Genomic DNA, 72,089 nt, shown 5'->3' on the forward strand with positions numbered 1-72,089 from the left:
TCGGTCAAATCGTGTTTCATTAGTTATCTTTTGCTTTGCTGCAATCACATCTTGGTTCTTGGCCTCCGGAAGAAAGCTTGAACATTAGGTTAGGTGATATTGTTGTATACTGGGCTGGTAGATCACATCATGTTAATAGCTATCATTTAGCAGATTCAGGCTTATGGCTCCAGAGATCAAGTTCATTTTCAAAACAAGTTATTCTTTAACGTTTTCGGGATCCTGAACCCTATCAGACTCGCCCACCTGCATTTGAATAATGCCATTCTGTCTGAGAGTCTTCCACCTGCATTTCGTTATTGTTAAACTTGCTATTCCAAGATGAATAACCAGTTCAATGGAACACAATCTCAGCCTCCTATGGTGCCACTTTGCAAAATGCTTGGACATACTGATTAAGAGCTCCCTGAGGGACAGAGTAAAGCTTCCTTGTCTTTTGCAAATCAGAAGGTCGGTATGCAGAAGGAAAACCTTGATCTACTGCATAAACGTTTTCTTTTGTAGGAATTAATATGTTAATAGATTTGTTGTAGCTTAATTGTGGGTGTTAATACTCACTGCTCAAATGCTTATTTATTAATTAATACTCATATCATCACTTGTATATAGGGTTCAACATACTCATCTTCTTTAGCTGCATATTCCTTTCCCAACATCATCTAGACTGGTGGCTGCCACTGATTGTAAATTGCTGTAGGGTTTATCTGAGTTCGATTGAGTTAACAATCACTGTAAATCTGATCAGAGATCATCTCCAAAGCCTGCCATGGACTTTTATTGTTGGATCATATGCTAAACCCAAAAACTCTTTATGTTCATTCAATCCAATTGAACTTATGTTCATGATTTAGAAGTGGCTGGACCTCTCTTTTCGCAAGAATGTGTGTGCTTGTATTTGGGGAAGAACAGGAGATCATGATCACCTTTGGGCGTTGGTGATGTCCATTACAAATTCAGGTTCTATGGTCCGTCCATCCTCCGGTAAGCTTGCTGAAGGAGAATGAACGAGGCTCAAATTGAACTTGCATTGAATGACAGCCATTGAAATTATCATTTGATTGAAAGAGGAAGAAATGAAGATGCCTGCATCATTAATCAAAGAGCCTCCAGAAGAAACAGAGGTCTGAAATTCACATTGGGCTGCAAGTCACCCACCGTGAACAGTAAAAGGGAGCCTTCGAGTAAAACGAGAAAGCACAAGTAGGTTGCAAAAACCTTCTAGAAAGTCTCCTGGTTCACCATCGAAAGCCTCTGCAAAAGGTTCAGTCCAACCTTGTTTTGCTGTTTTGTGTGCTTGCTTCGATTTTGGTGCTTATAAGCATATAGCGCAGTTACAGGTTTCTTTTAACATGTCCATTAGTTAAATTTTGACTCATGATATCCTTTTGGCAATACACTATCCATCCAAACTCTGTAAGGTATGAAAAGAATTTTTTTTTTTGCCATCTGTACTGTTCACTACATGTTATATAGCATGTTCCGTACGTTGCAGCTGTATCTTATTGTCAATGTTTACTGCATTTTTTTTGTGTGATTTGCTATTTTAAACCCATTGTTGCACTGTAAACACCCCAAATTTTCACTCACCTTCCTGATATATCCATCAATCATCACATTTCGGTTCTCCGAAAGCAATGAAGGGCAAAATGGTCATTTTCTGAGATTGAACCTTGCAGAAAGTCCTAAATTCCATTCTCGAGTCTCAAAACTTCTCTATTTAAACTCAAAGACATCTTCAAACTGCAAATTTTCAAAATCTCATGCTTAACCAGAAGTCAGAATCTTCAAATTCAAATTCAGAGTGGCAATTTCGTAGGACATGTCTTTGCATAACATCGCATGAGCATTTCATATCATTTCACTGCACAACATGTCATTTTGAGATCCAGAACTCCTGATTTTCAAAAATGTCAATCCAGATTCGAGTTTTAAATATTTCAAAATTTATTTTAAAAACCCTGGGTCTTCAAAATTATCAATTCTTCCCATTTTACCCCCAAGACCCTGAGTTACAAAAGTTTTCTCAAGAAAACGATCTGGATAGTTTTGACATGGATTTTCAAAATTTCGTCAGTTGTAAAGAGGGGGACACAATTTCAAAATTCATAAGACCTTATTTCAAACTTTTACCAAAAGGCTCCGAATTTTTCTACATCTTTCAAAATTTTGCCTTGAAGGACCAGTTTCTTCTAAGTTTTGAAATCGAGCCAAATTTTGCTTCGTGTTTTCCAAAACTAGCCTACTATTATGAAAAAAAACCCAAAAAAAAAATCACTTGGCTTTTATTTCAAATAAGTGACGTGGGACCCGCCTCGAGGTGGTGTCACACTCAAATTTTCAAATATTTCTCTTATTTTCAAAACAGTGCCCATCCGGAAGTGGCACCGATTTATAAAACTCTTTCATTTGATTCAATTTTTAATAAAATAATTAGTGGGCCCACGTAGGTGGCACCCCACTAAGACTCTTTGCCAAGAAAAACAATTTTTTTTTTTACTTCAAAAAGTTTTCAAATCCAGTTGAGGTGGCACCACCTTAAAAAAAAAGAGAAAAAGAAAAAGAAAAACAAAAACAAAAACAAAAATTCGTTTTTTTTTTGTTTTCTTTTTAATTATTACTTTTCAGCCCCCCCAAAGGGCGCCACCATAAAACCCTCAGTATACCTAAGTTTTGAACTCAAAAATCCCCTTTAGAAAAGAATGTCGTCCTCTTCCAAAAAATATAGCAAGTTTTCAAAGTTTTTCAAAAGTTTGTTTGAAGATTTTCAAATGTTTTCGAAATGCAGTTCGGATGATTTCAAAACACCCGATTTTTCTGTAAAAAGGGTGGAAAATTCTTTAAAAGCAAACCCCGTTGGGAGAAGGGGGCATCGACGATTTCCTGGACTCTGGCTTCGCCCATCTCTCAAAACTCCGGTTCCTCTCGGCTGGCAGGAGGCCGATTGATTTTTTTTTCCTACATCCTCTTTGGTTTTCGTAGGAAATCTAGCGGGCTCCTTCCCGTCTTCTTCAACACAACCGATTGCTTTCCCCTTCCTTTCAGCCCACCAGCAAGAGACCAGCCTTGTCTTCAGCTCAGCAGCGGAGGCAGTCCAGCAGCACGCTCCAAAGGAAGACAAGCCTCCAACGGCTGATATTCAGGGATTTTCTCATCTACTCTTGGAGGCTCAGCTCACCCTGTAGGAAGTGCTTCTTCAGCCTCTGCCAAATCAAGGTAAAGACCCCCTTTACCTCTACAGTTGTGCGAATTAGGCATCACGTTTATGTCATCTGCAATGCAAACCCGTGATAATGTTTGATGTGGCTTGCACCTTGGGTTTTCCAATGCGTCTGGAATCGATGATGCCCCTTTAATGGCATTCTCATTTCAGCATGGTCCTCAAATCGTCATTTTTCCTTAAAAGGCTTTTGCATAATTCATTTCAGCATGGTCCTCAAATCGTCATTTTTTTAAGCTTTTGCACAATTTATTCCAGCATCTAAATGTTTCAAGATAATCTCTTCATTACAATTCGGGACCTGCACACCTGGAGCATTCTGCTACGTATTCATGACTACACAGTTATGTAAGAAGATCATTTGCAATGGATTTCGGTTTTATCGATTTTTTTTTTTTTGCAATAAACTTCACTTTCAGCTTTAGCTGTAGTAATCTTCTCATCTTTTTGTTTGTTTTCTTAGATGCTTTCCTGATTAACATTAATTTTAAGCGCTCCTACATGTCCTGGGTCTCTGTATTTTCATTTTACTGATAATAAGATTTGCATATCATGGGGTAAAACGATGTCCGCAAGGATTGATCGTACATCAAACCAGTGCCATTAACCTATGCACTACATCTAAACTCAGCGTTAATTTCAATTTCATTTTTTTTTTGGTTTCATAATATCCCATCACTGTAATATTCTGTTTCCTGCAAAATTTATCATATTTCTGGTATTCATTTCATTGTTTATAAATCTGTATTTTTTTATGGCTTATTGTTAAATATGTAATCGTTGACTAGGCTTTAGAATGGTCTCTTTCATCGGACTGATATTTTCATAATTTGTCCCTAAAGGTTTCTCTGGTTCATCCCACTTTAGCGTATCTCATCCAGTCTCCCAGTATTTTATTCTTCACGGATCCTAATCAGTAGGAAGGTTTATCATGATAAAACCCTCTCTGAGAGGTAAAAAAGGGATATTAGTAATTTTTCAGTCTTTAGTAGGGAACCTCTGTGCACCTATCGTGAACCCTGGGAAAAGCAGGTTATCTGTTATCATAAACCGGTAGAGTTCTGTCCATTCTTTTGTGCGTCCACCTACAGGTAAAAAAAAAAAAAACCTCTCTTCGATATCCTTGATGATGGTGTTGTAAGATTGACACTTAAAACATTAGTACAAAGGCCATAGCTGCAGAAAAACCAGGGGGGTCGTTTGCTCATGTATTCATCCATCTCAAAGGGGTGAGGATCTTACTGTTGGCATAAGTCTCATCATGACAGATAGATTGCCAAAGGATCATTTGATTGGTGATTTCAAAGTTGTGATTACTAGCTGGAATAACACCTTCCTTAACATATGTAGGGCATATTTCATCTGCTCCTTCCTTTTGTATATTTTATGCGTTAAGGGTCATCTGGAGTTGGGTTGTTCAGTAAAGGTGTCACCTGCAGTCTTTGCTTCAAGTAACTACGAAGTTTCAAGATGTCAATTGGTATTCCCTTCATACGTATTCAGCTACTTTTACATATTGTTCAGTGAGATGTTCGATGGACATTCAGCAACTTTCATAATTGAACATGCTGATTTGCTGTGTAAGTCCAAGCTGCAATCATGCGTGTAGTATGGATACTGTAAATAGCTTGTGATGTGGATATGCATTTGTTGTTATTTGAAGGTATGACGAGTGTGAAAGAGAGTGTAAATTGTACTGTGAGTCTAAGTAAGATCATAAATGGCATAGCAGGAGGGATTTATAGTTATAGCACTGTCAATTATATGATTTGTTATGATTATTGAACAGCTGGTTAGTAGTCCTTATGCATATCTGTATCTCATCATCTGCATGCTGCCTCATGTACAGTTCTATATACACACCCATTGGTTGCATAGACTCATCAATTTTGTGTGCTTATACTTCATTGTCATGTCCTATTCAACTTCTAATATATATGAGCTTTCTCTTACCAGTTTGCCTTCGAATGAATGATGATTTCCTTCAGTTTTTTTTTTTTATCATATGCATTTGCTCTAGTCTTTACAAACATCTCTTATCATCCATTCGTAGGAGCACTCGCATCATCATATGTACCCATGCATCGCACCCCTTTCACAATATCCTTGAAACAGCCCTGGTGCTTCCATAGTACATCTCTTGCACATTGTGTATAGTATGTATTTTACCCATCTCTTCTTTTACAGGTACCCAGTCTTGATAATCGGCTATATTCATGAATGGATATATCCATATCCATTCATGATCTATATACCATCTTTTGCATGCTTTGTTATTGATATATAGGGAAGCTCCATACCCAATTTTACTGAAAATTATATTATAATTTGGGAATTACGACTTTGTAAAATCACCTACAGAAACTGTATATACCCTTTATTTTCTGATTTTACCCAGTATATCTCGAATTTCAATTACTATATATATTTTCTCATTATATGTATATGTATCTATATATATATATATCCATGTATATCTATATGTATATATCTATATATGTATATACATATATATATATATATATATATATATATACTTATATATATGTATGTATATCTTCATGTGCACTTGTTTTCACATACAAGTATTTATGTAAATATTTTTCTTTTTCTTTTCCTTTTTTGTAAACATATCTTCATTATCACATGTCATTTATCATAAATTCAAGCATTTAGATATCACCCTGTATATTTTTGTTGTACCTGTTATATATATACCCATTCTCTTGGGTATTTTGTATATCCATTCCTTGTACTAAGTCTTATTTTGCAGAAAATCTGGAGGATGTTGATTCTTTATGCTACATATTTTGTTTTATTTCATTTATTTCACTTTATGTCAGAGATGTAATAATCAAAATTTGGAATAATATTTACTTTTACTGCTTAGATTAGGCTGCATCTCATATAGTTTGATTCCTGCAATATCCTGATTCTATGATTCATATATCTCATTTTGCAAAATCACTATGGATGTACACGAATGACACGTGCACCAACTCTTAGAGAGTTGATGAACTCGGTGGAATCCATATTTACGGCCCTAGTTGGAATATGGACGAGACCCAGATCCATCATCTTTCTACCAGTTACATTGAGCCTACACTCTTAGGCTATCTTAAAAATGCACATCATATTTTCAATGTTTTCATAATATTGTAAATTAACTCAAATAAACTCTGCACATATTCCTGGCCACAGTCAGAATATGTAAAGAATTTATTTTGGCTTAATACACATTTTTCCAATAAATTTCACAGAAAATCTTTTCAAAGTGCATTCATTCATTCAAATCATATGCATCATGGCATCAGTTGCTTTTCTCACGATTTTCTCAAGAAGATGTCATTCTCTGAAAATCGATTTCTCAAGAAACTTTAAACATTTTCAAAGTTGGATTTTCCAAGTCAAGTTTTCCCGTGATTTCCACTAAAAAATGTAATTTTCTTAAGATTATTTTCAAAGGGAATTTCTCATCTTTATCAAAAAAATCAAAATCAATTTTCAAGGGTTTCAAGGCTAAGATTCCCAGGATTTCAATTTCCCAAGTTTCAATTTTCCTTTTCCACAGGGGTTTTCCTATAAATTTCAATCATTTTTCAAAGGAAATTTTCAAAAGTTGGGATTTTCCCTGACAAGCATTTCCCTTCAAATGTTCATCCTGTTCCTAAGAATCACTTTCATTTTCTCAGGATTTCCATCTATTCATGATTTTCCCAAAACTTCATAAATTTTCTTGAGATTTCAAACCCTTTTCATCTGAGTTTCCTGAGAAATTGATTTTCATCTTTTTCCTGAGAAATGCTTTTCAACTCCAAATGTTTTCTAAAGCATACATCATACTCTTCCAAATTGCATTTTTTACAAAATCTCATAGCACATGCCTGAATTCTCTGTGCATTTAGGATAGAACACAATTTCGATAATTTCACTAAGTCAAGCACATTTTTGGTCCTTGGTTCGATTACCCCTGTTAAAGACGACAGGAACGGTCGAACCTCGTACCAACTGGTCGAGCCCCATCCCAAGGATTTTCCTGCTATTTTAAAATGGAGGCGAGTATTTCAAAACATTTTCCAAAATCTGGTCAAGTTTGAATCGCGAAAGCATTTTCCTCTCTCTTCCGCAGAGAAGGGAAGACGGGGAGAAAATTTTGCGACGATAACAGGTTTAGCGACCGTGATGGGACCTGTCCTTGTCTGACCTAAATTATGCTTGACTTAGTTCAATTATCGAAATTATGTTCACAGAATATCAGTTCTTTTACTTTTGCTATCATATGAACCTAGGAGCCTAGATTCTGACCTAGCTGACATTGACTGCATATAGCTTAGGCATGGTTTGGTAGGACCAGATTGAGGAGATATTTTCATGCTCACATAGACTTAGGTCTAAATACAACTCTCCTCAATTTAGGATATGAATGCAAACAATGTATGCTTCTTCAAAGATTTTCAAAAGTCTATCTCTTTAGGTTTTAGAGCCATCTATTTCTTGCGTGTAATCATTTCTTCAAATCCATTACCTATCATTACCCGGTCTTCACGTTGCTGGGCTCTCTTCCAGAACCCTAGTTCGGGACAGAGCCTCACAACTGGGCCACTTATTTGGGTTAACGCCCCCCTACCACGTACCGCGGGCCACAGTCCGAAGTATATCGGTAGGCGCTCAAGGATGTTGGAAAACCTTATCTTAGAACTGGAGTTGAGATTATATGTCACGTACCTCAAATTTCGATTCGGGTATATAGGCATAACTGGATTGGACAAAAATGATCTAAACCTAGAGTTAGGATTAGAGTCCTACAACTGTTTTCAAAATGATGCATCTAGAGTTATCCTTCTAGGGAGTGCTGTATGTGCATAAATGTTTGTGCAGGATGTGATTGCTTGTATGTTACCCCTATTTCTCTCACATTTTCACCAAAACTATTTTCAAATACCCATATTCTCATCCTTTTCCTTTATTTTCTCAAACCCTGGATGATTTTCTCAAATATCCCATTTTCTTCAAAACTCCAGGTGATTTTCCATTCTACCTTTCTTTTGGATCTCGAATTTCCAGCTGCATTTTATATCCTGCCTGCAAAAATTTTTCAAAATTTCCCACATTTTCCTAAGTCTCATTCTGAGTCTTTCTCTGTTTTCGGTTCGATGGCATCCAGTCAAGTCGATCCTATCTTTCCTGAAGGTCACATCTCCTATGAGGTGCGATAAGGTCGTCCTGAACATCGAGCCCTTAGCACCGGAACTTTCATTCCCCGGTGGTACTATTCTTGGCTCAAAAGCTTTTCTCGAATGTTCCCGGACCATTTAAGCGAGTGCGGATTAAAATTGGCATCAACAGCCGGAAAGCATACCGTCAATGGCAACCTGATCCATGCAATGGCAGAACGATGGAATCCTCGGACATGCACCTTCTGGTTCCCATGGGGAGAGATGACCGTTTTAATGGATGAATTTTCAGAGATTATGGGATTACCAGAACCAGCCGGTCAACCAGAAGATCCGTTAGAGCATCAATTCTTGATCAATGTCAAGGGTTTGGACCCCCGAGACTCATTAGCTCGTATGACAGGCCGCCGATCTTGGCCCCTGATCCAGTTGGACGGAAATGAATATGTCAACCTGCTCGAGCTATATCGCCAATACGGGACCTTCATTGAAGTCAGTTCGTTATCAAGGACAGCTAAAGAAAGTATTCAGAATGCAATGGTTTTGTGCACTGTAGGATTAGCCCTCTTTTCAGATGGACAAAACTACATGGACATCAAAATAATCTAGCTTATGAGAAGATGGGGAAGTCGACAGACCAATCGCCTCTCCATCGCCATGGCATCGCTTGCCTTTTTGTACCAGGGTCTGACCCGCTTCTCACTAGGAGAGTCCATTCTCGTTGAAGGTTGCATCTACACACTTCAATCCTGGTTCTTCCAACAAGTTCCAGCCCGAGTGTGAACACCCAAAATTTTTCAAAATCTTTTAAATATTCCCTTCTTGCCCCTAAATTTATTTTTTGAGCAATTGTGTCATTTTTAAATATAAATTCCAGTTCATTTCTCAAGTTTTATTGAAATTCAATTCATCTTATATGTCTGACTTGATTTCGGATCCGGACCCATTGCCCAAATCCAAATCTGAATCTCCTTGTTCAAATTTTAAATTTAAATTATAGAAAATACCAAAAATAGTCTTTAAATAGCTCGGACAGTCCATTCGACATCCGTTTGGATCCATCACATGTATTTCTCAATTCGAGCTTCAAAAACTCAAACATTTTCTCAGAACTCGGGTCCGAACCCATTTTCTGAAGAAATTTCCTCGAAATAACCTTGAAAACCTTCTTTTTGTAAATATTTCTAAAAAATACAAAAAAAAAAAAATTAGTTTAAATCCTGGTTTTGCCGTACATTTTAGGATTTTGTATTTCCCAAAATACAAAAAAAATAAAAATACTCGGAAAAGAAAAAAAAATCATCAAAAATAAATGAAGAAAATTGCAAAATAGTTTTTAGAAACCCGTTTTAGAGAAATTTTTTTAAAGAGGCCTTTTTTTTGGAAAATCTGATTCTCGATGTTTAAAAAAAAAAAAATCGAGTTAGGGTTTTAAAAACCCTAACTCTCACTTCTCTCTCCCTCAGCCGCCGCTCTCCTTCCCTCTCCATGGCCGAACCCTCCTCCATCGCCCTCCAATTTCCCCATCTTCGGCCCTCCATCACCAACAACCTCATCTCCAGCCTCCCATCTTCAACTGAACCTCCTTTTTGCCTCTTTAAAAAGTAGCTTAAGAAACCCTAAAAGGCACCGTTTCTCACCCCCGCACCCTTCTTCAACTTCTTGATCCATCTTCACCTTTCCCCCTTCCGTGTATATCGATCCTTTCTTCTTCCATCTTTTTGTTTCGTGTCTTCTTTTACTTCAGTTTCTTCTTCATTCCTATGTCTTTTCCTTTTGATCTTCCACTAATCGGCTGAAGGAGTAGATCGACTTCACCTTTTAGCATGCAGTCAAAGCCCTTCTTCTAAGAAATCCTACACGAAAGGCTGCCTGCAACCTCAGGATCCCAGCAGGAGTACGCGCCATAGAAGAGTCTGATCAAGCCATCAGCAATCTGCAAAGCCAAGAAATCAAATACATCCAGAGAGAAAGAGCCTCCCTCTCTTTTCAATCTCTACAATAATCAGGTAAGATATCCCCTTTTACATCTTTTTCCTTAAGCATCTTCGTATATTGTATCTCTGCTTCAATTCTGGTCCTTCTTCATCTCTTATTCTTGTTCTTCTTCATGCATCAATGGTGAGATCGGCCTGCATATAGCAGGACCGATCTACCTAATGCTACAGCAAATGGAACAATCATGTTCCAACACTTTTTTTTTTTCTGATTCTGTTTGATTTACTACGTTCGCATGGTTTCTTGTTTAGCCTTGAATTGTTTTAATCCCTTTTAAATTTTCTTCGTTCCTGCTAATTTTATCCTCCGATTTATTACAAATTTTGGTTCTGCTTTGGTTATCCGTTTGGTCTTAAATCTCCCTTTTCATATGGATCAGCTGCTGATCCTAATGATCATCCCCTTTTTCTTTTCAGATGTCTTTCTTTGTTACTGCTTTATCGTATTTCTTTTAGGAGTTCGATAGAATTCTTTGTTCTACCTTATTTTCTTAGTTTTACTTATGAAAACGTCACAGGTGGAATCAACCCATTGCAATGACAAATAAAACTTTTGATTCCAACACTAATCCTCTGGTTCATAATTTTTTTTTTTTTTAGTTATGTGAGGGTAGATTCCAGCTTGCGCCAAGTTCGATATCGTTTTTTTTTTTTTTTCTCTTTTTCTCCTTTATATATACCAGTTTTCTCTTGTCTTTTCCCATTTGTGTACTTCAATATTCTGACCTTTCTCTCCATTTTTGTAAACCATTCTGAATTTCTTCAACTTGTATGAGTTCAAATATCTATTTATGTTACTTTATGTTCAATGCTCTGTTCTTCTACAATTCGTCATTGCGTTACCGTTGTAAAATAGTTTACATAAATTTGTCCTCCTCAATATTTTCAGTTGTAAGATCAATTTCATTTTCTGTAAAAGTTGGGTTCGCACAGCCGATCAACTCACCCATGAGTTTTGATCTGGTGTGTCGAAAACCTTGTAAGAGGTTCATTAGGGTATTTTACCCTTTTATATGGCTGAAGCAAGAGATATTGTCAATAGTTTCTTCTTCAAAGTCTGCTCTCATCGTTGTTTGTCCATCTCCTGTTAATTTCAAAGATGAACAAAAAGAAATGGCAGAATGAGAAAACAGGAGTTTGTTTTGTTACATGATGTATACGTCTGGATCAATTGGAAAAATGAAGGGTGTGTGTGGCACTGAGGAAGGCCTTTTGAATCGCTTCTTGTGGAGGCACACATGAGCTCTTGTACATTCGGAAGATGTCCTACTGTTCAAAACTTCAATCAGTTTTATTGACCATTTACAAGAGGTTCTGTGTGCATTTCTTGCATCTTGCCCATTGATAGTACCCTTTCCAAATAAGTCAAAGTCAGATCCTCTCTATTTAATTGGTCTTGTGAAGTCCATGCGTGAGGCTGATGAAGAAGTGTTTACAAGTTTTGATGCTGAGAGGAGGAGTTTTTCCTTTGCCTTTGTGGCATATTCCACAGAGTCTGCTGCCAGCTACTGCAATTTTAGATCTATATGGAAGTACTGAGTTGCTGAGTAGTGTACCCATCAGCCTGCCAATTCCTGGATGTAAGACAATGCTAATTGGAGAACCAAATGTACCAGACGAAGGTGAAATTTCTGTTGGTGGAGCATGTATTTCAATTGGATACTTGTTCGATTCTTCCAGTACGTCTTTGGATTTTGTCAACTTGCGACCTATCAATGAGGTTCACTGTGGTATTCGTGGTCAAAACATCATAGAAGAAATTTACTTTAGAACTGGTGATTCTGCTGGACGACTTGAGAGTGGTGACTATGTCTTTATGGGAAGAAAAGATCGTCTAGTAAAAATCCATGGGCAACGCGTTTCTCTGGAAGAAGTGGAAGATAATTTGAGGGATCATCCTGCTGTGCCTGATGCAGTTGTAACTTGTCATTCAAGAGATGAAGAGCAGTCTCATCTTATAGCTCACATAATATTAAAAAAAAAAATGACTTGATATCAGGTGCTCAACAGTTCTATGACTTTCACAAGAATGGTGGTTATGGAGTATTGGCTTTGTCCTTCATAAATTGGCTAGCAGAAAGACTACCATCAGGAATGATCCTAGCGCAGATTCTATTTCTCAGGTCATTTCCTTTGACTTCTTCTAAAAAAAAAAGGGTAGACTATGCTTTGTTGGCAGAACCAATTTTGAGCAAGAAAAGACACAGGTACCCACCTTTTTTTTTTTTTTCTGCGAAACATTGATTAAATAAGTTCTCTAGTGGCCTTGGAGCAGCAGGGCCTCAACGCATTCATCATGTTCAGATGAGATGAGGTTGAATCCCGAGATGATAACACAACTCGGTATGATCAAATATCAGAAGTTGCTCATATTTCAGCATTCAATTCCTCTTTCTTTGAAGCTCATAACATGCCTTTTGGCTGTAAAGTAAATTTTTCTCCATTTAGGCAACCTCCATTGAATGACATCATGTCGTTGCCCACAGCAAGTCCCCATTTTTTTTGCCTGCAATCATAGTCATAATCACTGTCGGCGCCCTTCATTCACAGCCCTCTGCATCCCCACCTCTATCTCCTGCTTTTCTTCACTTGCACTTGCACAGCATATGTGCATCACATGCATTACCTATCACAGCCCACGTTAGACCACATTTAAATATCGTGTGTCACTTCACTGCACTACACAGGTACACAGGCACAGCACATCACTATGCATATTTTTACACTGCTGTGCATTTCCCACTTATGGCATGCAGTCACTATCTTCAAACATGCTGTCACCACTGCACTTGTCACTTCTCTGCACCATAACCTATGTTGCCTTTATCTCTCCCACTTCCTGTAATACTCAACTTTCACCCTTTTACCTGTAGCATCATGTCTCCACCCAGGCATTTACCTCCTGCAAAAACCTTCATCCTTTCCATATCTTCTTGCTGCCATACATTGGGCTCATCATTACAGTATAGCCATAAGTTGAGATATGCCTTCATTTCATCAATACTCCTACCACGGCTACAAAGCACTAAGTACTTCATCACTTCCATCCACCATGTCTTCACAACACTGCCACACAGTATGTCACTACCACTATTCACAGCCCATTTTATTACCAGCTCCAGCAACTTCCCACCTTACCTGCTGTATTTCTCCCTACCTTCAGCCTGTTACATATCCATGTTCGCTCTCATTGTCCAGCCTACCCTTTTAGCATCTTCTGTACCTGCTGTCAACACATTCCAGCTCCCCAACTCCTGTTTTCACTAATCTCCACTATCATTCCAGCATCACTTACGCACACTGCAGCATCAACATCGTGTGCAAACGCTTCTTTCCACACTCATCAATCACCCTTCTCCATCATTCTGCTGTATTTTTCTTTACCATACCCCTTTAGCATAGCCTTCACATAGTTGCTGCATGTTCCATTCACTTACCCCAATTCATCTACTCTACATTCATGTCACGTATATATATATATATATATATATATATATATATATATATATATATATATATATATATATATGTAAACACATTAATGGCTATTTTTCCCTAGCTTAGGTTGTCAATATTGTTCTCATCCAGTATTAAGCATAAAGTAGGTAATGTGAATATCTCATTACTTACATTTCTGAAATCCATGTGATATGTGCAAATTCTCTTACTATTTTTCCTACTAACCAAGTGTTTTGCAGGGAATATGTGGGAAATATCATTATTTGGAGTTGTAAATTCAAATTTTGTATATTGTAATAAGTTAGGTCCTAATGAGAATTTACATTTCCAGTTTTAGATTAGGATGAATGAGCATTATAAATATCATGAATTACTTGTTCTTCATGCATTTTCCTTTATTTCTCAAAATCTCACAATGGTGAAGCACGAATGGCACGTGCACCATCTCATAAGAGGTAAATCAATCCTAAGTTGATGATCCACATCAATGGCCATAGTTAGGGTGTGGACAAAACTTAGGATTTTTAACTTTTACGAAATAACACTGGATCCACACTGGATCCATCTTTCAAAAATCATCATATTTTCAAATATTTCCTTCTTTTATCAGAATTTAACTTAAAATTAATTCAAAATATATACCAATGGCCATAGTCAGGGTATATTGAGAGTTAATTTCATTTTAAATTCTATAAAAGCACCAAATGTGTTTCATTTTTCACCTGAATTTAAATATAGATTATTATATAATACATTCAATGACCATAGTCGGGGATGTATTATATCTTTAATCTTATTTTAATTCATTTAAAGAATGGAATAGCTTTTCAAAAATTCAAAATAAAAAATTTAAATTCATTCATCATTTAGATAGATTTGCATCATATTTCTAAATTCTTTTTCATAAAATCCAAGTAATTCTTTCCTTTCTCAGATCAAATCCTATTTATAAATTCAAATTCCAATTCTATTTCTCGAAAGGATTCGAGAATTCAATTTCAAAGTCCCATTTGACTTTGAAACTTCAGAATCATCTTGTATTTCAAATTCTAAATTCTATCTTAAATTTAAAATCCAATTCAACTTTGAAATTCATCTGTATATTCAAGATTCAATTTCTAAAATTGATTTTCCAAGTTCAAATTAAACTTGGAAGTTATTGATTTATCTCCTGAATTTAACTCCAAATCCATCTTAGGATCCAAGATTCAACACTCATATTGGATCTCAGACTTCAGATCCAATTCCTCTTTAGGATCCAGGATTCAACACTCATATTGGATCTCAGACTTCAGATCCAATTCCTCTCTAGGATCCAAAGTCCAATTCCACTTTTGGATCCAAAGTCCAATTTCACTGTAAATCTGATCAGAGATCATCTCCAAAGCCTGCCATGGACTTTTATTGTTGGATCATATGCTAAACCCAAAAACTCTTTATGTTCATTCAATCCAATTGAACTTATGTTCATGATTTAGAAGTGGCTGGACCTCTCTTTTCGCAAGAATGTGTGTGCTTGTATTTGGGGAAGAACAGGAGATCATGATCACCTTTGGGCGTTGGTGATGTCCATTACAAATTCAGGTTCTATGGTCCGTCCATCCTCCGGTAAGCTTGCTGAAGGAGAATGAACGAGGCTCAAATTGAACTTGCATTGAATGACAGCCATTGAAATTATCATTTGATTGAAAGAGGAAGAAATGAAGATGCCTGCATCATTAATCAAAGAGCCTCCAGAAGAAACAGAGGTCTGAAATTCACATTGGGCTGCAAGTCACCCACCGTGAACAGTAAAAGGGAGCCTTCGAGTAAAACGAGAAAGCACAAGTAGGTTGCAAAAACCTTCTAGAAAGTCTCCTGGTTCACCATCGAAAGCCTCTGCAAAAGGTTCAGTCCAACCTTGTTTTGCTGTTTTGTGTGCTTGCTTCGATTTTGGTGCTTATAAGCATATAGCGCAGTTACAGGTTTCTTTTAACATGTCCATTAGTTAAATTTTGACTCATGATATCCTTTTGGCAATACACTATCCATCCAAACTCTGTAAGGTATGAAAAGAATTTTTTTTTTTGCCATCTGTACTGTTCACTACATGTTATATAGCATGTTCCGTACGTTGCAGCTGTATCTTATTGTCAATGTTTACTGCATTTTTTTTGTGTGATTTGCTATTTTAAACCCATTGTTGCACTGTAAACACCCCAAATTTTCACTCACCTTCCTGATATATCCATCAATCATCACATTTCGGTTCTCCGAAAGCAATGAAGGGCAAAATGGTCATTTTCTGAGATTGAACCTTGCAGAAAGTCCTAAATTCCATTCTCGAGTCTCAAAACTTCTCTATTTAAACTCAAAGACATCTTCAAACTGCAAATTTTCAAAATCTCATGCTTAACCAGAAGTCAGAATCTTCAAATTCAAATTCAGAGTGGCAATTTCGTAGGACATGTCTTTGCATAACATCGCATGAGCATTTCATATCATTTCACTGCACAACATGTCATTTTGAGATCCAGAACTCCTGATTTTCAAAAATGTCAATCCAGATTCGAGTTTTAAATATTTCAAAATTTATTTTAAAAACCCTGGGTCTTCAAAATTATCAATTCTTCCCATTTTACCCCCAAGACCCTGAGTTACAAAAGTTTTCTCAAGAAAACGATCTGGATAGTTTTGACATGGATTTTCAAAATTTCGTCAGTTGTAAAGAGGGGGACACAATTTCAAAATTCATAAGACCTTATTTCAAACTTTTACCAAAAGGCTCCGAATTTTTCTACATCTTTCAAAATTTTGCCTTGAAGGACCAGTTTCTTCTAAGTTTTGAAATCGAGCCAAATTTTGCTTCGTGTTTTCCAAAACTAGCCTACTATTATGAAAAAAAACCCAAAAAAAAAATCACTTGGCTTTTATTTCAAATAAGTGACGTGGGACCCGCCTCGAGGTGGTGTCACACTCAAATTTTCAAATATTTCTCTTATTTTCAAAACAGTGCCCATCCGGAAGTGGCACCGATTTATAAAACTCTTTCATTTGATTCAATTTTTAATAAAATAATTAGTGGGCCCACGTAGGTGGCACCCCACTAAGACTCTTTGCCAAGAAAAACAATTTTTTTTTTTACTTCAAAAAGTTTTCAAATCCAGTTGAGGTGGCACCACCTTAAAAAAAAAGAGAAAAAGAAAAAGAAAAACAAAAACAAAAACAAAAATTCGTTTTTTTTTTGTTTTCTTTTTAATTATTACTTTTCAGCCCCCCCAAAGGGCGCCACCATAAAACCCTCAGTATACCTAAGTTTTGAACTCAAAAATCCCCTTTAGAAAAGAATGTCGTCCTCTTCCAAAAAATATAGCAAGTTTTCAAAGTTTTTCAAAAGTTTGTTTGAAGATTTTCAAATGTTTTCGAAATGCAGTTCGGATGATTTCAAAACACCCGATTTTTCTGTAAAAAGGGTGGAAAATTCTTTAAAAGCAAACCCCGTTGGGAGAAGGGGGCATCGACGATTTCCTGGACTCTGGCTTCGCCCATCTCTCAAAACTCCGGTTCCTCTCGGCTGGCAGGAGGCCGATTGATTTTTTTTTCCTACATCCTCTTTGGTTTTCGTAGGAAATCTAGCGGGCTCCTTCCCGTCTTCTTCAACACAACCGATTGCTTTCCCCTTCCTTTCAGCCCACCAGCAAGAGACCAGCCTTGTCTTCAGCTCAGCAGCGGAGGCAGTCCAGCAGCACGCTCCAAAGGAAGACAAGCCTCCAACGGCTGATATTCAGGGATTTTCTCATCTACTCTTGGAGGCTCAGCTCACCCTGTAGGAAGTGCTTCTTCAGCCTCTGCCAAATCAAGGTAAAGACCCCCTTTACCTCTACAGTTGTGCGAATTAGGCATCACGTTTATGTCATCTGCAATGCAAACCCGTGATAATGTTTGATGTGGCTTGCACCTTGGGTTTTCCAATGCGTCTGGAATCGATGATGCCCCTTTAATGGCATTCTCATTTCAGCATGGTCCTCAAATCGTCATTTTTCCTTAAAAGGCTTTTGCATAATTCATTTCAGCATGGTCCTCAAATCGTCATTTTTTTAAGCTTTTGCACAATTTATTCCAGCATCTAAATGTTTCAAGATAATCTCTTCATTACAATTCGGGACCTGCACACCTGGAGCATTCTGCTACGTATTCATGACTACACAGTTATGTAAGAAGATCATTTGCAATGGATTTCGGTTTTATCGATTTTTTTTTTTTTGCAATAAACTTCACTTTCAGCTTTAGCTGTAGTAATCTTCTCATCTTTTTGTTTGTTTTCTTAGATGCTTTCCTGATTAACATTAATTTTAAGCGCTCCTACATGTCCTGGGTCTCTGTATTTTCATTTTACTGATAATAAGATTTGCATATCATGGGGTAAAACGATGTCCGCAAGGATTGATCGTACATCAAACCAGTGCCATTAACCTATGCACTACATCTAAACTCAGCGTTAATTTCAATTTCATTTTTTTTTTGGTTTCATAATATCCCATCACTGTAATATTCTGTTTCCTGCAAAATTTATCATATTTCTGGTATTCATTTCATTGTTTATAAATCTGTATTTTTTTATGGCTTATTGTTAAATATGTAATCGTTGACTAGGCTTTAGAATGGTCTCTTTCATCGGACTGATATTTTCATAATTTGTCCCTAAAGGTTTCTCTGGTTCATCCCACTTTAGCGTATCTCATCCAGTCTCCCAGTATTTTATTCTTCACGGATCCTAATCAGTAGGAAGGTTTATCATGATAAAACCCTCTCTGAGAGGTAAAAAAGGGATATTAGTAATTTTTCAGTCTTTAGTAGGGAACCTCTGTGCACCTATCGTGAACCCTGGGAAAAGCAGGTTATCTGTTATCATAAACCGGTAGAGTTCTGTCCATTCTTTTGTGCGTCCACCTACAGGTAAAAAAAAAAAAAACCTCTCTTCGATATCCTTGATGATGGTGTTGTAAGATTGACACTTAAAACATTAGTACAAAGGCCATAGCTGCAGAAAAACCAGGGGGGTCGTTTGCTCATGTATTCATCCATCTCAAAGGGGTGAGGATCTTACTGTTGGCATAAGTCTCATCATGACAGATAGATTGCCAAAGGATCATTTGATTGGTGATTTCAAAGTTGTGATTACTAGCTGGAATAACACCTTCCTTAACATATGTAGGGCATATTTCATCTGCTCCTTCCTTTTGTATATTTTATGCGTTAAGGGTCATCTGGAGTTGGGTTGTTCAGTAAAGGTGTCACCTGCAGTCTTTGCTTCAAGTAACTACGAAGTTTCAAGATGTCAATTGGTATTCCCTTCATACGTATTCAGCTACTTTTACATATTGTTCAGTGAGATGTTCGATGGACATTCAGCAACTTTCATAATTGAACATGCTGATTTGCTGTGTAAGTCCAAGCTGCAATCATGCGTGTAGTATGGATACTGTAAATAGCTTGTGATGTGGATATGCATTTGTTGTTATTTGAAGGTATGACGAGTGTGAAAGAGAGTGTAAATTGTACTGTGAGTCTAAGTAAGATCATAAATGGCATAGCAGGAGGGATTTATAGTTATAGCACTGTCAATTATATGATTTGTTATGATTATTGAACAGCTGGTTAGTAGTCCTTATGCATATCTGTATCTCATCATCTGCATGCTGCCTCATGTACAGTTCTATATACACACCCATTGGTTGCATAGACTCATCAATTTTGTGTGCTTATACTTCATTGTCATGTCCTATTCAACTTCCAATATATATGAGCTTTCTCTTACCAGTTTGCCTTCGAATGAATGATGATTTCCTTCAGTTTTTTTTTTTTATCATATGCATTTGCTCTAGTCTTTACAAACATCTCTTATCATCCATTCGTAGGAGCACTCGCATCATCATATGTACCCATGCATCGCACCCCTTTCACAATATCCTTGAAACAGCCCTGGTGCTTCCATAGTACATCTCTTGCACATTGTGTATAGTATGTATTTTACCCATCTCTTCTTTTACAGGTACCCAGTCTTGATAATCGGCTATATTCATGAATGGATATATCCATATCCATTCATGATCTATATACCATCTTTTGCATGCTTTGTTATTGATATATAGGGAAGCTCCATACCCAATTTTACTGAAAATTATATTATAATTTGGGAATTACGACTTTGTAAAATCACCTACAGAAACTGTATATACCCTTTATTTTCTGATTTTACCCAGTATATCTCGAATTTCAATTACTATATATATTTTCTCATTATATGTATATGTATCTATATATATATATATCCATGTATATCTATATGTATATATCTATATATGTATATACATATATATATATATATATATATATATACTTATATATATGTATGTATATCTTCATGTGCACTTGTTTTCACATACAAGTATTTATGTAAATATTTTTCTTTTTCTTTTCCTTTTTTGTAAACATATCTTCATTATCACATGTCATTTATCATAAATTCAAGCATTTAGATATCACCCTGTATATTTTTGTTGTACCTGTTATATATATACCCATTCTCTTGGGTATTTTGTATATCCATTCCTTGTACTAAGTCTTATTTTGCAGAAAATCTGGAGGATGTTGATTCTTTATGCTACATATTTTGTTTTATTTCATTTATTTCACTTTATGTCAGAGATGTAATAATCAAAATTTGGAATAATATTTACTTTTACTGCTTAGATTAGGCTGCATCTCATATAGTTTGATTCCTGCAATATCCTGATTCTATGATTCATATATCTCATTTTGCAAAATCACTATGGATGTACACGAATGACACGTGCACCAACTCTTAGAGAGTTGATGAACTCGGTGGAATCCATATTTACGGCCCTAGTTGGAATATGGACGAGACCCAGATCCATCATCTTTCTACCAGTTACATTGAGCCTACACTCTTAGGCTATCTTAAAAATGCACATCATATTTTCAATGTTTTCATAATATTGTAAATTAACTCAAATAAACTCTGCACATATTCCTGGCCACAGTCAGAATATGTAAAGAATTTATTTTGGCTTAATACACATTTTTCCAATAAATTTCACAGAAAATCTTTTCAAAGTGCATTCATTCATTCAAATCATATGCATCATGGCATCAGTTGCTTTTCTCACGATTTTCTCAAGAAGATGTCATTCTCTGAAAATCGATTTCTCAAGAAACTTTAAACATTTTCAAAGTTGGATTTTCCAAGTCAAGTTTTCCCGTGATTTCCACTAAAAAATGTAATTTTCTTAAGATTATTTTCAAAGGGAATTTCTCATCTTTATCAAAAAAATCAAAATCAATTTTCAAGGGTTTCAAGGCTAAGATTCCCAGGATTTCAATTTCCCAAGTTTCAATTTTCCTTTTCCACAGGGGTTTTCCTATAAATTTCAATCATTTTTCAAAGGAAATTTTCAAAAGTTGGGATTTTCCCTGACAAGCATTTCCCTTCAAATGTTCATCCTGTTCCTAAGAATCACTTTCATTTTCTCAGGATTTCCATCTATTCATGATTTTCCCAAAACTTCATAAATTTTCTTGAGATTTCAAACCCTTTTCATCTGAGTTTCCTGAGAAATTGATTTTCATCTTTTTCCTGAGAAATGCTTTTCAACTCCAAATGTTTTCTAAAGCATACATCATACTCTTCCAAATTGCATTTTTTACAAAATCTCATAGCACATGCCTGAATTCTCTGTGCATTTAGGATAGAACACAATTTCGATAATTTCACTAAGTCAAGCACATTTTTGGTCCTTGGTTCGATTACCCCTGTTAAAGACGACAGGAACGGTCGAACCTCGTACCAACTGGTCGAGCCCCATCCCAAGGATTTTCCTGCTATTTTAAAATGGAGGCGAGTATTTCAAAACATTTTCCAAAATCTGGTCAAGTTTGAATCGCGAAAGCATTTTCCTCTCTCTTCCGCAGAGAAGGGAAGACGGGGAGAAAATTTTGCGACGATAACAGGTTTGGCGACCGTGATGGGACCTGTCCTTGTCTGACCTAAATTATGCTTGACTTAGTTCAATTATCGAAATTATGTTCACAGAATATCAGTTCTTTTACTTTTGCTATCATATGAACCTAGGAGCCTAGATTCTGACCTAGCTGACATTGACTGCATATAGCTTAGGCATGGTTTGGTAGGACCAGATTGAGGAGATATTTTCATGCTCACATAGACTTAGGTCTAAATACAACTCTCCTCAATTTAGGATATGAATGCAAACAATGTATGCTTCTTCAAAGATTTTCAAAAGTCTATCTCTTTAGGTTTTAGAGCCATCTATTTCTTGCGTGTAATCATTTCTTCAAATCCATTACCTATCATTACCCGGTCTTCACGTTGCTGGGCTCTCTTCCAGAACCCTAGTTCGGGACAGAGCCTCACAACTGGGCCACTTATTTGGGTTAACGCCCCCCTACCACGTACCGCGGGCCACAGTCCGAAGTATATCGGTAGGCGCTCAAGGATGTTGGAAAACCTTATCTTAGAACTGGAGTTGAGATTATATGTCACGTACCTCAAATTTCGATTCGGGTATATAGGCATAACTGGATTGGACAAAAATGATCTAAACCTAGAGTTAGGATTAGAGTCCTACAACTGTTTTCAAAATGATGCATCTAGAGTTATCCTTCTAGGGAGTGCTGTATGTGCATAAATGTTTGTGCAGGATGTGATTGCTTGTATGTTACCCCTATTTCTCTCACATTTTCACCAAAACTATTTTCAAATACCCATATTCTCATCCTTTTCCTTTATTTTCTCAAACCCTGGATGATTTTCTCAAATATCCCATTTTCTTCAAAACTCCAGGTGATTTTCCATTCTACCTTTCTTTTGGATCTCGAATTTCCAGCTGCATTTTATATCCTGCCTGCAAAAATTTTTCAAAATTTCCCACATTTTCCTAAGTCTCATTCTGAGTCTTTCTCTGTTTTCGGTTCGATGGCATCCAGTCAAGTCGATCCTATCTTTCCTGAAGGTCACATCTCCTATGAGGTGCGATAAGGTCGTCCTGAACATCGAGCCCTTAGCACCGGAACTTTCATTCCCCGGTGGTACTATTCTTGGCTCAAAAGCTTTTCTCGAATGTTCCCGGACCATTTAAGCGAGTGCGGATTAAAATTGGCATCAACAGCCGGAAAGCATACCGTCAATGGCAACCTGATCCATGCAATGGCAGAACGATGGAATCCTCGGACATGCACCTTCTGGTTCCCATGGGGAGAGATGACCGTTTTAATGGATGAATTTTCAGAGATTATGGGATTACCAGAACCAGCCGGTCAACCAGAAGATCCGTTAGAGCATCAATTCTTGATCAATGTCAAGGGTTTGGACCCCCGAGACTCATTAGCTCGTATGACAGGCCGCCGATCTTGGCCCCTGATCCAGTTGGACGGAAATGAATATGTCAACCTGCTCGAGCTATATCGCCAATACGGGACCTTCATTGAAGTCAGTTCGTTATCAAGGACAGCTAAAGAAAGTATTCAGAATGCAATGGTTTTGTGCACTGTAGGATTAGCCCTCTTTTCAGATGGACAAAACTACATGGACATCAAAATAATCTAGCTTATGAGAAGATGGGGAAGTCGACAGACCAATCGCCTCTCCATCGCCATGGCATCGCTTGCCTTTTTGTACCAGGGTCTGACCCGCTTCTCACTAGGAGAGTCCATTCTCGTTGAAGGTTGCATCTACACACTTCAATCCTGGTTCTTCCAACACGTTCCAGCCCGAGTGTGAACACCCAAAATTTTTCAAAATCTTTTAAATATTCCCTTCTTGCCCCTAAATTTATTTTTTGAGCAATTGTGTCATTTTTAAATATAAATTCCAGTTCATTTCTCAAGTTTTATTGAAATTCAATTCATCTTATATGTCTGACTTGATTTCGGATCCGGACCCATTGCCCAAATCCAAATCTGAATCTCCTTGTTCAAATTTTAAATTTAAATTATAGAAAATACCAAAAATAGTCTTTAAATAGCTCGGACAGTCCATTCGACATCCGTTTGGATCCATCACATGTATTTCTCAATTCGAGCTTCAAAAACTCAAACATTTTCTCAGAACTCGGGTCCGAACCCATTTTCTGAAGAAATTTCCTCGAAATAACCTTGAAAACCTTCTTTTTGTAAATATTTCTAAAAAATACAAAAAAAAAAAATTAGTTTAAATCCTGGTTTTGCCGTACATTTTAGGATTTTGTATTTCCCAAAATACAAAAAAAATAAAAATACTCGGAAAAGAAAAAAAAATCATCAAAAATAAATGAAGAAAATTGCAAAATAGTTTTTAGAAACCCGTTTTAGAGAAATTTTTTTAAAGAGGCCTTTTTTTTGGAAAATCTGATTCTCGATGTTTAAAAAAAAAAAAATCGAGTTAGGGTTTTAAAAACCCTAACTCTCACTTCTCTCTCCCTCAGCCGCCGCTCTCCTTCCCTCTCCATGGCCGAACCCTCCTCCATCGCCCTCCAATTTCCCCATCTTCGGCCCTCCATCACCAACAACCTCATCTCCAGCCTCCCATCTTCAACTGAACCTCCTTTTTGCCTCTTTAAAAAGTAGCTTAAGAAACCCTAAAAGGCACCGTTTCTCACCCCCGCACCCTTCTTCAACTTCTTGATCCATCTTCACCTTTCCCCCTTCCGTGTATATCGATCCTTTCTTCTTCCATCTTTTTGTTTCGTGTCTTCTTTTACTTCAGTTTCTTCTTCATTCCTATGTCTTTTCCTTTTGATCTTCCACTAATCGGCTGAAGGAGTAGATCGACTTCACCTTTTAGCATGCAGTCAAAGCCCTTCTTCTAAGAAATCCTACACGAAAGGCTGCCTGCAACCTCAGGATCCCAGCAGGAGTACGCGCCATAGAAGAGTCTGATCAAGCCATCAGCAATCTGCAAAGCCAAGAAATCAAATACATCCAGAGAGAAAGAGCCTCCCTCTCTTTTCAATCTCTACAATAATCAGGTAAGATATCCCCTTTTACATCTTTTTCCTTAAGCATCTTCGTATATTGTATCTCTGCTTCAATTCTGGTCCTTCTTCATCTCTTATTCTTGTTCTTCTTCATGCATCAATGGTGAGATCGGCCTGCATATAGCAGGACCGATCTACCTAATGCTACAGCAAATGGAACAATCATGTTCCAACACTTTTTTTTTTTCTGATTCTGTTTGATTTACTACGTTCGCATGGTTTCTTGTTTAGCCTTGAATTGTTTTAATCCCTTTTAAATTTTCTTCGTTCCTGCTAATTTTATCCTCCGATTTATTACAAATTTTGGTTCTGCTTTGGTTATCCGTTTGGTCTTAAATCTCCCTTTTCATATGGATCAGCTGCTGATCCTAATGATCATCCCCTTTTTCTTTTCAGATGTCTTTCTTTGTTACTGCTTTATCGTATTTCTTTTAGGAGTTCGATAGAATTCTTTGTTCTACCTTATTTTCTTAGTTTTACTTATGAAAACGTCACAGGTGGAATCAACCCATTGCAATGACAAATAAAACTTTTGATTCCAACACTAATCCTCTGGTTCATAATTTTTTTTTTTTTAGTTATGTGAGGGTAGATTCCAGCTTGCGCCAAGTTCGATATCGTTTTTTTTTTTTTTTCTCTTTTTCTCCTTTATATATACCAGTTTTCTCTTGTCTTTTCCCATTTGTGTACTTCAATATTCTGACCTTTCTCTCCATTTTTGTAAACCATTCTGAATTTCTTCAACTTGTATGAGTTCAAATATCTATTTATGTTACTTTATGTTCAATGCTCTGTTCTTCTACAATTCGTCATTGCGTTACCGTTGTAAAATAGTTTACATAAATTTGTCCTCCTCAATATTTTCAGTTGTAAGATCAATTTCATTTTCTGTAAAAGTTGGGTTCGCACAGCCGATCAACTCACCCATGAGTTTTGATCTGGTGTGTCGAAAACCTTGTAAGAGGTTCATTAGGGTATTTTACCCTTTTATATGGCTGAAGCAAGAGATATTGTCAATAGTTTCTTCTTCAAAGTCTGCTCTCATCGTTGTTTGTCCATCTCCTGTTAATTTCAAAGATGAACAAAAAGAAATGGCAGAATGAGAAAACAGGAGTTTGTTTTGTTACATGATGTATACGTCTGGATCAATTGGAAAAATGAAGGGTGTGTGTGGCACTGAGGAAGGCCTTTTGAATCGCTTCTTGTGGAGGCACACATGAGCTCTTGTACATTCGGAAGATGTCCTACTGTTCAAAACTTCAATCAGTTTTATTGACCATTTACAAGAGGTTCTGTGTGCATTTCTTGCATCTTGCCCATTGATAGTACCCTTTCCAAATAAGTCAAAGTCAGATCCTCTCTATTTAATTGGTCTTGTGAAGTCCATGCGTGAGGCTGATGAAGAAGTGTTTACAAGTTTTGATGCTGAGAGGAGGAGTTTTTCCTTTGCCTTTGTGGCATATTCCACAGAGTCTGCTGCCAGCTACTGCAATTTTAGATCTATATGGAAGTACTGAGTTGCTGAGTAGTGTACCCATCAGCCTGCCAATTCCTGGATGTAAGACAATGCTAATTGGAGAACCAAATGTACCAGACGAAGGTGAAATTTCTGTTGGTGGAGCATGTATTTCAATTGGATACTTGTTCGATTCTTCCAGTACGTCTTTGGATTTTGTCAACTTGCGACCTATCAATGAGGTTCACTGTGGTATTCGTGGTCAAAACATCATAGAAGAAATTTACTTTAGAACTGGTGATTCTGCTGGACGACTTGAGAGTGGTGACTATGTCTTTATGGGAAGAAAAGATCGTCTAGTAAAAATCCATGGGCAACGCGTTTCTCTGGAAGAAGTGGAAGATAATTTGAGGGATCATCCTGCTGTGCCTGATGCAGTTGTAACTTGTCATTCAAGAGATGAAGAGCAGTCTCATCTTATAGCTCACATAATATTAAAAAAAAAAATGACTTGATATCAGGTGCTCAACAGTTCTATGACTTTCACAAGAATGGTGGTTATGGAGTATTGGCTTTGTCCTTCATAAATTGGCTAGCAGAAAGACTACCATCAGGAATGATCCTAGCGCAGATTCTATTTCTCAGGTCATTTCCTTTGACTTCTTCTAAAAAAAAAAGGGTAGACTATGCTTTGTTGGCAGAACCAATTTTGAGCAAGAAAAGACACAGGTACCCACCTTTTTTTTTTTTTTTCTGCGAAACATTGATTAAATAAGTTCTCTAGTGGCCTTGGAGCAGCAGGGCCTCAACGCATTCATCATGTTCAGATGAGATGAGGTTGAATCCCGAGATGATAACACAACTCGGTATGATCAAATATCAGAAGTTGCTCATATTTCAGCATTCAATTCCTCTTTCTTTGAAGCTCATAACATGCCTTTTGGCTGTAAAGTAAATTTTTCTCCATTTAGGCAACCTCCATTGAATGACATCATGTCGTTGCCCACAGCAAGTCCCCATTTTTTTTGCCTGCAATCATAGTCATAATCACTGTCGGCGCCCTTCATTCACAGCCCTCTGCATCCCCACCTCTATCTCCTGCTTTTCTTCACTTGCACTTGCACAGCATATGTGCATCACATGCATTACCTATCACAGCCCACGTTAGACCACATTTAAATATCGTGTGTCACTTCACTGCACTACACAGGTACACAGGCACAGCACATCACTATGCATATTTTTACACTGCTGTGCATTTCCCACTTATGGCATGCAGTCACTATCTTCAAACATGCTGTCACCACTGCACTTGTCACTTCTCTGCACCATAACCTATGTTGCCTTTATCTCTCCCACTTCCTGTAATACTCAACTTTCACCCTTTTACCTGTAGCATCATGTCTCCACCCAGGCATTTACCTCCTGCAAAAACCTTCATCCTTTCCATATCTTCTTGCTGCCATACATTGGGCTCATCATTACAGTATAGCCATAAGTTGAGATATGCCTTCATTTCATCAATACTCCTACCACGGCTACAAAGCACTAAGTACTTCATCACTTCCATCCACCATGTCTTCACAACACTGCCACACAGTATGTCACTACCACTATTCACAGCCCATTTTATTACCAGCTCCAGCAACTTCCCACCTTACCTGCTGTATTTCTCCCTACCTTCAGCCTGTTACATATCCATGTTCGCTCTCATTGTCCAGCCTACCCTTTTAGCATCTTCTGTACCTGCTGTCAACACATTCCAGCTCCCCAACTCCTGTTTTCACTAATCTCCACTATCATTCCAGCATCACTTACGCACACTGCAGCATCAACATCGTGTGCAAACGCTTCTTTCCACACTCATCAATCACCCTTCTCCATCATTCTGCTGTATTTTTCTTTACCATACCCCTTTAGCATAGCCTTCACATAGTTGCTGCATGTTCCATTCACTTACCCCAATTCATCTACTCTACATTCATGTCACGTATATATATATATATATATATATATATATATGTAAACACATTAATGGCTATTTTTCCCTAGCTTAGGTTGTCAATATTGTTCTCATCCAGTATTAAGCATAAAGTAGGTAATGTGAATATCTCATTACTTACATTTCTGAAATCCATGTGATATGTGCAAATTCTCTTACTATTTTTCCTACTAACCAAGTGTTTTGCAGGGAATATGTGGGAAATATCATTATTTGGAGTTGTAAATTCAAATTTTGTATATTGTAATAAGTTAGGTCCTAATGAGAATTTACATTTCCAGTTTTAGATTAGGATGAATGAGCATTATAAATATCATGAATTACTTGTTCTTCATGCATTTTCCTTTATTTCTCAAAATCTCACAATGGTGAAGCACGAATGGCACGTGCACCATCTCATAAGAGGTAAATCAATCCTAAGTTGATGATCCACATCAATGGCCATAGTTAGGGTGTGGACAAAACTTAGGATTTTTAACTTTTACGAAATAACACTGGATCCACACTGGATCCATCTTTCAAAAATCATCATATTTTCAAATATTTCCTTCTTTTATCAGAATTTAACTTAAAATTAATTCAAAATATATACCAATGGCCATAGTCAGGGTATATTGAGAGTTAATTTCATTTTAAATTCTATAAAAGCACCAAATGTGTTTCATTTTTCACCTGAATTTAAATATAGATTATTATATAATACATTCAATGACCATAGTCGGGGATGTATTATATCTTTAATCTTATTTTAATTCATTTAAAGAATGGAATAGCTTTTCAAAAATTCAAAATAAAAAATTTAAATTCATTCATCATTTAGATAGATTTGCATCATATTTCTAAATTCTTTTTCATAAAATCCAAGTAATTCTTTCCTTTCTCAGATCAAATCCTATTTATAAATTCAAATTCCAATTCTATTTCTCGAAAGGATTCGAGAATTCAATTTCAAAGTCCCATTTGACTTTGAAACTTCAGAATCATCTTGTATTTCAAATTCTAAATTCTATCTTAAATTTAAAATCCAATTCAACTTTGAAATTCATCTGTATATTCAAGATTCAATTTCTAAAATTGATTTTCCAAGTTCAAATTAAACTTGGAAGTTATTGATTTATCTCCTGAATTTAACTCCAAATCCATCTTAGGATCCAAGATTCAACACTCATATTGGATCTCAGACTTCAGATCCAATTCCTCTTTAGGATCCAGGATTCAACACTCATATTGGATCTCAGACTTCAGATACAATTCCTCTCTAGGATCCAAAGTCCAATTCCACTTTTGGATCTCAGACTTCAGATCCAATTCCTCTTTAGGATCCAGGACCCAATTTCACTTTGGATCTTAGATTACAGATCCAATTCCATCTTAGGATCCAGAACCCAAGTCTACATTGGATCTCAGACTTCAGATCCACAATCTATCTTAGGGTCCAGAGTCTAACTCTACATCGGATCTTAGACTTTAGATCCAAATCCCCTTTAGGATCCAGAATCCAATTTCACTTTGGATCTCAGACTTCAGTCCAAATCCTTGTTAGGATCCAGAATCCAACTCTATATTGGATCTCAAACTTCAGATCCAGAACCCAATTTTATCTCGGATCTAAGATCTCAGATCTTAAATCCATCTTTAGATCAAATTCCATTATCAATTCTAGATTTCAAATCCAATTCCACTTTCAGATCTCATCCAAAACTCCCTAAATCCATTTCTATTCTTAAATACCATTTGATTATCTCAGATCTATTCCAAACTTAAAAATCCAAATTCAATTCCATCTCAAGTATTCATTTCCTTTCCTAAGTTCAAATTCAAATTCAAAGTCCATTTTTTTTTTTTACTTTGAAACCTTATTTCCTTTCATTTCAAAGCTTCAAGTGATCCTTTCCCACTTATCCTTCCAATCCTGATTTACTTTAAAAACTTAGAACTCCTCTGATCTATCTCAAAGTTCTAAGTTAGATTAAATCATTTCTTCACTCCTTTGCCAAGTTCATCTCAGAATACTTGGAAATTTCTAAATCAATTTTCGAAAGAGCATTCATCCTTGCATCGCACAAGCATGATTCTTTGTGCATTTAGATCTTTAGAATAAATTCTTAGGTTATATTTAGGCAAAGCAAAAGGCATAGATTCGATCCTTGGTTCGATTACCCCTGGTAAAGGCGCCAGGAACGGTCGAACCTCGTACCGACGAGCGAATCCCGTCTCTCCATTTTTCCCGCAAATTTTCAAAACGGAGGCGAGTTATTTTCTAAATATTTTTCAAATAAAGGTCAAGTGAAAACGCGCAAAATGGTTCCTCTTCTCTCTCTTTCTTTCTTTCTTTTCTCTTCTCTCTTTCTTTTCTTTCTTTTATTCTTCTCCCTTCAAAAAGGAGGAGAATAGGGGTTAGAAAAGGGAAAGAGAAGGAAGAGAGAGAAAACCAATAAGAAAGGAAAATTTTTGCGATGATCACACCGAGCGAGCTCTTTCAGATACAATGGTCAAGAACTCCTTCCAGTGGCACAGTATCGATCCATGATTGACAACATCCAAGAAGATGATGTAGTCTGGGACTATTTTGATCGACAACTATCTCCCCCCAGATATACATACGCTTATGGCAAGCGGTTCAAGTTGTTGGGACCATTCTTCTACACTTACTACCAACCGGAGCGGTGTGTTCGGCAGTTCTCCCAGAGGCAGCAGTACGTCGAAGCCAGACTACTATCAAGAGCTATGGCAGAATTCGATCTCACTTCCGCACAATGGTTCGAGGCATATCATTCTGCCCGCTACGGCTGGGATTCCTTTGTTTCTCTCAAAATCTTTCCTGGTCCTAGAGTGTCTGCCGACTATCATGAATGGTGGCAAATTGTTTGTCCTCCACCTCTTTGTCAAGATCAATAAAATCATATTTTTCTCATTTCAATAAAATTCTCTCTTTCTATTGTGGTTTGACGACCTCGCCTAGGTAACAAGGCACATTCTCGTTGTTTATTTCTCTTGCAAAAGGAATGACAACACAATTGTCGTGATTCTCGCGACGACTCAGTCCCTAGTAATGGGATATCTTTTTCAAATTGTCTACCATATTTTCAACAAATATTTCTTCCAAAAACCAATTCCTTCAGAATCTAATCAGGTCTTTGCCCTGCAAAGAGCATCCATTTGATGGTTCGGACAAGATCAGGCAAAAGAACGACAACATCTCAGTACTCGTCGGCCTCAGAAGAAGAGATGGGCTCCCCGCGATCCGAGAGGAGTCAAGAGCAGCAACAAGAAGATGATGGCATAGACCCACAAATGTATGCCATGTTTCGAAAAATGATGAATAAGATGATGAATGAACAACCCGGGACCAGCTCAGAAAGAAATTCATTCAGAGAGAAGTTCCATAGTCACAGGGATAAGAAGACTTCCAAAAAGCAAGTTCAGCCGGAAGAGATCTCAGACAGAACAGACTCAATTGAGGATACAGATGAAGAATATGAAGTGCCTCCGGCATTTCAGAAGCAGGGCCAAGAACAAAGAAAAAGCCGCAAATCAAAGAGTCAGGTCATAGGAGTGCCTCTGCAAGCACAATTCAGAGAAATGGCCAGAGTTGTCAAGGATCTGCAAGCCCGCGACAAGGGCAAGAAAGTCTTCACCAGCGAAGACTTCTATGACAGCTTAGAGGGGGATGATGATCTGGAGAATCTTCCCCGTAAATTCATCAAGTTCGAAGGTTTTGGCGACCCAAAAGCTCATTTCGCCACTTTCTTTGCTGAGTGCTCGAGGTTCAAAAGAGACAACCGGGCACTATTTCTATGTTTCCTCCGCAGCTTGGAAGGAGTTGCAGCTAAATGGTAAGCTGAGCATATCAATCCCATCGAGCTCAAGGAGTTCAATAAAGTTGTAAACTTGTTTATTGAACGCTTCTTGTTCAATACGGAGGCGCTTCCTACACTAAGTCATCTCTGCAATCTAAGGCAGAATGACAATAAAAAGGCGCGGGACTTTATTCACAGATGGAGGTCAGCCTGTAACAAAATGAGAGATCCTATTTCAGAGAGGCACGCCCTGTCATTGATCCTAAACAATTTCTCACAACCATTATGAGGATTAATCTCTACTGCACCATCCCGTACCTTTATTGAGCTGACCGAGAGAGCCGAATGGCTCGAGCTGAGTGTGGAGAATGGAGTCTACGAAGGCTTCACTTTTTCCAAAAACAACCCTCAAGGTGAGCAGAAGAAGAAAACTCACTTCACCTATTCTGCCAACAATAACAATAACAATAATAGCCGAAATCAGTACAAAGGGCAGAATAAAGATTACTGCTACGACACAGGCAGTTTAAACAACAAAGATCAGAAAGGAAAGCCTGCTCCGCAATATAGCAAGCCTCCTCAGCAGGATCAAGGGCCGAAACTGCGTGAGAAGACCAAACATGAAGGATGGAGCTATGACCGAAAGTTTACCCCTCTCGATTAATCACTCGAAGACGTGCTCGAGTATATGCTGTCGAAAGAGATAGTTAAGTTACCAAGATTGGTTGATCCCCCTGTGCCCATGGGGAAATGGAAAGATCAGTTTTGCAAGTTCCACAGGACAGTGAGACACAACACTGAGAACTGCTTTGTTCTCAAAAACATTGTGCAAGATCTTATTGATAGAAATCTTTTAGTGGAAGGAGAAGAAGAAGAGAAAATGGATATTCTAAAACAGCCCTTTTCTTCACACACCACAGCAGTAGTATCTGAACAGTCGTTCCTACCTCATGAGCACATCAGGCCATGTTTTGCACAAGATCTCCAAGTTCAACATCAGGTTTCAGTACTGCGACAAGCAGCACCAGCCACCAAGAAGGTGGACATAATTTCAGCTTTTGATAAGCTAAAAGTATCAGCGGAGCCGATTGAAGTATTTCCTACAGCAACCAGTAAAATTCCAGGGTTCCCAAAGCATTTTCTCAAATCCCTTACAAAAAAGGGAGAAACTTCAACTCAGAAGCCTCTAACTACTCTGTCCAATGTTTCAATTTTGGACTTAGCCAAAAAATCCCGCAAGCATTAGCAAGTACTGAATGATCTGCTCAGAAAGATTAAAGTTAAGCCTAGTACCACACCCGAAAACATGGCACAAATTGTGAATTCAGCCATAACCAATGCACTGATCACTTTCTCGGATGAGGACCTTCCAAAACCTCGTTCCTTTCACAATAATGCTCTGTACATTGTCGTTCGAGTCAGAGGAATGACAGTACCACATGTGCTAGTTGATGGAGGCAGTAGCCTCAATATATGTCCCGAGATGACAGCAAAATCATTAGGGATCAAGGATGAAGAATACATTCCAGATCCTATCACCATCTATGGGTTTGATAATCATGGTCAAACAGCCAAGGGAAAGATATTTCTAGAGGTGTTCATCAACTACTCGGTGCACTCAGTACTTTTTCATGTGGTCAATGTACCACCCACCTACAATCTGCTGCTCGGAAGGACGTGGATTCATAATGCAAACGCAGTACCTTCCACTCTCCATCAATGTGTAAAATGGTCAAAAGGTAGAATGATTACAACAGTGCTGGGAGAAGACCCAGAAGAAAGGCTCCTGCAGCCCATGATCCCCCGACCATCATTCACGGCGGATATCCCTAGCATCAGGGAGAGCGAAGAAATCAATCTCGGAGAAAATTGAGAAATACTCCAAGCATCCTCAGAACTATCTCTACACACTGTAGCCATGACCCGATGGAGAGGTCCTCGATTCTTCAAGGTTGGAGGTCGGATTAACTACAGTGCCATTAAAGATCACCCATTGTTCCCACAATTCATGAAAGCAAGAAAGGGATTTGATTTACTCCTGAAGCACGGTTATCAACCTTTCAAAGGACTCGACAAAAATGAAGATGGCTGTATCGAGCCAATGATCCAGAAGCATCGTCCCCATAGAGCAAGACTAGGGTTTTCCGGTGGAAGCTCACCAAAGAAGACTGTTTTTGTCAAAGGGGCACATTGAAGACCATTTGTTATTTTCTTTCTATTCTTTCCCAAATAAATGTCTCATTTTATCAATGTCTTTGACCAATTCAAAATCAATAAAATTCCAAGTTTCTTTGTCTATCTGGATGCCATCTGTCTCCTCTCCGTCTATCTCTTCATCTTATAATTCAATATCATTTTATGCATGATTCTTTTCGAATGATTGTTTGTCTTATGATGGGTAATTTTATCTGAACCAAATTTCTTATCCAAAATTTCAGAATGACTTCTCGGACAATCAAGAAGTTCATTCTCAATCCCAAGGCTTTTCAGAAGTCGACAGCAATTCACAAAGTCAAAGCAAACACAGAAGATGACAAGGTTGCAAAGCAGTCAGTTGATTATGCAGAATATGATCAGTCTCTTCAGGAATTACCAGAGTTCGCCTCAGTTCAAAAACAGGATGAACCATCCGCTCTAGTACAAGATCCAACTGAAGATGTCAATATCGGTTCAGAGGAAGATCCCAAAATTCTCCAGATCGGAACCAGTCTGAGCCCGAAAGAAGAGAAAAGGCTTACAAACTTCCTCAAGCAATATGAAGAAGTGTTTGCATGGACATATGAAGATATGCAGGGCTTAGACCCCAAATTGGTCGAAAACCGTCTCGTTTTGAAGCCAAATGCTAAGCCAGAACCCGCAAAAGTGTGTCTTTGGAGTTGAATCAGGCAAATTGTTGGGTTTTCTGGCCAACAAAAAGGGAATCAAAGTTGACCCAGCTAAAGCAAAGGCTATCATTGATATGCCACCCCCGAAGAATCTCAAAGAACTGCGTAGCCTTCAGGGACGTATGCAATCAATTCGGCGATTTATTTCCAACCTGGCAATAAGATGTGAGCCCTTTAACCATTTACTCAGAAAAGGAGTGAAGTTCGAATGGGGACCAGAGTGTCAGCAATCGTTCAATTGGATCAAGAAGTATCTCCTCAATCCTCCTATCTTGAAGCCACCAAAATTAGGGAAACCCCTTTTATTATATATCTCGGTCAATCAAGTCGCATGCGGCGGATTCTTGGCACAGTATAAAGAAGGCAGCTTGATAGAGCACACCATTTATTATGTGAGTAAGACTTTCATAGACTATGAAAAGAAATACTCCCAAATAGAGAAGACCTGCCTAGCTCTGGTGTGGATGTGTCAGAAGCTAAGACACTACCTGCTGGCATCTGAAGTCAAAATCTTGTCCAAACTCAATCCTCTCAAATACATTTTGGAGCAACCTTTTCTCAGCGGACGGGTCGCCAAATGGCAAGTCTTACTGATGCAGTATGACCTAGAATATGTTTCGCAGCAATCAATTAAAGGACAAGCAATTGCAGATCAATTGGCAGATTTTCCCTTAGCAGAAGAGGTGAAAGCCGAAGATGATTTCCCTGACGAACAAATTTGCAATATCCAGCAATCTCCAATCTGGAATTTATTTTTCGACGGTTCCAAGAACATGGCCGGAATAGGCATTGGAATTCTATTAATCACTCCAGAGAAGGAGATGATTCCATTTTCTCTCAAATTAGATTTTCAATGCACCCATAATATGGCTGAGTATGAAGCCCTGATTCAAGGTCTAAAGATCCTGCTAGACTTCAATGTCAAGAGAGTGCATGCCTACGGTGACTCATTACTCGTCGTCAATCAAGTCCGAGCCGAATGGCAAGTGAAGGATCAAAAGCTATTTCCTTATCAGAAAATCGCTTCAGCTCTTGTCAGTAAGTTTGAAGAGTTTCAGCTCTTTCATATCAAGAGAGATTTTAATCAAGTGGCCGATAGTCTAGCCAGTTTAGGCTCCATTATGGCATTCAAAAATGGAGAATCTTGTCGCTCATTCGAAATTGGCAGACTTGACCAACCTGCCTTCCTTCCAACAGAACAAGTAAACCAGGTTGAGCAAAAGAAGAAGCCTTGGTATTACAATATCAAAACTTTCATAGAAACTGGTGAATTTCCTCCAGAACTCTCAAAGAAAGAGCAACGAGCAATCCAGCGTATGTCTACTCGATATTTCATTCTGGCCAATGTCCTCTATCGTTGTGGATTTAGTTCAGAGTATTCCAGATGCTTAGACGAAGACGAAGCCAAAGAAGTCGTGCGAGAAGCACACGAAGGCATTTGTGGTGGCCACGTCGGCTACCAAACCCTTGTCAAGCAAATCATCATAGCAGGTTATTATTGGAAGACTATGCAGCAAGACTGTTATCATTATGTGAAGAAGTGTGTGCAATGCCAGATACATGCACCTTCTATTCATGCTCCCGTAACATATTTGCAATCTGTTGTCTTTCCATGGCCGTTCTCTATGTGGGCCTTCGATGTCGTAGGTCTCATCACTCCTTCTGCTTCAAATGGCCACAAATACTTCCTTGCCGCAACACAATACTTCACCAAGTGGGTAGAAGCCATCACCCTCCGCACAGTAGAAGGCCAACACGTGGTCTCTTTTATTCACAAGAGCATCCTTTGCCGATTCGGCATCCCGCATGACATCATGTCGGATAATGACAGTCATTTTAAGAATGAAAAGATGAAGACATTCTGCTCAAAGTTCAAGATCTATCATCATTTTCTGCTCCATATTATCCTCAAGGGAATAGTCAGGCAGAGGCCACCAATAAGATTCTAATTCGTATCTTGGAGCGAACCGTGGAAATAGGCCGTGACTGGCATAAGAAGATCCACGATGCACTATGGGCATACTGGACCACCATCCGCACTCCAACAAATGCTACTTCATCAGAATTGGTCTATGGAACAGAAGTAGTATTGCCGCTACATGTTCAGAAGCTGCTTTGAAATTTGCATCACTGCTAGAATTACCTCTTGATCAATACCAGCAGTAGCGACTGGTACAGTTGGACTTGCTCGACGAAAGAAGGCTAAAAGCAGCAGAGCATGCTCAATCCTATCGCCAGAGAGTAGCCCGACAATATGCGAAGTCTGTCATCGAAAGAAGATTCAAAGTCAATGATTTAGTGCTTTGATCCACAGCCTATCTCAAGCATCATCCTGGCGGCAAAAGGTCGCCAAATTGGGAAGGTCCATATGTCGTCAAAGAAGCATTACCCCGCAACTCATATCGGCTCATCAATGCCGATGGGGTAGAATTACCAGATCCCATTAATGCTCGACACTTGAAAAAGTTCTATACTTGAAACATTTATTCTCCTCTTGTAATCCTCCCATAATGATCAAACTTTCTTTTCCCAGTCACACTGGGGCATTTTTAAAAATTTTGTTCTGTATGCAGGCAGGATAAACAAATTCCTCATTTCACGCACTCGTGCATTCATGTGCATCAATTTGCATTCATTTGCATTCAATGGCATTAACATCAATTCGGTCAGTATTGGGATTTCAACAAACAGTCCCATCACAATTCCTAATGATTCAAAATTGCAAGATAATCACCAGTACTGAACCAAAACCCAGCGCTCGAACTAGTATTATTTCAAAATCCAGTATTCAAACTGATACATTTTCAAAATCCAACTTTTTAAGTCGGTCTTGGAAAACCGAATTCCGACTCGGGTTTTTATTCAAATTGTTTTCCTTTGTTGATCCGAGTTCCGACTCGCGATCTCTTTATCTCACTCGAGCTCTGACTCGAGCTCTTCATTTTCTTTTGTTAATCTGGGTTCCGACTCGTGATCTCTTTACATTATTCGAGCTCAGATTTGAGCTCTTCATTTTCTTTTGTTAATCCGGGTTCCGACTCGAGATCTCTTTATCTAATTCGAGCTCTAATTTGAGCTCTTCATTTTTCCTTTGTTGATCCGAGTTCCGACTCGAGATCTCTTTATTCATTCGAGCTCAGATTCGAGCTCTTCATTTTCTTTTGTTGATTCGGGTTCCGACTCGAGATCTCTTTATTCATTCGAGCTCATATTCGAGCTCTTCATTTTCTTTTGTTGATCCGGGTTCCGACTCGAGATCTCTTTATTCATTCGAGCTCAGATTCGAGCTCTTCATTTTCTTTTGTTGATCCGAGTTTCGACTCAAGATCTCTTTATTCATTTGAGCTCAGATTCGAGCTCTTCATTTTCTTTTGTTGATCCGAGTTCCGACTCGAGATCTCTTTATTTATTCGAGCTCAGATTCGAGCTCTTCATTTTCTTTTGTTGATCCGGGTTCCGACTCGAGATCTCTTTATTCATTCGAGCTCAGATTCGAGCTCTTCATTTTCTTTTGTTGATTCGGGTTCCGACTCGATATCTCTTTATTCATTCAAGCTCAGATTCGAGCTCTTCATTTTCTTTTGTTGATCCGGGTTCCGACTCGAGATCCCTTTATTTATTCGAGCCCTGATTCAAGCTCTTCATTTTCTTTTGTTGATCTGGGTTCTGACTCGTGATCTCTTTACTGTATTCGAGCTCTGACTTGAGCCATTCATTCTTCTGCATTGATCCAAGTTATGTCAATCCTCAGGGTCAGTCAATTTCTCAAATTTGATATTTTGCCCACCAATTTTCAATTCAAATCTTCGGATCAATCAATTCCCAATTTTGACCCCTTGGTCACCCAATTTTCAATTTCAAATTCCAATTCTCAATTCAAAATTCCAAATTCTCAATTTTGACCTCCAGGTCATTCAAATTCTGATTTTCGACCTTTGGGTCACTCAATTCTCAATTTCAACCTTCGGGTCACACAATTTCAACCTTTTGGTCAACCAATTCCCAATTTCGACCGTTAGGTCATCCAATTTCGACCACCAGGTCATTTAACTTCCAACAATCAATTTTCCAATTTTCAATTTTGACCTTTGGGTCAATCAATCTCAATACCCAATTTCAATCATTCTCTCTTGCGAGAGACCCTTTTTAGGGAGAGTTCAAGGGTGTTCGTTCTTTTCGCATGCTATCCAATTTGTTCACTTAGCCCCTTTTCAGGGAGAGTTTGAAGGGACTCGTGTCTTCGTGAACCGTTTGCAAAACAATTTCCAATTTCACACAAGGAACCCTTTTATAGGGAGAGACTTGACGGAGACTCGCTTTTCTTGTGGCCCCCCAATTTTTCTACTGGGCCATTTTCATCATGAAGGACCCGCTTTTCAGGGAGAGTATGATGGACTCGTTCCTTTCATGACCCAATTTTCTGACCTCACTATTTTTCGGCCCCCTTTCATAAGAGAAGCCTAATAATAGAGAGCTTTGACGAAAGCTTAATTTCTCTTCGAAAGTTCATTTTGCAAACACCTCCTCTTCAGGGAAGAGAGGAGTATTTCCCATTCAGGTAAGGGCTAAGCCTGAGTCTTTCTTTTTGGGGAAAAAGAGAGGAGAATTTTCGTCATGGATGTGTTGAGCCGGACCTCAAACGCTCTCTTTCACCCAGGATTTCAAGAATATTTTGTCAATTTGTCAATCAAATTATTTGTTGATTTCAAAAACTTTATTATACAAATCTTTACCTCAGTTTACATTTAGCATTACTTCCAAAAGAGTGAAGCTTTTGCGAAAAGAGATTCAAAATTCAAATTTCAAATTTCTTTTATTGGCCAACCAAAAGGAGGAAGGATAAATCCTCGATATGACCAGAAAAGAAGATTCAATGTTATTCCAAAGCCATAAATGATTGATATTGATCGCAGTCAATGGTACATCTCTAAGGATCATTCTTATAAAGATAAGGCAGTGGAAATATCCTGAGCGCTAGAAAAAGAGAGCATTCATCAAAACCCTGTCTCCTTAAAATCACCTAAGCTGCAATTAAATATCCGTAAAAGGGATCTCTCACTTGTCGTCAAGATGAAGGCGAATTAGGCGAGCAGACCCCCGGGGCCAAAGAAGATTTGAAACATCTCCAAGACGACGGAGTTTGTGACGGATCCTTCCAGGGAAAGTCCAAAGCACTGTCGAGATGAAGGCAGATGCGATGAACCTCCCGACAATCCCTAAAAGATATTTAATTTCAGCTATCATCTAAAGATCTCCAACCCATGAGCCAATATCATCAAAGAAGGATCAAAACATCTCCAAGTTGAAGGAGTTTGTGACGTACCCTTCCCAAAAGAGAGCAAGAGAGGAAAAAGGAAAGAAAGAAAAAGTCAGAACATCTCCAAAATGAAGGAGAATGTAGCCAAAATCCAAGAGAGCTAAAAGAGTGCAAAAAGATTATCACGAGAGAAGCTCCCAGGATATCAAACTGCCAAATTTATCAAGAATCTTCTTTAAACTTGTGAAATTCTATTATCAATACTCTTTCATCAATTGCTTTCATAATATCAAATTCTCTTTCATGTTCATATCAAGAAAATTGATGGCTTCCTTGAGGAAGGTCAATCACAAGCAATTTGGATTCCCAATCTCGATTCTACGAAGTCAATCTCGCTTGGAGGTAATACTTCAGATAGAAAAGAAGGAATATTTTGCAACAACATGCATCATTTTCAAATACTTTGAATCAACAACAAAATTCTCAATATTTTGACAATATTTTCTAGCTATCCTGACGTGAAGTGAGAGCTTGATGTCCGTTTTTGATACATCCTGACACCAATTTTAAATCCCTCTTAAGGTCTTGATTCCTTCCCTTCTTTGAGAGCATGAGCTCTCAGATTCACACACTTCCCTGTGTCCCCATTGTCCAACCATAGACAGTCCCATTTCGGTTCGAGGTCGAACCACCAATCATTTTCTCGCAAAAGGCAATTTCAAAAGCTATTTAGTCTCAGCAATGAGACGCCCAAGATCAACCCCTTTTCAAGCTTTAGGGACCCCATTTTCCTTCCTTTTGCAAAACCCCTGTCAGATTTATTGTGCAAAATCCGAAGGTTCCATCATGGTCTCTTCTTTCGAGGATTCCATCCATTTTCCGCCCAATCAGGATAAGGGTACAAACCTGAGCCTCCTTTGATGAGGTATTCCATTTTCCGCCCAATCAGGATAAGGGTACAAACCTGAGCCTCCTTTGATGAGGTATTCCATTTTCTGCCCAATCAGGATAAGGGTACAAACCTGAGCCTCATTCAATGAGGTATTTCATTTTCCGCCCAATCAGGATAAGGGTACAAACCTGAGCCTCATTCAAAGAGGTATTCCATTTTCCGCCCAATCAGGTTAAGGGTACAAACCTGAGTCTCATCTCGATGAGATATTTCATTCCCCAATCAGGTTAAGGGTCAAACCTGAGCTTCGTTCCACACGAAGCATTTTCTGGACCATCCAGGATAAGGGCAAAAACCTGAACTTCACCGCCACAGAGAGAATCTTTCCACTTCATTCCCAAGTTCATATCTACCATCTCCCTCGGACTAATTTTCTTTATACCCAGTCAAATCCTTCTAACTGGAGCATTTTTATATAGCCCAAATTTGGTGTGTTTTTCTTTGCCACTAAGCTCGGCCACGAGCCAGCTTAGTAGCAAAGAGGGGCATCTGTAAACACCCCAAATTTTTACTCACCTTCCTGATATATCCATCAATCATCACATTTCGGTTCTCTGAAAGCAATGAAGGGCAAAATGGTCATTTTCTAAGATTGAACCTTGCAGAAAGTCCTAAATTCCATTCTCGAGTCTCAAAACTTCTCTATTTAAACTCAGAGACATCTTCAAACTGCAAATTTTCAAAATCTCATGCTTAACCAGAAGTCAGAATCTTAAAATTCAAATTCAGAGTGGCAATTTCGTGGGACATGTCTTTGCATAACATCGCATGAGCATTTCATATCATTTCACTGCACAACATGTCATTTTGAGATCCAGAACTCCTGATTTTCAAAAATGTCAATCCAGATTCGAGTTTTAAATATTTCAAATTTGATTTCAAAAATCCTGGGTCTTCAAAATTATCAATTCTTCCCATTTTACCCCCAAGACCCCGAGTTACAAAAGTTTTCTCAAGAAAACGATCTGGATAGTTTTGACATGGATTTTCAAAATTTCGTCAGTTGTAAAGAGGGGGACACAATTTCAAAATTTATAAGACCTTATTTCAAACTTTTACCAAAAGGCTCCGAATTTTTCTACATCTTTCAAAATTTTGCCTTGAAGGACCAATTTCTTCTAAGTTTTGAAATCGAGCCAAATTTTGCTTCGTGTTTTCCAAAACTAGCCTACTATTATGAAAAGAAACCCAAAAAAAAAATCACTTGGCTTTTATTTCAAATAAGTGACGTGGGACCCGCCTCGAGGTGGTGTCACACTCAAATTTTTAAATATTTCTCTTATTTTCAAAACAGTGCCCATCCGGAAGTGGCACCGATTTATAAAACTCTTTCATTTGATTTAATTTTTAATAAAATAATTAGTGGGCCCACGTAGGTGGCACCCCACTAAGACTCTTTGCCAAGAAAAACAATTTTTTTTTTACTTCAAAAAGTTTTCAAATCCAGTTGAGGTGGCACCACTTTAAAAAAAAAAGAGAAAAAGAAAAAGAAAAACAAAAATTCGTTTTTTTTTTGTTTTCTTTTTAATTATTACTTTTCAGCCCCCCCAAAGGGCGCCACCGTAAAACCCTCAGTATACCTAAGTTTTGAACTCAAAAATCCCCTTTAGAAAAGAATGTCGTCCTCTTCCAAAAAATATAGCGAGTTTTCAAAGTTTTTCAAAAGTTTGTTTGAAGATTTTCAAATGTTTTTGAAATGCAGTTCGGATGATTTCAAAACATCCGATTTTTCTGTAAAAAGGGTGGAAAATTCTTTAAAAGCAAACCCCGTTGGGAGAAGGGGGCATCGACGATTTCCTGGACTCTGGCTTCGCCCATCTCTCAAAACTCCGGTTCCTCTCGGCTGGCAGGAGGCCGATTGATTTTTTTTTTCCTACATCCTCTTTGGTTTTCGCAGGAAATCTAGCGGGCTCCTTCCCATCTTCTTCAACCCAACCGATTGCTTTCCCCTTCCTTTCAGCCCACCAGCAGGAGACCAGCCTTGTCTACAGCTCAGCAGCGGAGGCAGTCTAGCAGCATGCTCCAAAGGAAGACAAGCCTCCAACGGCTGATATTCAGGGATTTTCTCATCTACTCCTGGAGGCTCAGCTCACCCTGTAGAAAGTGCTTCTTCAGCCTCTGCCAAATCAAGGTAAAGACCCCCTTTACCTCTACAGTTGTGCGAATTAGGCATCACGTTTATGTCATCTGCAACGCAAACCCGTGATAATGTTTGATGTGGCTTGCGACTTGGGTTTTCCAATGCGTCTGGAATCGATGATGCCCCCTTAATGGAATTCTCATTTCAGCATGGTCCTCAAATCGTCATTTTTCCTTAAAAGGCTTTTGCATAATTCATTTCAGCATGGTACTCAAATCGTCATTTTTTTAAGCTTTTGCACAATTTATTCCAGCATCTAAATGTTTCAAGATAATCTCTTCATTACAATTCGGGACCTGCACACCTGGAGCATTCTGCTACATATTCATGACTACACAGTTATGTAAGAAGATCATTTGCAATGGATTTCGGTTTTATCGATTTTTTTTTTTTTGCAATAAACTTCACTTTCAGCTTTAGCTGTAGTAATCTTCTCATCTTTTTGTTTGTTTTCTTAGATGCTTTCCTGATTAACATTAATTTCAAGAGCTCCTACATGTCCTGGGTCTCTGTATTTTCATTTTACTGATAATAAGATTTGCATATCATGGGATAAAACGATGTCCGCAAGGATTGATCGTACATCAAACCAGTGCCATTAACCTATGCACTACATCTAAACTCAGCGTTAATTTCAATTTCATTTTTTTTTTGTTTCATAATATCCCATCACTGTAATATTCTGTTTCCTGCAAAATTTATCATATTTCTGGTATTCGTTTCATTGTTTATAAATCTGTATTTTTTTTATGGCTTGTGGTTAAATATGTAATCGTTGACTAGGATTTAGAATGGTCTCTTTAATGAGACCGATATTTTCATATTTTGTCCCTAAAGGTTTCTCTGGTTCGTCCCCCTTCAGCGTATCTCATCCAGTCTCCCAGTATTTTATTCTTCACGGATCCTAATCAGTAGGAAGGTTTATCATGATAAAACCCTCTCTGAGAGGTAAAAAAGGGATATTAGTAATTTTTCAGTCTTTAGTAGGGAACCTTTGTTCACCTATCGTGAACCCTGGGAAAAGCAGGTTATCTGTTATCATAAACCGGTAGAGTTCTGTCCATTCTTTTGTGTGTCCACCTACAGGTAAAAAAAAAAAAAAAAACCCTCTCTTCGATATCCTTGATGATGGTGTTGTAAGATTGACACTTAAAACATTAGTACAAAGGCCATAGCTGCAGAAAAACCAGGGGGTTGTTTGCTCACGTATTCAACCATCTCAAACGGATGAGGATCTTACTGTTGGCATAAGTCTCATCATGACAGATAGATTGCCAAAGGATCATTTGATTGGTGATTTCAAAGTTGTGATTACTAGCTGGAATATCACCTTCCTTAACATATGTAGGGCATATTTCATCTGCTCCTTCCTTTTGTATATTTTGTGCGTTAAGGGTCATCTGGAGTTGGGTTGTTCAGTAAAGGTGTCACCTGCAGTCTTTGCTTCAAGTAACTACGAAGTTTCAAGATGTCAATTGGTATTCCCTCCACGCGTATTCAGCTACTTTTACATATTGTTCAGTGAGAAGTTCGATGGACATTCAACAACTTTCATAATTGAACATGCTGATTTGCTGTGTAAGTCCAAGCTGCAATCATGCGTGTAGTATGGATACTGTAAATAGCTTGTGATGTGGATATGCATTTGTTGTTAGTTGAAGGTATGACGAGTGTGAAAGAGAGTGTAAATTGTACTGTGAGTCTAAGTAAGATCATAAATGGCATAGCAGGAGGGCTTTATAGTTATAGCACTGTCAATTATATGATTTGTTATGATTATTGAACAACTGGTTAGTAGTCCTTATGCATATCTGTATCTCATCATCTGCATGCTGCCTCATGTACAGTTCTATATACACACCCATTGGTTGCATAGACTCATCAAATTTGTGTGCTTATACTTCATTGTCACGTCCTATTCAACTTCCAATATATATGAGCTTTCTCTTACCAGTTTGCCTCCGAATGAATGATGATTTCCTTCAGTTTTTTTTTTTTTTATCATATGCATTCGCTCTAGTCTTTACAAACATCTCTTATCATCCATTCGTAGGAGCACTCGCATCATCATATGTACCCATGCATCGCACCCCTTTCACAATATCCTTGAAACAGCCCTGGTGCTTCCACAGTACATCTCCTGCACATTGTGTATAGTATGTATTTTACCCATCTCTTCTTTTACAGGTACCCAGTCTTGATAATCGGCTATATTCATGAATGGATATATCCATATCCATTCATGATCTCTATACCATCTTTTGCATGCTTTGTTATTGATATATAGGGAAGCTCCATACCCAATTTTACTGAAAATTATATTATAATTTGGGAATTACGGCTTTGTAAAATCACCTACAGAAACTGTATATACCCTGTATTTTCTGATTTTACCCATTATATCTGGAATTTCAATTACTATATATATTTTCTCATTATACGTATATGTATCTATATATATATATATCCATGTATATCTATATGTATATATCTATATATATATATGTATATATATATATATATACTTATATATATGTATGTATATCTTCATGTGCACTTGTTTTCACATACAAGTATTTATGTAAATATTTTTCTTTTTCTTTTTCTTTTTCTTTTTTGTAAACATATCTTCATTATCACATGTCATTTATCATAAATTCAAGCATTTAGATATAACCCTGTATATTTTTGTTGTACCTGTTATATATATACCCATTCTCTTGGGTATTTTGTATATTCATTCCTTGTACTAAGTCTTATTTTGCAGAAAATCTGGAGGATGTTGATTCTTTATGCTACATATTTTGTTTTATTTCATTTATTTCACTTTATGTCAGAGATGTAATAATCAAAATTTGGAATAATATTTACTTTTACTGCTTAGATTAGGCTGCATCTCATATAGTTTGATTCCTGCAATATCCTGATTCTATGATTCATATATCTCATTTTGCAAAATCACTATGGATGTACACGAATGGCACGTGCACCAACTCTTAGAGAGTTGATGAACTCGGTGGAATCCATATTTACGGCCCTAGTCGGAATATGGATGAGACCCAGATCCATCATTTTTTTACCAGTTACATTGAGCCTACACTCTTAGGCTATCTTAAAAATGCACATCATATTTCCAATGTTTTCAGAATATTGTGAATTAACTCAAATAAACTCTGCACATATTCCTGGCCACAGTCAGAATATGTAAAGGCTTTATTTTGGCTTAATACACATTTTTCCAATAAATTTCACAGAAAATCTTTTCAAAGTGCATTCATTCATTCAAATCATCTGCATCATGGCATCAGCTGCTTTTCTCACGATTTTCTCAAGAAGATGTCATTCTCTGAAAATCGATTTCTCAAGAAACTCTAAACATTTTCAAAGTTGGATTTTCCAAGTCAAGTTTTCCCGTGATTTCCCCTAAAAAATATAATTTTCTTAAGATTCTTTTCAAAAAGAATTTCTCATCTTTATCAAAAAAATCAAAATCAATTTTCAAGGGTTTCAAGGCTAAGATTCCCAGGATTTCAATTTCCCAAGTTTCAATTTTCCTTCTCCACAGGGGTTTTCCTATGAATTTCAATCATTTTTCAAAGAAAATTTTTAAAAGTTGGGATTTTCCCTGACAAGCATTTCCCTTCAAATGTTCATCCTGTTCCTAAGAATCACTTTCATTTTCTCAGGATTTCCATCTATTCATGATTTTCCCAAAACTTCATAAATTTTCTTGAAATCTCAAACCCTTTTCATCTGAGTTTCCTGAGAAATTGATTTCCATCTTTTTCTTGAGAAATGTTTTTCAACTCCAAATGTTTTCTAAAGCATACATCATACTCTTCCAAATTGCATTTTTTACAAAATCTCATAGCACATGCCTGAATTCTCTGTGCATTTAGGATAAAACACAATTTCGATAATTTCACTAAGTCAAGCACATTTTTGGTCCTTGGTTCGATTACCCCTGTTAAAGGCGGCAGGAACGGTCGAACCTCATACCGACAGGTCGAGCCCCATCCTAAGGATTTTCCTGCTATTTTAAAACGGAGGTGAGTATTTCAAAACATTTTCCAAAATCCGGCCAAGTTTGAATCGCGAAAGCATTTTCCTCTCTCTTCCGCAGGGAAGGGAAGACGGGGAGAAAATTTTGCGACGATAACAAGCACCCAGTTGCTGCACTATTCATTCCCTGTGTTATTCATCTTATCCTTATACATACTTGAATTTGCATATTGATATGCATAATATGATTCTTGGTTATCCCATCTCAGTAGCTCCAGCAGTTTCCGTGGACTATGTTTATTCTTTCATGTGTAGGTATATGTGTTATGTAAGAACTTCCATGTGTCTGGTGTGTGCGTATATGTTCCTGACTCTGCTTCGATGTTCTATTTCTGCCATTCTTTTTTTTGGCATGGAGGTTGTTGTCCTGGATATCTTAATCCACGATGGCTTCTGTAAAAGAGCCTCTCGTATTTTCATGTGTGCTCATTTGCTCCTTTAAAGAAACTGCAAAATGGTATTTGGCCTTTGCAAGATGATATGGTAACTCCTACAGATGGGTTTTCTTTCCTTGAAGAAGGAACTGAATCTGGCTCCTTGTTTGATTCCATTGCATTGTAGTAGTACATATTATTATGTCCTCATTTTTTGGAAGGTGGATTCAATAGAGACTATTACTATTCTTGTTATTGCCTTAGTGGACTTTCAGTATGTCAGCATGAATCAACAACATATGATGTTATATAGTCAAAATCTGGGAGCAAGAGGGTTGTACATCAGCTGAATACGAATTTGTTTCATCAGTAGAGATTTATCTGGAAGGCATATTCAGTTGTATGAACTGCAAAAGGTAGGGATGTGTTATTTCATCTGTTTTTCAATTGTCTTGCACATCACTATTTCAGTTGATATCCTTTATATCATTATGCTGTTTCGTTTTGTTACTTATTTCCATCCATATGTTCAGTTATGAAAGGTCATCTTTGTGATATTTTTAAAATCATTGACTCGCCATCTGTATATCGCCCATCCCACTGATGCACTTTCACCTACAGCAGTGCTTAGCACTGCTGTAGCTTTTCATAAGATCTGCAGCAGTATTAATACATTGTTGTGATGCTTCCCTTGTCACTACAGTAGTGTTGGGCACGGCTGCAGCTTCTAACATACCTACAGTAGTGCCACGACACTACTGTGGTCTCTTCTTCCTACACTTACAACAGTACAGGGCATTGCAACATCCTCTTTTCAACATGATTTCTAATACAACAAGCCAATATTCTGCTGTGAAGGAGTTGGCAAATGTTAGGGTTATAAGGCAGCCGAAATAATGTTGATAATCCATGTATGAAATTTTGCAAAATTCTGCTCCCCTTTGCCAATAAGACTAAGTCAGCATAGTCATATTTTTAACGTGTAATTACCTAAAAAAAAAACTAAAAGGTTAATGTCTAGAGTCTTATACATGTAGCCCAAACATCCATTTTCAGCATATTACACATGCATCCTTGGACATTCATTTCTTCGTTCAATTCATTTCAATATATGAGTTTTCTCATCCATGATATGTTAAAATTTCGTTAATTCAGAGCATAGACATAACATTCCATCATCCTGCATCTTAAATGCAATATGATGTTTTCATTATGTATATACATATATTCTCTTGCTAGTGCTAACTCTGCCTTTTTGCAGGAAATACATGAAAAATGCAATTCTCTTCTTAGCTTAGAAATTCTTTATTTAAGTCAATGATGTAATAGTTAGATGATCATGAGAAATTTCACATCTCCAGTTTTTAGATTAAAATGTATGAGCATGTAAATATCATGAATTATCTATTTCATATTATTTTCCTCTTTATTTTTGAAATTTCACAAATGGCGAAACATGAATGGCACGTGCACCATTTTATAAAAGGTGGTTAATTCTAAGTCAATGATTTACATCAATGGCCATAGTCGGGATGTGAACAAAACTTAGGATTTTCATCTTTTATGGAATAACACTGGATCCACACTGGATCCTTTTCAAAAATCATCATATTTTCAAAAAAACATTTTCTTCTTTTATTAGAGTTTAATTTAAAATTAACTCAAAATATACATCAATGACCATAGTCAGGATATATTGAGAGTTAATTTCATTTTAAACTCTATAAAAGCACAAAAATATATTTTATTCTACACCTGAATTTAAATGTGATTATTGTATAATACATTCAATGACCATAGTCAGGGATGTATTATATCTTCAATCTTATTTCAATTCATTTAAAGGATGAAATATGTTTTTCAAATTCAATTTCAAAATTCTTTAAATTCATTCATCATTTAAGATAGAACAACATCATACTTTCAAAATTCTTTTCCAAAATCCAAGCGATCTCAAATATCTTTCTTCAATCTCTATTTTAATTCATTTTTCTATCTTATTTCAAAATTTTCAATTTCAATTTCAAAGTCCAATTTGACTTTGAAATTTCAAAATTCAATTTTATATTCAAAATTTCATTTCTAAAATTCAAGTCCAAATTTCAAAGTTCAATTTAACTTTGAGATCTCTGATTTATCTTCTGATTCCAAATTCAAACTTCAAATTCAAATTCCAATTTGACTTTTAAATTCATTTGTATATTCAAGATTCAATTTCTAAATTTCAAATCAAATTTCAAAGTTCAAATTCAATTTTGGAAATTCTAAATTCATTTTTCAGGATTCAAATTCAAATTCAAATCAACATCCCAAATTCCAAAGTTCAATTTAAACTTTGAAATTCCTGATTCATCTTTTAAATTTAAAACTTCAAAAATTCCATTCTAAAATTTTCAAATCCAATCTCAGTTCCAATTTTCAAAAGCCAGATTCAAATTTATTTCTCAAGTCTAAATTCCAATTCAAATTCCTGTTTTGATATTGAATCAATTCTTGAAAATCGATCCTAATTCAAAGTCCATTGTGACTTTGAAAAATCATTTCTTACTTCAAAATGCCAATTCTAAATACTTTTTCTCTTCATTCACAAACTTATCTCTCCAAAATCCTGATTATTCCAAGACTTGGAAATTCCAATCACTTCTTCCAGATCTATTTCAAATTCTAAGTTGGATTCAAAATCTAAAATTCAATCCTTTGAATCATTTCTTCACTCTCAGAAAACTGGGAAATTTTCAAATCATTTTTTTTATCAAAAGAGCATACATCCTTGCATTGCACAAGTATGATTCTTTGTGCATTTAGACTTAGGATAAATTCTTAGATAATCTTTTAGCAAAGCCAAAAGGCATAAATTCGACCCTTGGTTCGATTACCCCTGGTAAAGGTGCCAGGAACGGTCGAACCTCGTACCGACGAGCGAGCCCCGTCTCCCAATTTTTCCCATAATATTTCAGAATGGAGGCAAGTAATTTTTCTAAATATTTTCAAAATTAAGGTCAAGTAAGACCCCGCAAAAGAGCTCCTCCTTTCTCTTCTTTTCTTTTCTCTTCTCTCCTCTTTTCTGTCTTTTATTTTCTCTCTTCAAAAAGGAGAAAATAGAGGTTAGAAAGGAAAAGAGAAGGAAGAGAGAGAAACACCAAGAGAGGAAAAATTTTGCGATGATCACAGATTTGGCGACCATGATGGGACCCGTATTCGTCCCGTTGAATCTATGCCTTTGCTTTGCTTTGATATTATCTAAGTCTTTATTCTAACATATGTCAGCTTCATTTTCATGCAAACCTTAGGAGCCTAGACTCTGTCCTAAGTTGACATCATTGCATATAGGATCTAAGTATGGTTTGGTAGGACCATATTGAGGAGATTATTCCATGCTCACTTAGACTTAGGTCTGAAATACAACTCTCCTCAATTCTAGGGATTGATTGCAAACAATGCATGCAAGGGTATGCCTTTATTCATTTAAATTCTATCTCTCTAGGACTTGCATTAGAGCTTTCTGGTTTTAATTGCATGTTGAACATGTTTTCGAAAACATCCCCACCTATATTGTCCCGATCTTCACGTTGATGGGTTGTCTCACTGAACCATAGTTCGGAAGAGAGCCTCACAACTGAACCACTTATTTGGGTTCACGCCCCCCTACCACGTACCTAAGGGCCATAGTCCGAGGTATATCGGTAGGTGCTCAAGGATGTTGGGAAGCCTTTACCTTAGAACCGAAGAAATATTTCTATGCCACATACTTCGAGCTTCGGCTTGAGTATATCGACATACCTTGATTGAAATCAGATGATCTAAATCTTAGAGTTAGGATTAAGGTCCTATTAGCCATTTCAAATATCGCATATAGAGTCAGCTTTAGGGAATGTTGTTTGTACATCCTTGTTTGTATATCTGTGATTGTGTGATATTTTATAGTTTCCTTATATTTTTCAAAACCCTGGATATATATTATTCAAAATTTCCTCTTTGTTTTTAAAACCCAGGTGTATTTTCCTGTTTCTTCTTCTGATCTCTTCAAATTCTTTTCATCCTGCCTGTAATTCTTCAAAAAATTTAAATCTTTTTCCATCTATTTTCAAACTCTTTTTCCTCCTATCTTTCCAATGTATCTTCTCATTCTATTCCAAGAATTCTTTTTCACAATAAAGTCTTTTTTTGTCGAGAGATATCCTTCTCAAAATAGCATTTGTTCATATTCTAAATTGTTTATTCTTTCTCACAGAGAAACAATGCGATTGTCGCAATTTCTTGTGATAACCCAATCCCTAGTAATGAGATACCTTTTGTCAATTTGATTTCTTCCTTTATCATAATTTCCTCCAAATTTTTTCTAAATATCCCATTTTATCCTACAGAGAGAAAATTGATATTTCATCATGGTTCGAACAAGGACTGGAAAGGAAACAGTTCCACAGCAAAGTGACAGTGAAGCAGAGGAAATGAACTCTTCCAAGTCATTCAGGCAGCAAAGCCAAGAAGCAGAAAGCGACATTAACCCGGCCACATACAAGTTGTTTCAAAGGGTGATGGCCAAAATGATGACTGAACAGGCTGAGAAAAACCATCAGAAAATATCTTCTAAAAGCAAAGCCAAGGGAAAAGTCAGCAAGAAGCAAGTTCAGTATGACAGCACTTCAGAGTCAGCGGAGGAGGACTCAGAGGAAGAGCAACCGACATATTTTCACAACCCTTTGTATTGGCCCAAGAAAATCAGTGAGGGGCACGAGTCAGCCAGCAAAGCCAAGATTCAGACCCCAACAGAGGATCTGATGCATGAACAACTGAGAGAAGTAGCCCGTGCAATCAAAGATTTACAAGCCCAAGACAAAGGCAAAAAGATCTACATCGGTGCAAACTTTCATGATGGCTTAGAAGGGGATGACAACTGGGAAGATCTTCCTCGTAAATTCATAAAATTTGATGGGACCGGCAACCCCAAGGCTCATCTAGCCACATTTTTTGCAGAATGTCATCAGTTCAGAAGAAACAACAGGGCTCTATTCCTATGCTTTCCACGTAGTCTGGAAGGAATCGCAGCAAGATGGTATGCCGACCATATCAACCCGATTGAACTGCAAGACTTTGACAAAGTCATCAACCTGTTCATCGAAAGGTTCCTTTTCAATATTGAGGCTCCGCCTACCCTCAATCACTTATTCAATCTAAAGCAAAATGACAATGAGAGGGCAAAAGATTTCATTTATAGATGGAGATCTACCTGCAACAGGATGAAAGATCCGATATCAGAAGGGCATGCACTGTCAATAATCCTGAACAATTTCTCTCAACCTCTGAAGGGTCTGATCTCCACTTCCCCCTCTAAATCCTTCATCAAGTTAATAGAGCGAGTCGAATGGCTCGAAATGGGATTAGAGAATGGAACCTACCACAACATTACCTTGACAGGAGGCAGTCAAGATATGAGAAAGAGAACCAACTTTGCCTTTTCTACCAGTTCCTCCAACAACAACAATGGCAAAAACAAAAGAGGCGGTAGAAAGAACCATACTGGCATAACTGACAAAGATGATTGCTCTGGTCAAAAGAATGGGATCAGTAGGCAGAATGACAGCCCTCCCTCGAGCATTCAGTTAGAATCAAAGCCCCAATGGAAGCTGAAGCACGACGGTTGGGGATATGACCGTGAATTTACCCCCTTAGAGCAATCGCTTGAGGAAGTTCTTGAGTATATGACAACAAAGAAGATGGTTAAACTTCCTAAGGTAGCAGATCCTCCTGTGACTATGGGAAGGTTCAAGGATCAGTTCTGCAAATTCCATCGGGCGATGAGTCATGACACCGAGCACTGTTTTGTCTTCAAAAACATCGTCCAAGACTGCATTGATAAAAAGCTGCAGGTGGAAGATCAAGAAGAAGAGTAGCTACCCGTCCTGGCCTAGCTTCCCATACCATGCCGAAATTTTCTGCTTTCTTTCCTTTTCAGTCACCTTGTAGGGACAACTCAGTCCCAGTCTTTTGTGACCTTTGGTCAACAAATTGTAAATACTTCAGTCGTTGTTATCAATATTTTCCCTATCAATGAAATATCAGTTTTCTTCATATCTTTGATATCATATACTTCTCTCTTTTTCCACAATAGGGCATTTATTTTTGAAAATTTGTATTTTCTTCATTGACTTCTATTAAGCCGCATCAAATTCCTATTCTTTTTCAAAATCAGGGACAATCCCCACATCATTCATGAGAGAAATGATATTACTTATGAGGGTTTTTCAAAATCATAAAATCTTGAAAATTTATGCAAAATCTTCGCCATCATCATCAAAAAATTTAATATTTTGGTCCAATCTTTTTCAAAATCAACCATCATGTTGATTTTTCTTTTCCAAAATGGGTTTTAAATCATTGTCTTCAAAATCAACCCTCATGATGATCTCTCATGTTGATTCCCCTTTTCAAAGATCAGCTCTCGCGCTAATCATTCTTCTCGTGGTTGATTTTTCTTTCCAAAAATGATTTTCTCAGCTATTTTTCAAATGAACATTCTCCTCTTAAACTTAAAAGATCCCACATGCAGGCAAGATCAAATTTTCTTTTCTTTTCTCAAATTTCTATCAATTTTCATTAATCTTTTGTCAATCTTTGTCAGTCTTGTCAATTTTACATCTTTTATTAAATTTTATCAATTTTATTGATTTTTCACCAATTTTTTTGGTCAATTCAATTCTTCCTTTTCCCCATTCAGGATAAGGGATAATCCTGACACCCCTCACAAAAGCAATAAGGCTATCTGTGAGCATTCTTTTCAAAAACAAAATTGTCATAAATTTGTTCAATCTTTCCCCACTTTTTATAAATTTTATTCTTTACCCTTTCAGGTTAAGGGATAAACCTGATCCTCGTTGTCTGAGGTATTCCCATTCAGGATAAGGGATAATCCTGAGACCCCTCATAGGAGCGATATTGCTACCTATGAGAATTCTTTTTGCAAAACAATTTGTATCAATCTCTCTTTATTTTTGTAAATTTCTAATTATCCCCCAAAATTCTGTTCTATTCTTTACCCTTTCAGGTTAAGGGATAAACCTGATGCCTCCTTCCCATGAGGTATTCTATTCTTTTTTTACCCTTTCAGGTTAAGGGATAAACCTGATGCCTCCTTCCCATGAGGTATTCTTTCATTCTTTTCCCGCTCAGGTTAAGGGATAAACCTGACCCTCGTTGTCCGAGGTGTACCCTTTCAGGTTAAGGGATAAACCTGACCCTCATTGTCTGAGGTGTACCCTTTCAGGTTAAGGGATAAACCTGACCCTCATTGTCCGAGGTGTTCCCATTCAGGATAAGGGATAATCCTGAAGCCCCTAGTAGAAGCAATAATGCTACCTATGAGAATTTTTTTGTAAAGCCAATTTTTTAATTTTCTCGATTTTGTAGATGTCTATCAATTTCTCTTTATTAATTTTCCCCAAAAATTCTATTCATTCTTTTCCCGCTCAGGTTAAGGGATAAACCTGACCCTCGTTGTATGAGGTGTTCCCATTCAGGATAAGGGATAATCCTGACACCTCTCACAGAAGCAACAAGGCTATCTGTGAGTATTCTTTTCAAAAACAAAATTGTCATAAATTTATTCGATCTTTTCCCATTTTTATAAATTTCATTCTTTACCCTTTCAGGTTAAGGGATAAACCTGACCCTCGTTGTCTGAGGTGTTCCCATTCAGGATAAGGGATAATCCTGAGATCATAGGAGCAACAATGCTACTTGTGAAAAATTCTTTTTACAAAATAAATCAATTTCTTCAAACTTTTTCCATTTTTTATCAAATCTTTCATTAAATTCTATCTCCTTCTTCCCCTTCAGGATAAGGGATAATCCTGAAACACCGACAATCATTCTCGTTCAAATTCTCAAATATCTTAGAATGTCGGTTTCCTTTCCAAAACTCTCGGTGAGAAAGTCCAGTGCTCGTGTTGGCTCCATTTCAAAACCCAGCGCTCATACTGGGGTATTTTTTTGAAAAATCCAGTGCTCGTACTGGTATGCCTAGCGCTCATGCTAGTGTCTAGTTGAGTGATCAGTTGGTCCCCGAGGTTCAGTCTTTGCGCTAACCATTCATCAAAATTCCAATGTTTCAATTCCAATTTTGACCTTTGGGTCATCCAATTCTCAATTTTGAGCCTTCGGGTTACAATTTCATCAAAGTCTATGATGTCTTCTTTAAAATCGTTGTAATTTTGAAAAGATTTTTAAAAGTAAAACATGTGAAAATCAGACATCAAATAATAAAAACCGGTTCTCACTAGTGGATGAGACCGGGTCGAACTAAGGGAACGGGAATATTTTGTATTCAAGCACACAATTCTAAACTATTCTTTATTGTTGAATTATTGAAATATAAAATGTTTTAAGAAAAGTAAAAACAACTAGCTATTACAACAAATGAATACCCTTCGCAGAGGGCGTAAAGTGCAATATTTACAAACCCAATTAAATTCCTAATTCTAAACTAAAACGTAAAAAGAAGCTTTATTCTTCGTACTTCATGTCATGTAATCGCTTCCGCTCCAGTCTTTGCTATCCTGCACAAATTCAATGAACACGAGCAGTACATGAAAGAAAAAAACAAAAATTAACTAACTAAATGTTAATACTGAAATGACAATTCATTCAGAAATTTTAAGACTAATTGTAATATCAAAAAAAACTAACAACATTTTCTTAACTAAGTAATACTAACTGCTAATTAACTAAGTGATCTAATTACAACTAACAGTTAACCTAATCACTATTATCAACACACTTCGTAAAAATCAGGGAGACACATAGTAAAAACACACATAAATCTCAGTGAATCTTAACAACCGCAATCTCTAGAGAAATCCAACTAAACACTCAAAGATCAACATACTTCTAACAATGAAGGTTAAAAGAGAACTGCCATGAATTTTAGCAAAGAAACAATTCATTGAAAATCATTGATCATTTTTACTGAAAATTAACACATTATTGTCGTGAAGTTCAACAGAAAATTGTGTCCGGACAATTACATTTCAGTAAACGAAAACATTAAATTTCAGCAAATCCACACATTCATTGGCAATAGTGAAGCTCGACTGAAAAACATTTACAGCCTGATAACTCTTATGATTATCTCAGATTAGTTAACCGAATCAATTATCAGAAAAGTGGGAATCCATAAATTCCTGTGGAATTACATCCTAACTCAGATTTGAATGTAAATCAGATCTTGATTATGCATTTCACTAACAAGATTTACATCTAACTGTGTAACAACACGATCAATAGTTTCTGTGGTGACCTACCGGAATTTGCAAAAATTCCAATGAATTCAACCTCAACCTTCAGTTATCACAAATTCCAGATTTCATGATAGTGATTCACAACAGTATCCATTAGTTCTCACTCTCTTCCGATAACAATGACAGAGCACCCTTATTTGAAATCCAGTATTTAGATCATTCACCAGCACAACAGAAATTTTGCTCAGAAATCGGAAGCCCTTTTTATCGATCCAGACGATCGACCAACACTCAATTGTAACGTAACTGAAATAAAAAATCAGATTCTCTCAAACATTGGATTAAACCAAAAATAAGAGGAATTCAATAAAAAATAGACTGATCACAGTAATAATTGGAGATTAAGTGACTGATTTATGGAACTTAATCAATCAGTACATGTAATCTATCTTGAATCTAAAACAGGAAAATAAAAAAGAAAAAGAAAAAACAGGCGATCTGTATTTTTTTTTCTTTTCGTTTCACACAGAAATAAAAAACAGAACTCGATTGAAAAAGAATAAGAAAAATGAAGAATCGGAAGAAGAATAAGAGAAAGAAGTATAAGAAGAAGAAGATGATGCAGATTAGGAGAAGAAGTAAAAGAAGAAGAAGAAGAAGAAGAAGTAGATGACGACTTATCGGGAAAGGAAGAAAGAGGTGGCTTCCATCTCGTGCGCTGCCATCGATTGAAGAAGCTCCTTGCCACCGGATGATGAAGATCGACTGCTGGAAGAAGAAGAAGAAGAAGAAGAAGAAGAAGAAGAAGTAGCGTGAGATGAATAAATCCGGCAACTAAGAGAAAGGGGGTAAAGAAAGAAAATCAGAGGGAGAAGAGGAAATTTTGGTGCACAAAATGAAAAAGCCCCGATCGATTCTGTTTTTTGGGTTTTTAAAAGGGTTCAAACCGGTTGGAACCGGTTTGTAACAGCAAGTATTCAGTTTCAAAACTTCCAAACCGGTTCCAGCCGGTTTGGTTTTCAATTTTCTTCTTTTTAGAAATACAAACCGGTTCCAACCGGTTTGTATTATTATTTATATATATATATTTTTAGTTTTCCATTAATTTCAAAAATTACAAACCACAAAATGGTTTGTTTTTATTATTATTAATTTTTTTATTTTTTTTCAAAAGTAAAGAAAACCGTATGAATCGGTTTATTATGAAAATTTTCAAAAACAAAACTATTTATAAAAGAAACTTCAAAAACTAATCTACTATATTTTTTCTTTTCTAAAAAAAACACAAATACTTAAAATGAATATAAAACTATTTTTCTCCAATTTTTTTTATTTTTTTCTTTTAATAAAAACTAAAACCAACTACAAAAACTAAAATAGGCATAAGAATGTAAAATAAAACTATTTTTCATGCATTTTCTAATTTTAAATCATTTTAGCACATTTACTCAAAAACTAACATAAAATTGGGTTTTTGAAACATTATTTTATAAAATCATGCATATTTAAATGTTAATAAACCCTGAATTATATGCATGATCAAATACCCCCATGCTTATGTTTTGCTAGTCCTCGAGCAAACTAGAAAAATGCAAGAAATCAAACTATCACCTAACTCACTTTCGTAGGAATCACGGTTGCATTTAGCTTATGCAACAAGCCCTTTCAACCCCTGGGTTACCCCAGTGGACGAGTAAGGTCTCGTGAGGGTTTGCAGTGATGCTACCCACAAACATCTCTGTCATATATGCATAATATTACACATCCTCACAATCAGTAGATAATCAAAGACTTTATTTTCACAAATATTTCCTGTTATTTCAAAATCATAATATAATTAGAATCTTTTATGTACCACCACAGAAAAAGAATTTCTTTCACTTTTCTAAAAATCACAATTATTTATGTTTTATTCTTAGAAAATCCAATAAAAACATATTATTATTTACTTATCCTCACTCATATGTTTTCTGCACAGGTTTTCTCAATCATACTTCTAAGCATTGAACTTTTCTCTCTTTTTCAGCTCTTTTCTCGATTTTTTCATTTTTTCACGCTTTTTCTTTTTGCGCACTTATTTTTCTCTTATAGCTTGCGTGTGGTCTGCTTTTATGCCTTGTGCAATGTTAATATCTTCTATACTTTTTCAATACATACCAAAAGATATCAACTAAGACATAAAAGTGACTTCCTTCATTCACCTTTATAACGTGAGAGTCAAATATTTCAACTTGTATTTGTTCTCAGTTACTTAGGATCACAAAGTTTTCCACTCTCCTTTTCGAAAATGGAATTAAAAGTTTCAACTTACATCTAAGTTCCATCTACTAAGGATTGTGGAATTATCCAAACAACCTAATGCATGCTATATTTTTATTTTTTTACGCTTTTGTTCATTTGCTTAGTTTTTCAAAAATAGAACTGTGCATATTCATATTTATGATTCAAAATAAATTCTAACATGTATTTATCATCATTTCTTTGAAATCCACATAAACAACCATAATTTTTAGATCTATGTCAGAAAAAATTTTTGTGGGGCTTAAAAATCCTCTAAAAACATCAGATTTGAAATAACATTCATATAAGTTCAAACTCTTTTTTTAAAAATCTACTTTTCATGAGAGATGTGTAAACATGTGCAAGAACGTAAACAGAAATATCCATGTGTGCAAACTACACCCTCCCCCATGCTTGAATGACACTGTCCCAGTGGCACTCCCCCATGCTTATATGAAACTACGTGAATGCACATGAGAGGAAATAAATGAGGGAAAAGAGTAGAATGACCTGACATGAATTAAAAATACACGTTCTATGAATGTAATAAATGCAATGTATACATGACAAAACACAAAACTCATGAATGAAACAAAAAGAACATGAAAAACTCATGAAAAAGTACAAGCAAAATAAAATCTATAAATTCTAAGCAAATCTAATAATATACAAGATATGGGTTGCCTCCCATAAAGCGCTAAGTTTCACGTTCCCAGCCAGACGGATCCCTGGAAAAACCTTCATCGTCCATGAGATCAATGGACATGAAGTCAGACTCAACCGGGATCTATGAAGAAAAGAGTGTCATCTGTGACACTACACACTGTGTTTCCATCCCTTCTACCTCCAAATGTAGTATCATGACTCTCTTGACATGAAGAACAGACATTAGTCTCATCTGAGAGACTGGTCAGGAAATTAGAGTCTAGGACCGACCGACTATCAATGAATGCTACTTCAGACAAATGGTGAATATGATCTGGCTTGACTTGATCAAGCACCTTCTGCATCTGTACCTCTTGCTTACTAAAAATTGGTGATCCTAAAGGCTGAGAAAATGGGGCTTTATATGATGAAAATGTATGCTGTGAGTAAGGCCCCTTCTGTTGAGGTATCATGGAGATCGACTCGTCAGTAGAAATGATACGAGGTTCATGAGTCGATTCCTGAGTGGAGTGACACGCCTTCCCATACTGAAGGGATGTAATAGATTTGACTTGCTCATGATGTGAATCAGTGGGTTGCAAGTCAAATGACATGGAATCCTCTCCCTTAGAGACAACAGACTGACTATGAAGGTTCCCCTGACTTTGTCTACTCAATGTCTGAGCTAACTGTCCCATTTGAGTCTCTAGCTTGGCTATTGACTGCGTATGGGAACAAAGAGTGGCCTTGATATCAGAAAAAGCTTCTAACATCTTCTCTTGAAATGATGAACTTAGAATGGGCTCCTGAGGAGAAGGTAGACAATATTGGGGATGAACCTGTGGAAATATAGGATGCGAGTAACCTTGTGAAGGGTTACTGGGTCTATACTGTGTCTGGGAGGGCTGATGGGATAGGGGAATGGATTGGTTTCGCCAACCTGGGATATATGATGATGTAAATGAATCGGGCATGGGTTTAGCGAAACCTTGGGCAGCATTCACCTGCTCCTGAACGAATTCAGGATATAATGGTGCTGCCGGACAATCCGCAACACAGTGTGCAGGGCTAGCACATAGCTCGCACACTCTTTCGACTGGACTTCTCGAAGAATTGGCTAGGAATTGATCTAACTTCCTAGTCAACTGGTCAACCTTGGTACGCAATTCTAACTCAGACCCTACTTCGGAAATCCCAACTTTCCTAGGACCACTAGGCAGAGATGTAGTCCTATCGAGCCGTGAAGACAAATTATGATGCATCGTGTTTTCACTCAAGGTCTCGAATAGAGACCACGCCTCGTCCTCACTCTTGAGCATAAAAGTGCCCCCACAAGACGAATCAACCATTTAACGATGCTTCTCAGTAAGCCCGTCATAAAAATACTGCACCAACTGCCAACGAGGCACCTGGTGATGGGGACACTTGCGGAGAAGATCTTTCAATCTCTCCCAAGACTCGTGAAACTGTTCTCCCTCAATTTGAGAAAAACTGGTTATAGCTTTACGAAACTGGTTCGTCTTACCAATTGGGAAATATTTTTTTAAAAATTCTCTTTGCATTCCTTCCCAAGTAGTAATACGAACCGTCTCAAGAGATTTTAGCCAGTGCTTGGCTTTATCTTTGAGAGAAAATGGAAACAAAGTCAAACGCATAGCATCGTCTCCAAAATTATTGATTCGCACAGTCGAGCAAATCTCAAGGAATTCGTCGAGATGACGATATGGGTCCTCATTACTAAGGCAATAAAACGAGGGTAACATTTGAATTACACTGGCCTTAATCTCAAAATGGCTCGCTCCTACATCAGGTCTCGTGATGCAGGAGGTGGGAGTATACGTATTTGGCATGAAGTACTCCCTCAAAGGACGGATCAATTGATGATCGTCAGCCATTGCGTACACCTTTGAGTAGACCGGTGTAGCACACGTCCTAACTTTGGGTTTTCTACCTAACTAACGCACTAAGCGGCCAAACTACGCAAACCACAAAGCGAGTAAACTAAAAACCACAAAACTAAACAAACACCACGCAGTTACATATAACAGAGATTATGCAAAAAGAAATATAAAATCTATGTGTACGGTACCAATCGTACACAGTCACCTCTAAGGGGATCCTAATAGGTGGGCTGTGCAGAAAAGTAAGCTTGTCTCTAAGATATGCACATACGTGGTTCTAAACCTAAATGCACACAAACACTAGGCAATAAAGCGAATACTAATATTACACCGTTCCCCGGCAACGGCGCCAAAAATTTGATGTCTTCTTTAAAATCGTTGTAATTTTGAAAAGATTTTTAAATGTAAAACATGTGAAAACCAGACATCAAATAATAAAAACCGGTTCTCACTAGTGGATGAGACCGGGTCGAACTCAGGGAACGGGAATATTTTGTATTCAAGCACACAATTCTAAACTATTCTTTATTGCTGAATTATTGAAATGTAAAATGTTTTAAGAAAAGTAAAAACAACTAGCTATTACAACAAATGAATACCCTTCGCAGAGGGCGTAAAGTGCAATATTTACAAACCCAAATAAATTCCTAATTCTAAACTAAAACGTAAAAAGAAGCTTTATTCTTCGTACTTCGTGTCATGTAATCGCTTCCGCTCCAGTCTTTGCTATCCTGCACAAATTCAATGAACACGAGCAGTACACGAAAGAAAAAAACAAAAATTAACTAACTAAATGTTAATACTGAAATGACAATTCATTAAGAAATTTTAAGACTAATTGTAATATAAAAAAAAACTAACAACATTTTCTTAACTAAGTAATACTAACTGCTAATTAACTAAGTAATCTAATTACAACTAACAGTTAACCTAATCACTATTATCAACACACTTCGTAAAAATCAGGGAGACACTTAGTAAAAACACACATAAATCTCAGTGAATCTTAATAACCGCAACCTCTAGAGAAATCCAACTAAACACTAAAAGATCAACATACTTATAACAGTGAAGGTTAAAAGAGAACTGCCATGAATTTTAGCAAAGAAACAATTCATTGAAAATCATTGATCATTTTACTGAAAATTAACACATTATTGTAGTGAAGTTCAACAGAAAATTGTGTTCGGACAATTACATTTCAGTAAACGAAAACATTAAATTTCAGCAAATCCACACATTCATTGGCAATAGTGAAGCTCGACTGAAAAACATTTACAGCCTGATAACTCTGATGATTATCTCAGATTAGTTAACCGAATCAATTATCAGAAAAGTGGGAATCCATAAATTCCTGTGGAATTACATCCTAACTCAGATTTGAATGTAAATCAGATCTTGATTATGCATTTCACTAACAAGATTTACATCTAACTGTGTAACAACACGATCAATAGTTTCTGTGGTGACCTGCCGGAATTTGCAAAAATTCCAATGAATTCAACCTCAACCTTCAGTTATAACAAATTCCAGATTTCATGATAGTGATTCACAACAGTATCCATTAGTTCTCACTCTCTTCCGATAACAATGACAGAGCACCCTTATTTGAAATCCAGTATTTAGATCATTCACCAGCACAACAGAAATTTTGCTCAGAAATCGGAAGCCCTTTTTATCGATCCAGACGATCGATCAACACTCAATTGTAACGTAACTGAAATAAAAAATCAGATTCTCTCAAACATTGGATTAAACCAAAAATAAGAGGAATTCAATAAAAAACTGACTGATCGCAGTAATAATTGGAGATTAAGTGACTGATTTATGAAACTTAATCGATCAGTACATGTAATCTATCTTGAATCTCAAACAGGAAAATAAAAAAGAAAAAGAAAAAACAGGCGATCTGTATTTTTTTTTCTTTTCGTTTCACACAGAAATAAAAAACAGAACTCGATTGAGAAAGAATAAGAAAAATGAAGAATCGGAAGAAGAATAAGAGAAAGAAGTATAAGAATAAAAAGATGATGCAGATTAGGAGAAGAAGTAAAAGAAGAAGAAGAAGAAGAAGAAGTAGATGACGACTTACCGGGAAAGGAAGAAAGAGGTGGCTTCCATCTCGTGCGCTGCCATCGATTGAAGAAGCTCCTTGCCACCGGATGATGAAGATCGGCTGCTGGAAGAAGAAGAAGAAGAAGAAGAAGAAGAAGTAGCGTGAGATGAAGAAATCCGACAACTAAGAGAAAGGGGGTAAAGAAAGAAAATCAGAGGGAGAAGAGGAAATTTTGGCGCACAAAATGAAAAAGCCCCGATCGATTCTGTTTTTTGGGTTTTTAAAAGGGTTCAAACCGGTTGGAACCGGTTTGTAACAGCAAGTATTCAGTTTCAAAACTTCCAAACCGGTTCCAGCCGGTTTGGTTTTCAATTTTCTTCTTTTTAGAAATACAAACCGGTTCCAACCGGTTTGTATTATTATATATATATATATATTTAGTTTTCCATTAATTTCAAAAATTACAAACCACAAAATGGTTTGTTTTTATTATTATTAATTTTTTTATTTTTTTTCAAAAGTAAAGAAAACCGTATGAATCGGTTTATTATGAAAATTTTCAAAAACAAAACTATTTATAAAAGAAACTTCAAAAACTAATCTACTATATTTTTTTCTTTTCTAAAAAAAAACACAAATACTTAAAATGAATATAAAACTATTTTTCTCCATTTTTTTTTATTTTTTTCTTTTAATAAAAACTAAAACCAACTACAAAAACTAAAATAGGCATAAGAATGTAAAATAAAACTATTTTTCATGCATTTTCTAATTTTAAATCATTTTAGCATATTTACTCAAAAACTAACATAAAATTGGGTTTTTGAAACATTATTTTATAAAATCATGCATATTTAAATGTTAATAAACCCTGAATTATATGCATGATCAGTCTATCATTTTCAAGCCTTCGAGTTATAATTTCATCAATGTCTCTCATTATCAAGCCTTCGGGTTACAATTTCATCAATATCTATCATTTCTAAGCCTTCGGATACTCCAAAAAAAAAAATCCTGCTTTCGAGCTGGTCGGTCAATCAAAATTCTGCTTTCGAGCTGGTCGGTCAAAAAAATCCTCCTTTTGAGCTGGTCGGTCAATCAAAATCCTGCTTTTGAGCTGGTCGGTCAATTAAAATCCTGCTTTCGAGCTGGTCGAACAAAAAATCTTGCTTTCGAGCTGGTCGGTCAAACAAAAATCCTGCTTTTGAGCTGGTCGGTCAAAAAAATCCTCCTTTCGAGCTGGTCGGTCAAAAAAATCCTGCTTTCGAGCTGGTCGGTCAAAAAAATCCTACTTTCGAGCTGGTCGGTCAAACAAATCCTACTTTCGAGCTTGTCGATCAATCAAAATTCTGCTTTCGAGCTGGACGAACAAAAAATCCTGCTTTCGAGCTGGTCGGTCAAACAAAAATCCTGCTTTTGAGCTGGTCGGTCAAACAAATCCTGCTTTTGAGCTGGTCGGTCAAAAAAATCCTGCTTTCGAGCTGGTCGGTCAAAAAAATCCTGCTTTCGAGTTGGTCCGTCAAAAAAATTCTGCTTTCGAGCTGGTCAGTCAAACAAATCCTGCTTTCGAGCTGGTACTTTCAACAAAATCCTGCTTTCGAGCTTGTCGATCAAACAAATCTTGCTTTCGAGCTGGTACTTCAATCAAATTTTGCTTTCGAGGTGGTACTTCCAAAAAATCCTGCTTTCGAGCTGGTCGGTCAATCCAAATCCTGCTTTTGAGCTGGTCGAACAAAAAATCCTGCTTTCGAGCTGGTCGGTCAAACAAAAATTTTGCTTTCGAGCTGGTCAGTCAAACAAATCTTGCTTTTGAGCTGGTCGGTCAAAAAAATCTTGCTTTCGAGCTGGTCGGTCAAACAAATCCTGCTTTCGAGCAGGTACTTCAATCAAATCCTGCTTTCAAGCTGGTACTTCCAAAAAATCCTGCTTTCGAGTTGGTCGGACAATCAAATCCTGCTTTCGAGCTGGTCAAACAAAAAATCCTGCTTTCGAGTTGGTCGGTCAATCAAAATCCTGCTTTCGAGCTGGTCGAACAACAAATCCTGCTTTCGAGCTGGTACTTCCAGCCAAATCCTGCTTTCGAGTTGATCGAAGAATCAAAATCCTACTTTCGAGCTAGTATTGCCTTATGTTCATTCCATTTTTTTTCAAAATATTCAACTCAAGGTTTCATCAAAATCTATATTGAGTAAATTATTTCACTAAGGATTCTCGAAAACTTTGCCAGTTTGCTAAAAATATTTGTTGATTCTAAAATTCTTACTGCACAAAAGAATCACCTCAGATTACTTCTAGTATTCTTTCCAAAAGGGTGAAACTTTTTGTGAAAGAGGGATAAAATTCAAATCTTTTCCCTGTTGATCAACCAAAAGGATGTAAGAAATATCCTTGGTATGATTAGTGAAAGAGATATTCAATGACGTTGAAAAGCCAGAAGCGAATTGATATTGATCATGGCTATGGTGCGCGTTTTAAGAGGACTTTCTGGCAATCAGGCAGTGGAAATATCTTGAGCCATAAAAAAGTCCACTCCACCCATATCTTCATATTCATTTAAAGTTGCAATCAAATATCCGCAAAAGGGATCTCTCAACTGTCGTCAATATGAAGACGAATATGCGATCAGACCCCCGGGGCCAAAGAAGATTTGGATCATCTCTGAGATGAAGGAGTTTGTGAAGGATCCTTCCAAGAAAACTTCAGATCATCGTCGAGATGAAGGCAAGTGTGATGAACCTACCGACAAACCCTAAAAGATGTTTGATTTTTTTCTATCATCTAAAGACATTTTGAGCCAATATAATTCCTGAGACAAAAGAAGGATCGAAACATATTCAAGATGAAGGAGTTTGTGACGTACCCTTCCCCGAAAAAGAGAGAAAAGTCAGGACACATCCAAATGAAGGATGATGTTAAAAACCTGAGAAAGTTCAATGACTCAAAAGGGAGTGCCAAAAGATTACCATGGGGAAACACTCAGATATCAAACTGCCAAAATTGCCAGAAGTCATCTTTTCTCATCCAAAATTCTTTTATCAATATCTTTTCATTTCTCACTTTTATGAAATTAAAGAATATTTCTTCTCTTCTCATATCAAGAAAATGGATAGCTTCCTTGAAAAAAATCATCAGCGCTAAAATTTTGAATTTGACTCTTAAAACCGAGGAGCTAACCCTGATAGAAGAAATACTCTAGGTAAAAGAGGGAATGTCTTTTGCACATACGTGCACATTTTCAAACGTTTGAATCAACTACAATTTTATCTTATTGGCTAAATTTTCTAGCTATTCCAAGAATGAAATAAATATTCAATATCCATTTTGATGCAACCTAGCGTTGTTTATATTTTTCCAAAAGAGTTGCCTCCTTCAGGAGAAGTATCTCTTCCTGTCCCATCACGGTTTCTTCACTCGAGAATTTCGTATGCTCGTACCCACTCAGGTTAAGGGTCAAACCTGTACTTTCTGCGAGAGGTCATCAATTTCAAAAGCTGATTTAGTCTCAACAATGAGACGCCCAAGATCATCCCTTTTCCAAGCTTTAGGAAACCCCATTCTTCTCCTTTCGCAAACCCCCTTCGGATTTGTTAGTCCAAATTCTGAAGGTCCCATCATGGTTTCTTCGTTCAAGGATTCCGTGTGGTTGTCCCCATCAGGTTAAGGGTTAAGCCTCAACCTCGCCCCCCGAGGTATCTTCCTTTTTCAGGTTTGGGTTAAACCTGAGTCTCATTTCAATGAGGTTCCTCGTTTCGATGAGGCGTTTCCTTCTGTAAACACCCCAAATTTTCACTCACCTCCCCGACATGTCCATCAAGCATCCTCATCCAGCTTCCGAAATTGCCGAAGGGCAAAATGGTCATTTTCTGAGCCTGGAGCTTGCAAAAGTCCAAACTTCATCTGGAACTCAAAAAATTTCTCTATTTTTAGCTCAGATGTTCAAAATTCTATTCCTGATAGGAGACAAGCATCTCCAAGTCTTGATTCAAGATTACATTTTATAAGACATGTTATTGCATAGCATTACATGAGCATTTCATATCACTGCACTGCACAGCATGTCATTTCGTGGTCCAGAACTCTTGATTTCAAAAATTTTCAATCCAGATTAGAATTTCAACTATTTTAAAATCGATTTCAAAACCCTGGGTCTTCAAAATTATCAATTCTTCCCATTTTACCCCCGGGGCTCTGAATTTTAAAATATTCCTCAGGAAAACAATCTGGATAGTTTTCAAATATGGATTTCAGCCATCTTATCTCAGATTTTGCCTTTTGTCAGCTATTTCAACTATCATTCTTTTACAAAATCGCCGTACAGGGGGCCAACTCTTTCCAAAAAATCTCTATTTTACCAATTAGTCCAGATTTTATGAAAATTCCAAAAAGAGGTTTTGTTGTTTTGTCCTTATTTCAATAAAGAAGCAATGTGGGACCCACACTAAGGTGGTGTCACATAGGCTTTTCTTTTGAAAAACCCGAATTTTGAAAAAACTCAAAAATATAGGAGCCTTGTCCCCTGGATTGGCGCCACTTGTCATTTCTCTCTCCTCCCATTTATCTGCCAAGTGTTAGTGTGGGGCTACCTTAAGAAGCCGCCACATGTCATTCCATGCCATGTGTCAGTCTCAACCTTGTGCCATGTGTCATTCAAAGCCACCATGAGATGCCAAGTGTCAGGTGTTGTCCTGTTCAGAAAAAGTAAAGTCTGTCTCCCCTCAGGTGGCACCCTTTGAAGTATGTCTCCTGCAGAGAGACACGTGTCAACCTCTCCCTTCTTTCAGAAAAGTAGCTTGACACATGTCTTCTCCCTACTTTTTTTCAGAAAAGTAGGAGACACGTGTCACTCCTAGCTTCCTCCAGAAAAAGCAAAGATGTCTCCTCCTGAGGTGGCGCCATCTGAGGTATTCTTTCCTGCAGCCTCTGCCACGTGTCAATCTCTGCTTCTTTCAGAAAAAGCAGAATGACACATGTCTTCTCCCTACTTTTTCTCAGAAAAGTAGAAGACACATGTCACTCTTGGCCTTCTTCAGAAAAAGCAAACCATTCAAAATTTCAAACAAGGTCTAGGTGGCGCAAATCCTGAGCTCTGCTTTTTTCAGATGGTCTATGAGGGTGTCACATGTTATTTGCTCCTCCCCACTGCCACGTGGCACTGTAGGAGCCACCCTGAAGAGGCGCCACATGTCCACTCTCCATTCCTCCAGGGCCAACCTCCATTTGAAATTCAAATCCCCCTCTGAGGTGGCGCCATTTGAGAAGACTCCTCCAGACAACTAACACTTGTCAAAACCAAGGATCATCTTGAACTGCCACATGTCAGCCTCTCCTTTCCTGCAGAAAAGTAGAAATTTGAATTCCTCTGAGGTGGCACAGTCTGCTTCTTCCATTTTTGTACTTCTGACATGTGTCAAGAGCTTCCAGAAGAGGTGCCACATGGCATGCTCCTATTGATTCCAACTTTACACCTCAAAAGCTCTTTTGAGGTGGCGTCATTCCAGAACCCCACTTGGCTCTCTTTTGTATTTAAATTTATTTATTTAATAAAAGTAGCCACTGAGGTGGCGCCATTTGAGAAGCCTCAGAAAAGCCAAGTTTGAATTTCAAACTCCAAGAGATCACCTCCTCAGGTGGCGCCATATGGAGAGCTCCTGCAGAGAAAATCAAGCAAACCCCAATTTTGAAAATTTTCAAATTCTGCTAAGGTGTCTCACCCACAAATTTCCCATTTTATTTTCTCAAAAAAATCAAAATAACACCCCCTGAGATGGCGCCACATGGAGGGCTCAGATTGAGCCTGTTTGAAATTCAAATTTTTCAGAAAATTCTACAAATACAAGGGCTCACGCCAGCCTGAGAGAGCTTTCTTTTTGGACTTTGAAATTCAACCTAGCTTTTCTTCAGAACACGATTTTTGAACCTTGGAATTCACTCCCCTTGGGCTCAGTGGAGAAGGTGCAGTGAAGTGCCTACATTGCTCGTACAGTGGCAAATTTGATTCAAGCGTGGGTCGATCTTGGTGAATCATCTGAAGCCCAGATCGAAGGACAAACAAAGCCATTGGTAGCCGTCCCTTTCAAGAGTTTCAAAGCTGCATAACGAAGCAAGGTGCACCTTCTTTCCCCTTTGATTTCATAAATATCATGTTTTGATTCACGTATCGTTTAAAGAAAGAGCTCCTTCGAAGAATGGATTGAGCTATTCTCATAAAATGACATATATTAAAAATACTATTATGCTTTCTTGATGATTTCTAGCATTCATGCATTTAGCTAAATTTAATTTGCATTTTATTTCGTTAATTTAGCATGTTTTATAAGTTAATTAGGTTTAATTAGGTATTTATTTCAATTCTGCTCAGTTTCAGTAACTCTCTGTTTTTGTCAGTTAGTCCACATGTTATTTCATGCATTTACGTTTCTTTAAAAATGCCAAAAAAATTATGGGATGCGCCCTTAAGTATCCCTAGAAATGTGCCAAAAACTCAGAGGGATTTGAATTTGTTTACTGCATTAAACATTCAAAATGGTGAGTCGGGTTTTGTTACCCGGGATGCATTTTAAAACTTCATTTCCGACTTGTAAAATCGAGATCTCTCTCGTGGGAGATCCGATTTTAGATCCGAAAGATGTTCTGAACTCTGGAGGATGTCTAGCTTTTAACCTGATTTTATGAGAGTTTTACGATTTTTTTTATGTCTGACCAAAATCCGAGAGTTTGGGACACGTGTCAGAGCCTGATTTGGGGCTCTGAGATCTTGGATCGACTTAAGGAGATGGTTTCTCTTTGGGTATTTATCCAAATCCGAATCTGTAAAAAGCAAATGTCATGCTAGGGATGTCCTCTATTTGAATCGGAAAGCTTCTTATTTTTAGAACACTGATGGTACCTGTTTCAGATTTTTCTTGTCAGTCTCTTATTTTGTCCCATTTGTCTGTTCTGTTGATTTAGGCATGAAAAGGTATATTTTTATCTGTGATTATGTTAATCAAATGACAAAGTCATGAACATAAAAGTTTCCTCTGTAGGTGTCGTGAATAGCTTTGTTAAATATCAGAAATGTCCATAGCTGTTTTCTAATTTTTTAGTATTTTTATATTAGATTAGGTTGATTTTACCTCCGACAGAATCCAATGCCCGTTACCGAACTCACCGTAGTTCAAATCCCGAGGCTGTAAAAACCAAAAATGTTTGATTTCGGGTCCTTTAGCAGTCTGCAGAATATCAAAAGTTTTTATGGTGTAATTTTTGCATTATCATATTAATCATTGTATTTGGTTCGGATCCGTAGGTGAAATTCATCCATTTTAGGATTTTCTTTAAATTTCAGCATATAAATCATATCATTTCGTGAGTTTTAGCATTCTAGGCTGTTTGTCAGAATAGTCAGATGTTTCATATCGAATTTGGTGTGATTTGGAAGTCATTTGATGTTCGGTTTGGCCATATCATCAAAATAGGGCCCCGCGGGACCCCGATCCAAGCGAAAACAAGCGAAATTCGTTATTTTGGATAAATTGCAAAATGTCAAATTCTGATTGTACAGTCTTAATGTATTTAGCAGAATGTCATCATGTCTCGTATTGCATTTCATCATCATTTGGTTCAATTTGAATTTCAAAATCTCAATTTTACCAAAAATTTCCTTCAAAAACCCTGATTTTAAAGGTACAATTTTAATATTAGGGGTATTTTAGTTATTTTGACCCCAATTTCGAATTTCAAACTATTTCTTACCAAATTTCTTGCATTTTCATCATTTCAAATATCAAGGAAGCATGAGAATAGAGTTTACATCCAATTAAGTCCAATAATTTTACAATATTATTGGAAAATCTTGGAAAAACTCACATATTTGAGCTAACCTTATTTAAACTTGTGAGAGACATTCAAAAGAAGGAGCTGAAGTCTGCAATTTCCATTTATTTCATTTATTTAGTGATGTAATAATGTAAATTTTGGAATAAGAGATTTAATTTCCTGCTTAGAATAGGATGCATATCCTATAGTTTGAATTTATGTAATATCCTGTTTATGTGATTCATGCATATTATTTCAAAAGCACTATGGATGTACACGAATGGCACATGCACCAACTCTTAGGGAGTTGATGAACTCGGTGGAATCCATATTTACGGCCCTACTCGGAATATGGATGAGACCCAGATC

This window comes from Nuphar pumila, chromosome 3 (genome assembly GCF_984573655.1).
Source record: "Nuphar pumila chromosome 3, dmNupPumi1.hap1.1, whole genome shotgun sequence".
Lineage (NCBI taxonomy): Eukaryota > Viridiplantae > Streptophyta > Magnoliopsida > Nymphaeales > Nymphaeaceae > Nuphar > Nuphar pumila.